Source organism: Glycine soja, chromosome 7 (genome assembly GCF_004193775.1).
Source record: "Glycine soja cultivar W05 chromosome 7, ASM419377v2, whole genome shotgun sequence".
NCBI classification, from domain to species: Eukaryota; Viridiplantae; Streptophyta; class Magnoliopsida; order Fabales; family Fabaceae; genus Glycine; species Glycine soja.
This window is the reverse complement of record NC_041008.1, coordinates 5,042,771-5,097,327: the sequence shown is the minus strand read 5'-3', so window position 1 is coordinate 5,097,327 and position 54,557 is coordinate 5,042,771. Positions and strand designations below refer to the sequence as shown.

The following is a 54,557-nucleotide window of genomic DNA, read 5'->3' as shown; positions in this document are numbered from 1 at the left end:
ATTTAATATATTTTTTTGCTTTTTTATATTTTATTTAATATTTTTTATATTTTTTCCTAATGTTAAGAATTTTTTCCCTAATTGTAAGACATTCCAACAACTTGACTTTAAAGTCGTATATATAGGCACATCTTCATTTTATTAGTGTTTCATTTATAGAAAATATACTAAATAAAATAATATAAAAATATAGAAAATATTAAATAAAAATATAACAAAATATAAAAATATTAAATAAAAAATATAGAAAATATTAAATAAAACTAAAACTAAAAATATTAATTTAAATAAAAAATATATACAATTTTAAAGTCATAAATTTTATCAAAAATATAAAAAATATGACTTCATTTAAAAAAAAAAATAAGAAGTATAAGAGAAAAAAAAAACAAGTCATAAAATGATTTAGTTATCGTACAACTTATTTCTTTTTAGATATTTATTTAAAATTTACTTCCATTTAATCATTTAAAAAAAATACTCCTAAACAGTCATTTCACCATTGATTGGTATATATTTTCACAGCTAAAAATGTGAGACTTATCTTTTGATCACGATAATAATAAAGCAATGTATAAAGTCTTATTTTTAGAGATAACCTTATTTGATTTCTTAAATTATATAGAATTGATAACCAATTATTATTAGATAAATCTTTATATATAAAAATAAGATAGTTTGGGGGCACTCTCTTTTGATTAAATTGAAGGTAATTTTGTAATTTATATTTAAAAGAAATTTAATTAAAATATATGACAGTATAAAGATTTTTAATTCATGAATGATCATATTATCTATAACTATTATGATGATATATAATAGTTATAGATAATAAAAAAATTTAATTCATGAATGACAGTATAAAGATTTTTAATTCATGAATGATCATATTATTTATAACTATTATGATGATATATAATAGTTATAGATAATATCCACTTTTCGTTTCCATATTTTTTGAATTATTTTTTCCATTAATTAACATTATAAATTATAGTACCATTTATTTGCATCTTGTCTTCCTAACATGTTAGAATTAACTTACTGTGTGTGTTTGGTTTATGTTAAGAGACATCCAAACTATCATTGAATTGAAAGTTATGAATTTTTACTTTTCACACATGTGTATAAGAATATGTGTTTGTTCAACTTAAAGTTAAACCAAACACAGTAGTGAGAGTTGGAATAATTCAGTTCTTGTTATGCACAAAACATTTTATCATTGAATCTTTTATTATGGTCTACTATTAGCATGGAATCATGGAGTTAGGAACATTATTTGTGAATCTGACTCCAAGTTAGCAGTCAAAATATGGGCCTTCAGTATACCCGAGGCATTCCTCGTCCAAGCAGTCCAACGGTGTTGCAAATAAAAAATAACTTAGGATTGGGCCCATTAAAAACTCCATCAATGATCAAATCACAATCCAATTCATTGTAATGAGTCAACCATTTAAATGACGCAATAACTTAATGCACCTCTTTTTTGCTTGGTACATCCTCAAAATTCATAATATTCTCTTTTTACCCTTTTTCTCCTCGGCAAACCGAGTTGCTTTTCCCCAAACCTCCATGACCACCACAACCAACCTCCATCCATCAACCCAACACCATTGTCACACCCAAGCATTCGTATTACATATTACTTAATCCATAATATATTTGTATGTATTACAAATTTCTCAATCCGTAATACACACAAATATATTATGGATTACTCAATTGGTAACTATATGAGAGTGGTGTGGCATGGAGGTTCATGGGTCATAGTGATACACATGGTGATGGTGGATGGTGACATTGCGGTGGGTTTGGTGTGGTGTGGAGGTTACGGTGTTGGTCTTTGAGTGCTTCAGTGGTGTTGGGTGGTTGGTTGCAGTGGTCATGGAGGTTTGAGGGAGAGGCAACTAAGTTTGCTATGGAGAGGAAGGGTAAGAAGGGAATATTAGAAATTTTGGAGGTGCATTAAGTAATTTCATACAAATGATAGGATCTATGCCGTGCAAATAGTTGACCAAACTAACAAATGCTTTTTCTTTTTCAAGTTCGTGCTGGAAATGATGACCAAATTCCCTCCTCTCCCCTCCTTGTGTTTATGAACTGAATCAGGTACTAAATAGTATTAAAATAAATGTGTAGGTAGAAAAATAACTTGAAATTTTTTTAAGTTGAAAACTTTTTAAACGTGAGTAAAGAAAAATAACTAGTCCAACAAAATATCACTACTATTAAAAAGTAGAAATACAATGTTTCTCACTTGATGTAAAAGGATCTCTTAATCACATCCAACAAAAATGATTTGTCATCTTTATCGGTTTTCACTAAGTATGATAAAAATATGATCTTGAAGAGTATTATATGAATTTTCATCACGGCTCTTTTGTCTTTGATGGATAGGATGATCCAACTCCTCACAATAAAAAAGGTGATTTTTTTTTAAAGTAATGAATGATAAATTAAATTTATAGCTCCTCACATCTCTTTAGACATTAATAAAATTACTTGAATGTGAAGTTTATTTTTTAATTATTGAGATGAGAAATATTACCAATATGTTTTATTATGGATTGAAATTTGTTAGAAATAACAAAATTATGTGTTTAATTCTTTATTTAATAAACTTTATTCATATTTTTATAATTTTAATAAATCTTAACCAATAGTAAAAAGTGTGTTGAAAAATTATTAAGTGTGTGAATCAATTAATATAGGCGGTTCCAATAAAAAGTAGTCTTTTGTTTAAGTCCTAAGTATCAAGTAAATGTTAAATAATTATATGAAAAACTTTGACGATCATAATGATTCTACTTAGTTTGAATAGAATTATCTCATGTGAAGAATATATGTGTTCCCTACAAAAAAGGAAGTGTGTTAGAGAAGAAAATGTGTTATGGAGAAATTTTCAAAGAGTATGTATATATGTCAGAATGTCACACTCTTGAAGTCACTCAATGTCTATTGGATCAAAGTTAGTTAATGCCCCACGCAATGGTTTTAATCGTCGTTGTTTTTCTCTAAACGTGGTCCCGAATGAAACCATGTCTTGGCTTTGGCATTGACACACACACAAACAACAAAGGGTGTTTTTTTTGTCCATACTTTGATGTAGGAGTTACTTGCTTTAATAGGTAAACTAATTTAACTACGAAATGTTTGAAACATCTTTAAGTAGGTTCTCGTTGAAAACAGGAAACGATTCTAATACGTTTTCTTGCAAAATCAATATCAACACATTAAACTATAGTCTCAAGAACCAAACTTAAAAAAACATCAAAGCTTAGAGCTATGATGATCCATGTGTTACAAAGACAAGTGCAGTGAAGAATCTTGCATACTTACATAGAAGTTACAAGTCATGGCCTATTCTGCAGTTTCAGTTCCCATCTCTATAACTTCGTCTGCAACAATGGACATCACAAAAGAGAATAAATTTCTTCTCCATTCACTCTCCAACAAAGGCTTATTATGCAAACATTCAACAAATAACTGCATCCAAGCCACATCAATGCAACCAAAGCATAAAAGCAGGAACTCCATAATAGTATTTCCACTTCAACTTTCAGTTTCCATTCTTCCAAATCCACTTCGCTCCTTCTTATTTGACACAGAAACGAGGAGGGAAATGAACATGGGGCAGAAGGGTATCAATAATATTAAGGAAAACATGGTGGAAAGCAGTGAAGAAGTGATGATAAATAGAGCTCGCTGGGTTCAGAGATTAACGGGAATTAAGAGATACTGGAGAAGAAAAGTACCTAAAGAGAGCATGGAAACAGATATAATATGCAAACACAACACGAATAGTGAGTGTGATTGTGATGAAGATGACAGTGTTTGTGTGGCAGGTTATGAAGAAGGAGATGAAAAAGAGGAAAATGGACAAGAAGTGGCATGTGATCGTGACTCATTCTCAAAGTTTCTGGTCCCGGTTCCTTCGCTTGATACCAAACTATTCTCTAAGCTGGCTTTCCTGTGCAGCATGGCTTATGTCATACCACAAATCAAGGTATGCAGAGAATGGTAGGATATTTTATCAACTATTTGTCAATGTTTGTAGATTTAAGGGGCGTTTGATTTCTATTTTCAATAGCTGGTTTTAGTTTTTAAAATGCAACTAAATAAGGTCACTCATATAGCTGCAAGAGGGCAGTACAAGGCACAAAATAGAGTGTATAATTGAAGGAGAAGTTGAACAAGATGAGAGAACATTTATCAGTTGTTTCTGTTTTTTGGTTTTTAAAACACTTGTCTGGGAAACAATTTTCAAAACTTAATATATTTTGGTTGAGAATTTGATTGTTGAGTAGTGTGGAGTTTTCAAAACAATATTTCTCCATATATATAGATGATCTAAAAAAGAGACACACAAAAGTAACCCCTGCCAGATAATTTGTAGGCTAAGGACTTGGGGAGAAACTATGGTCTTGAATTCGTAACATCATCTTTGGAAAAGAAAGGTGATGTGACTAAGATAAAAGCAAAACTTGATCAGGACTCCATTTGTGTGCCTATGGATGCCTCAGACTCAGCAGCCTCTCAAGATGGTTCAGAGAAAGAGAAAGGTGGTGATAATGAACAGAAGCATCAAATCAAGCTTGCCTATGATATTACTGCCTCAGCTGCTTCTTATGTCCAATCACGCACTAAGGACCTTCTGTCTCTTGCTTCGAAGTCAAAGAAGCATAGTGGCAATGGGGATTTCAGTGGAAGAGAAGACTCTCCATATGAGGAGGCTGATGAAACACCACCGGTTTACAAGTCAAGGTATGGAGTTAATGCTGCAGCATTAACAATGACTGTTGTGGCTGCAGCAGGAACAGCAGTGGACCTTCAGTCACTTCGTTCATCATCTTGTGAATGGTTTGTTTGTGATGATCCCGACACACACACTCGATGCTTTGCCATTCAGGTAAAACTACCCTACACAATGTCACGAACCAACAATCTTAAAATTAGCTTTTAGATGAAGAAGATGCATGAATGGTTTTATGTTATACCTCTAAGTTATAGAGGCTTTGATACCATGACTTGAACCAATGATCAAGGTTTTAAATTGAAATCGCAATTTAGTCTCATTCTTTGATATTGTGGGAAATTGCGGACAAATGTTGCCAATACAGCCACAATTGCGGTTGCAAACACCCCAAAACCTTGATGTTGCAGCCAAAAGTTCTTTAAAACCTCGCTAACAATCTCAAAAACTTGAGTTGTTAGGTGTAGACACATTAATGGTTTTATATTTCACCTCTAACATGAAGTTCCATCAAACTGCACACGTAAACACATTCACTTTAGGTGTTTGCTGAATCCTAGCATATCTATAAGGTTTGAATTGCAATTTGTTTTATATGTTATTAGAGATATGATCGGTTAGGAGTTAATTAGTAGAGAATTACTAGTTTGTTGCCTATATAAAGGCCCTATGTAATCCCTTTGTACTCAACCCTTTCTCATTATCAATACAATCCATTTTCAGTTTATCACACTTTTTCCAATTCTCTTAGGCCTGAACCATGTTTACTAACATATGTTGCAGGGATCATATTCCGTGGCATCTTGGAAAGCAAACCTCTACTTTGAGCCTACTACATTTGAGGTAAGAATCATTCTTATGTTAAGGAGAGACCTTCATTCATTGTGTACATTCAAGTTTCAAATGTTAATAACTTGATTTAGTAAGAAAATTACCAAAAGTCCTCTATATCTATTCTTTTATAGGGCACGGATGTACTTGTTCACAGGGGAATATATGAAGCTGCCAAGGGAATATATGAGCAATTCATGCCAGAAATAATGGACCATTTGAAGAAATATGGGGATAGTGCTAAGCTCCAATTCACTGGCCATTCCCTAGGGGGTAGTCTCTCAATTTTGGTCTATTTGATGCTACTGACTAGGAAGGTTGTCAGTCCCTCAACTCTTCTGCCAGTAGTGACTTTTGGTTCTCCATTTGTGTTATGTGGAGGCCAAAAATTACTCAATGAGCTTGGCCTGGATGAGAGCTACATTCAATGTGTAATAATGCATAGAGATATTGTTCCCAGGATCTTCTCATGCAGTTTTCCTAACCATGTTATAACTGTCCTTAAGCGCTTAAATGGGTCATTTGTGTCACATCCTTGTCTTGTAAAAAATGTAAGCATCATTAGTCTGTCAATTCTTCTATATCTCTCATGACAAACTTGCATTCATGTCATTTTCCTGGCAAGGTTCATAATGCATATTTGCATGCCCTTAGGGTAGAACTTGAGCTTGATTGTGGAACAAAAACTAGAAACTCATAGTAAATCAACAGTGTAAATGAAGTACAACTGTTAGATTTTCTTAAGAACATACACTGATATGGTAAAAAGATTGCATTGCCGTATAATTTTTAAGATAATTATCATAAAAATTAACAAACTTATTATACATAATAATTTGTTATTAGATGACAATATAAATTCTATTTACATGATCAGTGCATTGACTATTTTCTCTTTTCTTAATTATTTGTTTTGCAGAAGCTATTGTACTCACCATTGGGTAAAATATTCATTCTCCAACCAGATGAGAAAACATCTCCTCCACATCCTTTACTCCCATTAGGAAGTGGCTTTTATGCTGTAGACAGTAGCAGATGTGGATGCTCTCCAAATGTTCTCAGAGCCTTCTTCAATCAACCACACCCTATTGAAACACTAAGCAATCCAAAAGCATATGGCTCAGATGGCACAGTTTTAAGAGACCATGATTGTAACAACTATCTAAAAGCAGTCAATGGAGTTTTTGGACAACATTCAAAGATTGTTGTCAGGACAGGGAGATCAAAGCAGCCACGAAAAACATTTAAGAAAAAGATGAGAAAATAACGTTGTGGTCAACTTTTTATTTTCATGATAGAAAAAATGTAAAAATCCCTTTTATTCATAAGAAAAGAAAAGGGTAAAAATCAGTTTGGAAGTCCATTTATGTCTAGGAAATTATAGAAACTTAATTTCGCATCATAGTAGTACAGTTCACGTGCCTTCAGTGAATTGCGCAAACTTAATAATTTTTCAGTATTTATTTTTCTCTTTTGTAAAAGAAATCAAAAGATGAAATTTTTAACTTTGAAATGAAATAAATGAATAAAAGAAAGTAAGTAGTTATTTGCTTGACCTAAATATATCGACTCTGGTGTATTTCTTGATGCAATGAAAAGGTTAAAGTCATGCTATTCTATGAAATTTTTTATGAATTGATTGATTTAATAATAAAAATATAATTAAAAATAAAATGATTTTGTTTTAAAACACCCGTTCTGATTAAAAATGCAAATTTTGAATCACCTGATGCGGATTGAATCACAGAATTAACAAGTTAATATATCATAGTTAAATTATGGTATTTAATTAATTCACTATTTAAGCTGATACTTGTGGTGCATGATGCCATATGGAGCCACTAGCAAGACTGATACAAAGTTTGTGTCTATAGAGTTTCAAGTGCATTTAATGTATAGTAGGAATTGAATTTTTATTGGTAAGGTTTAAAAAATTTAAATACTTACTAGATGAAGCTTATTTATTTAAATGAATGTATTTAAAGTTATTTTTGTTTCAACTTTTAAGATAATTTATTTATTATATAGTTGGTGATAATAAATAGATAAGATAATTAGTGAAAAAGATACACATAAAGAAAGAGAATGTGTGAGAAAAGAAATTTTGAAATAAAGTTATTTTGATAAGAGAAAAGTTTTCTTGTATGGGAGTGTTATCATTTCTTGAAATGATTGCATAAAGTACTTGGATTTTTCATAGTAATACACTGTTTAGGATGAATTATAATCTTGGAATCATTTTTGTGATAGAAAAATATTTTTGAAATAATTACGTGTACTTAGGCAAGAGCATATTGTTTTGTTATTATTTGTGCTACTGTTACTTATTTATTTTTGTTGTGTTAGATGAGGACGTATTTGATACCTGCGAGATGCAAAGTATTGCGGAAATGAGTTGCAGAAAGCCTTAATCTTGGTATTATTACCTTGCTGTATTATTACTTACACATGTAGTTTTATTAATCATATATAAATGTTAATTACAGAAAAAAAATCATATTATTTGATCAATGACAAAAGGTATGTAGTTTTGTTCCATCCTACTTAATATTTGGTTCTGTAACCGTGATGATGGCTTTGGAACTATGATTTTGGCCTTTTGTTATGTAGTATTCTGATTTTTGGAGTTGCTATCGATGGTGGATTGTTCGTGTAATCCTATTATATATTTTATCACGTAAGGCTGCGCCATGACTAAATTTTTGTATTTGCAAGTCAGAGTTTCAAAAGAAAATCAAACATGAAAATTTGATTTTGGTTCGACTATCCAACTTTGGAAATCAAATGCAGGATATGAGTGTCTGGATCAATAAATATATAAGATTATTTTAGTTTAATATTTGATTCCAAATTTGAGTAATAGAAATGTTGTGGACAAAGCAATATCATGTATAGAGATTATGAGTCCTAAGATTAAATTTACTTCAAATTTTAATTTAATATACTTTCTTAATTTTTAAGAAATAAACTTTGATTTTATATGTTAAATATCATTCAAATTTTAAAGTGATTCTCAATTAAAGATTTAAATTAATTTATGTATATAAAATATCAACATGAAATTAAATTTTAATTAAATGTAATTTTATAATTATCATTTTAGTCAAAATATCTTTTTATATATATATCAATTATGAACTTACTCATTAAATTTAAATTTTATACTTATTTCAATAAAATGTTATCTTTTGGTTGCTTATGTAACAAACTATTAGTATATATATCTGACTTGTATGTCACTTATCATTCAATAAAATCATATCTTTCATTTCTTCTATATGTCAAACATTCTTATACTCAAACACAAAAACAAAAGTCATACATCCTCGTTGTGGGATGAATCTCCCTTTTTTTCCTTTCTCACCTTGTTTCCATTATTTCTCATTTGCATAATTTATTAATTATTTTCTTTTAAATAATCTTATAATCAAATTAATAATTAATTAATAGTAATACTAAAATAGAAGTTAATAGTTATAACGCGGGTTTGGTTGTAAAGTTACAATGTGAATTTTCATGTCTAGACTAATGCTCCAAGTGATAGTTTTCATGTATTTTTCAAACTGAACATGTACTAAAAATAGAAAGTATTAGTTATTGTAAATAAATAAATAAAAAATCTTTAGCCAATCTAATAGGGTGTTTGGTACCAAGTTTCATGTGTGATTTTTCACATTTTCAACGTGATTTTTAGAAGTTAATAGTTATAATGCATGTTTGGTTGTAGACATACAATGTGAATTTTATGTTTAGATTAATGTTCTATGGGGATAACTTTCATGTATTTTTTTAAAAAATGAATGTGTACTAAAATAGAAAGTATTAGTTATTGTAAATGAAAAACTCTTTAGTCAATTAATAGCGTGTTTGGTTCCACATTTCATGTGTTTTTTCATGTTTTGAATGTAATTTTCATAAGTTAGTAGTTACTATGTATTAAATGTGCAATGTAAATTTCTATGTCTAAGTTAATGTTTTGTGTGATAACTTTCTAGTATTTTTCAAAATGGACGTGTACTGAAATAGAAAATATTAGTTATTGTAAATGAATAACTCTTTAGTCAATCCAATATCATGTTGATTCCATGTTTCATATGTGATTTTTCACTTTTTAGAGGTTAATAGTTATAATGCGTGTTTGGTTGTAAATACATAATATAAAATTTCTACGTCTAGGTTAACGCTCCATATGATAACTTTCATGTATTTTCCAAAATGGATGTGATCTGAGGCATCATGGCGTGTTTCTGAACATGCTAATAGTTTTCACATCTCAAACACGATTCTTTCATTCTCAACGATTCTCCGAACATGCTATAATTTAATATTACCAAAATCATCTCCCATGAACTAAGAATAAATTTTGGGTTCATAAAAAAAAGAGTATAATCTTGTAATTTTAAACTAGCCCACAAAGTGCAGCCCAACAACAAAATAGGAGTCCACATTTCGTATTTTCTTCTTGCACCCGTAATTTTTCTTCTATATCCACCAGTGAGAGTGAAAACTAAAAAACAACCTTACGTATAACCTATATGGATGGACAATCCATAAGATCATTACGAATTGTCAATCCTCCAAGTCACAAAACCCCTAAGCACTTCATCATGGACCTCATGCATGCCACGCTGACTCCCTCTCCCTCCCTGGCATGGCGATGCTGCTGAGCGGGATGAGAGGGAGGGCAATGGCCATGAAGGATATAAGGGCGGAGAGTGCCAGAGGGTCCATCCCCACCTTGGAGGCGTTGAGGGCAAAGATGGCAGCAGTAAAGTACATGGGTGACATGAGGGGGAGGTGCTCTACGATGAGGTTGGAGCAAAGGGCGGCGGTGGTGGCGATGCTGCGGCGTGGCGAAGTTGGCATAGCGGTCCATGAGTTGCTGGCAAAGGTTTGTGCTATCCTTGAATGGCTGTGTGTGTTCATCTTCCATGTAATTTGAACGATTCGGAGAATTTTGTTCTACCGTTTGGTGTGTGGATGGAGAAGACAAGGCTATTAGGGATTCACAATCCATAGGAATTAGATTGCAAATCTTTATGTTTTAAAATATTTTAAAAATGAGTAATTTTGAAATATTTTTAAAAAATGTTGAGTGTAAAAGATTTTCTTCCCATTTGGAAAGAAAATCCCTCCACATTTCCTGAAAAGTTGGGCTGCGTTTTTTTCTAGAGTCTTGGTATGGTGATGATCTCACAACACACATTTTGTTTTTCAGGTGACAAAAACAATTTCCATTCCCTTTTTTTTTTATAAAAAGGAATGGTGCAAATTAATGAAGTTATGGAGTGAATATATTTTTTTAGAAAGCTGCATTCAAAAGAAGATACTCTAAAGTGTTATTATATTTTCACTTCTTTAGAAAAATCTGAAAACTTTAATGTGTTGTTTTCAATTTTAAATTTATTTTTAAAATTTAAATAAACATATTTTCAGTCTTACTTTTTATTTTCTTTTAAAAAAAATACTTAAATCAAACGCCTTTTGTTTATCTCACAAGATTTGTCCTTTTCTCTTCTTTGTCCTTTTTTTCCTTTGTCTATCTCACAAGATTCTATTATCACCCTCAGAGGCTCAGTTTATGCCAATAAATTGTTTTTGCATTACGAAAACCAAAACCAAAAAGAAACCCCCCCTTAAATGCACAAATTCACAACACAACACAATTCTCTCTCTCTCTCTCACGCCGAACCCCTTTTGTAGCCTACTTCTTCAATCCCTAATTTTTCATTTCATTTTTTCACACACAACCACCACCCCCTCTTTTTGCACCCTTTTCTCTATCTGCACCAAGACCCGTTTTGGATCGCACCCCAACTTCTCTCTCCCCTAATATTTGATGCCCACCATCTCCTCTCTACGCATTTCTCTGTTGATTCGCCTCCCACACTTCGACAGTGTGTTGGGATTCACCCTTTTCCATTAGGGTTTTAATAATCTGAACTCTTCTCTTGTAACAACCAAGCAGCACTTTTATTCTTTGATTCATTTTCATTTGGGTGTCTTGCAAAATCTGTTTTTTTTTAAAAAAAAAACTTTTGGGGATTCGTTTTCTTCTTGCTGGGCTTCTCTGAAATTGTGCCTTTTCCAATCTCTGTTTGTTATTTTTGGGTAATATCCAGAATTGGTTTAGTGGAATTTTACAGTTTTTGCTTATTTTTATTTTAGATTTTGGTTTGTTTGCTGTGCAAGGGGAACACACTTTCCCTTCAAAAGTTTGAGGGAGAATACTTAGATAATAGCTTCTGCTGCAAGCTTTTTTTGTGTTTGAATATTGGTTGTTGGGGTTATCTTATCTAGAAGGAGCTGTGGTGGTGTTTTGGTTTGGGTTTGGGTTTGGGTTGGTAGGTTTGGTTGGGGAGTGTTGAAACATAGGCTTGCATGGGAGAACATGAGGGGTGGGCACAGCCACCAAGTGGGCTATTGCCAAATGGCTTGTTGCCCAATGAAGCTGCCTCTGTGATACAGGTGCTTGACTCGGAGCGATGGTTGAAAGCTGAGCAAAGGACTGCAGAGCTGATTGCCTGCATTCAGCCTAATCCTCCCTCTGAGGAGCGCCGCAATGCGGTTGCCGACTATGTCCAACGGCTGATCATGAAATGCTTCCCTTGCCAGGTTGGTGTTTGTGGAGATTGTTGTATATCTGTTGCATAATAACTCATAATTAGTAGGGAGTCATGCATTGTTTTAGCTATAACTATGCTGTGATATTTTAACTGTTGAAGGTTGTCGTGACCAATTATGACATCATTATTGCATGATGGAAGTATTTGCAAGTCTTTAAACTGAGTGATGCTAGATCAGAAATCCCAGTTTGTAGTTAGAAGGTGCACACATGATGCGTTTGTAGTGGGAAATATCAAATTGTGGTATTGGTAGTGAAATTATATTATCCCTCGTAGTGAATAATCCTGCATCATGCCATTGTAAATTTTAATGCAGTGATTGTTGGGTATTGGATAGCATATGGCTTTGTATGTTTCATCCAGAAGAGCATCAGTAATATTCTTGATTTTAACTTGCAGTTGTACTTACACATTATTATACAAATTATTGTCTACAATTACAGGTGTTCACCTTTGGGTCAGTTCCCCTCAAAACTTATTTGCCTGATGGAGATATTGACTTAACCGCATTCAGTAAGAATCAAAATCTGAAGGATTCATGGGCACATCAAGTTCGTGACATGCTAGAGAATGAGGAGAAGAATGAGAATGCAGAGTTTCACGTCAAGGAGGTTCAGTACATCCAGGCTGAAGTAGGTTCTCTAATAACAGAGTCTTTAAAATTGTTAAGCTCTGACTATAACTCTGTGCTTATAATGTTGATTAATCATCTAGTTTGTAAATATTATTAGTTGCTTTCTCAATTTGGTTGTGATCTTTGTATCGTGCTTAAGTTTGGATTTTTCTGAGATTTATTTTGAAGTCTTGTGCTACTCTGGGTTCATATTCACTGAGGAAAAAACCTGTGTTAACCTGCATATATTTGAATATATCCACCTACTAATACACATCACTAGAGCACTAGTTATGTGATTGTGAAAGGGATTTTTTAAGTGGTTGTGAGATTTGTTACAGAAACTTGCGGTCATAGGGCACTAGACCTGGTTATGGTTATGTATATGAAAATGATAGATTATGCATGTTAACTGATGTGCAATGTGAATTTTTATATCGTAGTTATTAATGCTCCATGTGATAGCTTTCATGTATTTTTAAAAATGGACATGTACTAAAATAGAAAGTATTGGTTATTGTAACTGATGCTATGATAGCTATAAATACAAGGTTTAAGGCATATTGCTCTAATGAATCATTGCTTTATTATAAGAATAGAGGGAGTTGATGTTAACCATTACCAAGTCATATGACTTTCTTTTAAGTGGTTTTGTGAGATTGTTTGGGAGCTTAAGAGTTAAGATCATATTATGCCTGATTTATGTATAAGGGACACTTGGATAGATTATATATTACAATGAAGTGGTTGTGGAACATGTAACTTATGTTGAGAAACACATTTTTGTGCTATTAATTGCTGGATTCTTTTTTACACTTTAAATATGTTGGTATGGTTAGGCATTTTTAAATACTTCAAAGTTAAAATTCAAAATGATAACGTACTAGCAATTTGTTTCTAATGTTGTCATTTTTGGTAATTGTCTAGCTTGGTAAGATTTTTGAAGAAAGATTATTTTTTTTGTGGGCCTTCTATTGGGATTGTAGAGGGTATTATTTTACATTGTTTCCCTTCATATTTGCAGGTGAAAATTATAAAGTGTCTTGTTGAGAATATTGTAGTAGACATTTCATTTAACCAGCTTGGAGGGTTGTGCACCCTTTGTTTTCTTGAGGAGGTAATTTGGTGCATCCCAGAAGCCTCACATATATATCATTTGAAAATGTGACATTGATACTATTTTTTCTTGAATTTACAAGAATTTGAGTTTGTTTCTGTAAGTTGATACTATTTTTTTCTTGGATTTACAAGAATTTGAGTTTGTTGCTGTAGGTTGATAATCTGATTAACCAAAATCATTTATTCAAGCGTAGCATTATCCTGATAAAAGCTTGGTGTTACTATGAGAGCCGTATACTTGGTGCCCACCATGGACTTATCTCAACTTATGCCTTAGAAACCTTGGTTCTTTACATTTTTCATGTTTTCAACAATTCTTTTGCTGGACCACTAGAGGTAGCAAAAATTACACGGCTTTCTTTTATTTTAGTCTTTTTGATGATTGATTTGACATGGTATTGTCTTTCCTTATGTAGGTATTGTACCGATTTTTGGAGTTTTTTAGTAAGTTTGACTGGGAAAATTTCTGTGTAAGTCTATGGGGTCCAGTACCTATTAGTTCACTCCCAGATGTGACAGGTAGTTACATTCTAATTAAGGATCCCTTTGTCTATATTGGTTTGGGTCTGTGTTGTGTGTTGATTGTGTTTCGTCTTCTTTCCCTAACATTATCCACAGCTGAACCTCCTAGAAAAGATGGTGGAGATTTACTGCTCAGCAAGTTATTTCTCGATGCCTGCAGCTCAGTTTATGCTGTTTTCCCTGGTGGCCAAGAAAATCAGGGGCAACCCTTTGTTTCCAAGCATTTCAATGTTATTGATCCTTTGCGTGTCAACAATAACCTTGGCCGTAGTGTCAGCAAAGGTGTGTTGGTCTCTAAACATTTGGATTTGGCTCATTTTATATGTCTGTGTTACTATTTTTCCGATTATAATTTGGACCTAGTTCATTTTGTATGGATCTGTTCCTGCTGCTAGTTTTTAATGCAACAATATATTCAATATGAACTTTATAAAGTTGGAAGAATTTAGACACATGGGACAATGGACTATGGTTGCCATCTATGGATAAACATGAATGTATTTCCTGGTGTAGTGTACTCATGTATGTCTCATAATGTTATGATAACCATCGATGTTTCTCTACATGACTGTGGTAATTTACTTTCAACTATACGCCTTTGGAGTCACTGTCATGGGTTCTTTATTCCCATAGATGGTTAGAAAATCTGGACATGATATACAGAAGATTGGTGCTGTATTTGTTTGTAGCTTCTAATAATTGTTTTACACATTTTGGATTTTAGAATTGAACAAAAAGGAACCTTCAGCATGTTTATCTGGTCATAACCAACAATGGGAGTATGCCATTTTTTATGCATTCTGTGGAAGTTAAACTGTATTTATTTGTTTGTTATTAGTCTCCTTAACTATTTGTTTTTTAATACATTTGTCTTGTTTGCTAACTTTGCATATATGATACATGCAAACCAGGTAATTTCTTTAGGATACGCAGTGCCTTTGCATTTGGGGCAAAAAAGCTGGCTAGATTACTTGATTGCCCAGAGGAGGAATTGTTTTCTGAGGTCAATCAGTTCTTTTTTAACACTTGGGAGAGACATGGAAGTGGGGAAAGGCCTGATGTTCCAAGCATCGATTTACGGCATTTGAGTTTATCCAGTCATGACCAATTACAGAGGTCTGAGAATCTCCGGAACAATAACCATAAAATTGATTATGCCTCAAATCATGAATCTAATGAAGAGGAACATGTTTCACAAAGTGGTCTATCTCAGTATAGTAATTTCGCATCAGAAAAGACAGCTAGAAGTGTTGTTTCTACTGTTTTGCATTCTCAGAATCAAAATAATTCACGGACCTTTGATGAAGTCCTGAGGGAAACTAATTCTAATACAGGTTCTCATGTCAATAAAGGTCAGAGAAATGTTAAAGCCAATAACCTAGTGAGTGATGTTCAGGGAAGGTTTCTATTTGCCAGGACACGTTCTAGCCCTGAGCTGACTGACTCATATGGTGATGTTTCAACCCAAGGAAGGAGTACAAAAGCAACAGAAAGTAGTAAAGGCCAGAGTTCCGTTGCAAAGTTGGAGAATAGTCGTAGGAAGAATGTTGAACCTGATGTAGCTGTAAGAATTGATGAGTCATCTGCTAGGCACATCTCATCTCGTCAAGTTCTTGAAAGTGCTGCTGATTCAAACTGTAATCACGATGAATCAAGCTCAGGTGTCATGGGTGAAGAGTTTGCATCTGTTGTGGGTGCAGGTGGAATGCAGATGATGCATCAGGAGGAGCAGGACCTTTTGAACATGATGGCATCTCCCACAGCTCAGGGTTTCAGTGGTCAGACTCATGTTCCAATGAATATTGCACCAGGTCACCTACCATTTCACTTTCCACCTTCCATTCTTGCATCGATGGGATATGCTCAGAGAAATATGGGTAACATTCCCTTTATTGAGGCTCCTTGGGGTACAAATATGCAATTTTCTCAAGGTTTCATCCCACCATTGACTCCATATTTCCCTGGCATAGGAGTGACTTCAAATCCTCAAGATTTACTTGAAACTAACAATGAGAATTTCAGTTCTGTTGAGATGAACGTAGCAGAAGCAGATTATGAGTACTGGCATGAACAGGAAAGGGGTTCTGCTAGTGAGGTTGAAGTTGATAATGGAAATTTTGAAATGCTTCCAGAGGATAGACAACAGTCTACTTCAGGTAGTTATAATAACTCTGCCCCATTGTCTCGGGTAGGAAGCTCCAACAGCAACAGTTCTGCCAGAGTTCAGCAGAAGTTTACCAAAGAAAACCGAGGTTCAACAAGAGAAGAGCATGTTGACAATTTTCATTATCAAGATGGCCGACGAAACGAGGTTTATTTTGATGATAGAACAGCAAATTCTGAATTGTCCAGTGCACCTCCTTTGAGCTCCTTCAGGAGTAGGACCTCTTCTGAAAGCTCTTGGGATGGATCATCAGCCAAATCCTCAAAATCAACTAGGGAGAGAAGGGGGAGGAAAAATACTAACTCAATGGCATCTCCTGTTTATGCAAAGGGTAAGAATGTTTCAGAAATTTCATCTAATCGATTAGATGATGAAAATAGAGAGTGGACTCCTTTGTCGACCATGGCATCTAACATACCAGAAAGAAGCAATTGGCCCACATCTGGTACTTCCATGCATGTTCCAAGGAATCAAATATCTGGTTTTGAAACTGCCCAGACAAGTGGATCAGATTCTCCATTACCCATAGCTCCGGTGCTTTTAGGTCCTGGTTCTCGCCAAAGAGAGAATTCTGGGGTTGTTCCATTTACATTTTATCCTACTGGGCCACCTGTTCCCTTTGTTACAATGCTTCCTTTATATAATTTTCCAACTGAGTCTTCTGACACTTCAACAAGCAACTTCAATTTGGAAGAAGGGGCAGATAACAGTGATTCAAGTCAGAATTTTGATTCATCTGAGGGATATGAACACCCTGAGGTGTCAAGCCCTTCCAATTCTATGACAAGGGTGGCTATTGAGTCATCAGAGCACAGGCCTGACATTCTTAATAGTGACTTTGTTAGCCACTGGCAAAATTTGCAATATGGCCGATTTTGTCAAAACTCACGTCATCCGCCTTCAATGACATATCCCTCACCTGTTATGGTGCCTCCTGTTTATTTGCAGGGTCGATATCCTTGGGATGGCCCTGGAAGACCTATTTCTGGTAACATGAATATTTTCAGTCAGCTTATGAGCTACGGGCCACGCCTGGTTCCTGTTGCTCCTCTCCAATCGGTTTCTAATAGACCTGCCAGTATTTACCAACGTTATGTAGATGATATGCCTCGATATCGAAGTGGGACTGGAACTTACCTGCCAAATCCGGTATGATAAATTCTAAGGAACTTTGTACTTTTTCTGCAGTTTTGTTTTTCTTTCTGAAGTGTGCATACCAAAATAAGTAAGTGTTTCCATTTCAAATTCAATAGTCAACCTACTTTTTCATTTTGCTGTTTTCTTTGTACTATCTTTTACCTACCTTTTCAATTTATTTCAGAAGGTTTCTGCTCGGGATCGGCACTCCACTAATACCAGAAGGGGAAATTACAATTATGATAGAAGTGACCATCATGGTGATAGAGAAGGAAATTGGAATACAAACTCAAAATTGCGAGGAACTGGACGCGGCCATAATCGCAACCAAACAGAGAAGCCCAACTCAAAGATGGAGCGGTCGGCTACCAGTGAGAGCCGTGCCGAGAGACCATGGGGTTCACATAGGCATGACACCTTCATTCCTCACCAGAATGGTCCAGTCCGCTCAAATTCCTCACAGAGTAATCCTTCCAATGTAGCTTATGGAATGTACCCTATGCCGGCCATGAACCCAAGTGGGGTCTCGTCAAATGGACCAACAATGCCATCTGTTGTAATGTTTTATCCTTATGATCATAATACTGGTTATGGTTCACCAGCAGAGCAGCTTGAGTTTGGGACTTTGGGATCAATGGGGTTCTCAGGTGTCAATGAACTGTCTCAGGCAAATGAGGGAAGCCAATCTAGTGGAGCACATGAAGATCAAAGGTTTCGCGGTGGTCACGGCCAACGATCTTCCCCTGATCAACCCTCCTCACCTCATGTCTCAAGGTAGTTGTTCTTAATCTACCACTTTTAATTGCCCCTTGATTCATGAAACAAGCATCTTATTTTGTTGACTTATACAATAAATTACCTTAAGGGTGCATTCGGCAGAAGGGATAATTTTTCATGCCCGAAGATCATGATTCCTAGGAATCATGAATCCCTAGAGTCATGATTCTTGGGAATGACTAAAATCTGTTTGGTTTGTCATAAATATTTTTTGGAATATTTATATATTCTTCTTAGGAATTAAAAATTTTCGTGTCTATTTTTTTATAGAACTTTCTCATGAACTTTAATTATTTACCACATTAAATGATATATAATAAGAGTAACATGATAAGTTTGATTCCTACTTCTACCCATGAGAACAGTTTTGTGGGAAACATAGCTAAAAAACATTCCCAAGAAACAATGTTTCTTGAGAATGTTACTTTTTAAATAATAAACCAATTTTAGATTTCTTGGAAACTAAAAACTTATTTTTTTTATCAAACACCTCCTAAAAGTCATCGCTAGCATGATTTCTAATTAGTTAACTGTGTAAAAACCCTTTACACTGTTGTAGTTATTGTAAAAGTTATAACTAAGCTACCATACATGACAATTTCTGATTTGCAGACAATGTAAAAATCCTTTACCCCATTGGTGCACAGATTTTAAACTCTCGTCAGTTGTCATTATTCACTTGGATTGTTTCATTATACCTTAATTTTATGATTTTCAACAGGGGTCCCTGATTCTATTGTCAGGTCAGTGGCCAGGAGCAATTTTTGAAAAAGGAGGATGTTCCTCCTTATTCGTTCTAGAACCGGGCATGGCAGGGCATGTCACTGGGGTACACTATCTGTCCATTTTCATGGCATTATTGCACTTTAAAAAGAAAGAATGTAGGTCCCTAGTTTGTTTGTGCCCAGGCTCTTGCATGTACACTTACAGGTGATTAACCAACTTTGGTTAAGTTTGTCCATCCAAGACACCCATGTTTGAGGATGAAAACAATGGGGACAAAGAGGATGCAGGACTCTCCTCCCAGTCTCTACCGAAAGAAAAGAAGGGATGGATGGCTTTTGGTGATTAGATTTTTATTAAAAGTTTAGACACATTTGTAACCCAACCAAAGTAGAAAACTGGCTTAGATTCAGAATTTAGAAAATTTACCATGTTATACATTTTTGTCAGCTTCTCTTTTAAACAATGTTGTAGTTGGGTACTTGTTTTAGAACATGCAGCAGATCGTTGTTGAAGTTTTGGACGTTGTTATAGCTTATTAGCAATAAAATTGTCACGAGATTATTAGATGTCATTTGCGTTTGTCTTCCTCAATCTATAAAACGACAAAATGGTTGAGTTATAACAAGAGCATCTTTCTCCAATTTTCATCTTCCAAGTAGAATATATGAGGAATTCGTTTTGGTCCAAGTGGTATTGAGATAAAAAAATTTGTAGGTTTTAGGTTTGAATTTTGTAGATAGAAAAGATATAGTTGGTGAGAGATCTTATCAAAAGTCATATAATTATTGGCATACTTGATGGATATATATATTCATTTTATTTAATTTATGTGATCAAGTAGAATGGAAAATTTTATCTTTATTTATTTATATTTTCTTCTATTAGATAATAACTTAAAAAAATTATCTCAGTTTTTGTACTTTCTCTTTTTCCTTTTTTTTCCTAAATCAAACATCCATGATTGTCAAATTGGTGGAGAGTTGCCACCAACCATTTTTGTATTCGTTTTGTGAATCGCACCTCATTTTTTTTCCATCCTTCTACTTTTCTTGTCTCCGAGACAGTAAGATACTCCAATTCCTACTTACTTTCTGTCTCCTATTTCCTTGTAACAAACAAAGCAAAGCTTCAGTATATCAAAGTAGTGGAAATAGCCTGCAAATCTCGAAAATATATGAAAGATATATGAACAAGCTATTGAAATAGATGTGAGAAGAGTTGGGTTTGACCAAGAAATCTTTAAGTTAAATTTGAAAACAAAAATTTAATTATAGTTTTAGGATTAAACTTGATAGTTCTTGAGTTATTCAAATTTAATACGCTAGTAGTATTAAACATTTTTTTTCAACCATATCGAACCTTATATTAATTGAATATTTAAGCTCTTTCAAGTTATAATTGTAACTTAATATAAATTTTTCATATACTGAAATAAGAAATAATGCAGTAATTTTTTAAAATAAAATGATTAATATACTAAATTTCAACATTGTCATTGTAATAATAATAATGATATAGCTAATTATTTATATATTTTAAGCTTTTTTTTGTCAAAATATCATAAATTGAAAATGCTTAACAGCATTTACAATATCAAATATTTTAAGCTTAAAACATGTTAATATGTCTATTAACTTAAACAAAAGAAGTAACCAATATAGTGTGACATGCTTATGCTTAGTAGATAATCTTGCCTCTTATGTGATCAAAGGTTCAATTCTTTTGTTGGAAAGTCAACCCCTTAAATGAAAAGAACATCTTGTATATGTGAATAGGTTTTTTTTTTTTGCCTTTGTAATATAAAAGAACATGTCTCAGTATTTTTTTTCAGAAAGGATAAAAAAATTGGCTTTAATTTCTTAATTTAAACTAGAAAGTTTACTGCTTCCTCAAGTTTAATGAGTTAACATCAAATCTTCGAATATATTAAGCTCTTAATCGTAACTTAATAATAAGAAAATTAGAGAAAATAGGCTATAAGTTAGTAGTATAAAATATTATCATGCATTGATAAGTTTATTGATTTTTACACTAATTATTTTAAAAGTTATACGAAAAATAATTTTTTATTAGTTGACCATGTAAAAAAATTTATAGAATACATAATCATTAAACTTTCTCCCCCCATATTTTGTCTACATATTTTTTAGTTTCCTATATTATATATATCATTTTTTTGAGGGAATCTTATTTGACATATTATTAAGTGCTAAATGTGAATCCCTCTTTAACACATATTTAAACCTTCATTCACTAACCATATTGTGGAGGACTTTTTTACTAAACCCAACCCATCATATCTATTTATCCTCATAATTGAATGAATCATATAAACGAATCAAGGTATTCATATATTTAATTATCCTTATAATCTATTGAATCAAGCACTAGAAGTCTCAAGCTCAATACTATAAACGAGACAAATTATAGGTCACTGTTAACAAATCAAGGTACGAACTGACGATTCAATTTACTGTCATTCCGAGCAACTATGGCGGTGGTCTTTCTGTCCAATTGCATTAATCTTTAAATAAGGAATTAAACAGCAATTTAAAAATAAATAAATTAAATCATCAAAGTGAATATTTCATTTTAGTTTGAACATGCAATTTGATCCCACTAACATCATATTTTAACTTTTAAGGCAATCTGACGTACAATGTTGATTTCAATCTGTAGTCTTTCAAAGCGAGATAGTTGTTGCAACATCATGAATTAAATAAGACTTAAAATATGTGGTTAGTCTCTCAAATTTTACTTTATTTTGGATTACTTGGTCTCTCAATTATGAAGTATGTCTTTTTTAGTCAAATTCATAAGATGATTTTTTTAGTCCCTCCTAACAAATTTTTTGCGGTCTAGATGCACAGTTTGTGATAGTTTTTGACAACAAGGACTAAAAAAACATTTTATAAATTTAAGAGAATAAAAAATATACATTTTAATTTGAGAAACTAAAAAAGACATACCCTCAAATTTGAGGGATTAAAAACATATTTAATCAAAATAACAAATTCATCCAGTATGAAGTTGGCTAGATGATGATATAATTAAATTAATCTGGAACTACAATTGCCAGGCAATGAGTTCGGTATAGCAGAAGATAAACAAAAAATGGATGTATATATAATTGAAAATTTGATGTCTCAAGTCTTACAATATAAGGCACCATTTTAACTAAAAAACAATACATATTTCACATGACCTGTCAGAAATTGAATTGAAAGAATAACCTATTTTGCACGTAAACCAGGGATATTCCTGAGGCCCATCTTGCCAAGGACTAGCTTAGGTATAGCTGGAGGGTTATCAAGCCCCATGCTTCGACTAAACTCGTTTGCAAGCTCCACTAGCCTGTACTTGTCACGCCCCACTTTTTTGTTGGAATTGTAGTAACCAAGCCATGCCTGATATGCTGCTTCTTTATTCTTCATCTCCACATTGGATAGGGCTTTTTCCACCTGTATACACCAAATGTTGGTATAACTCCAAATTGATTCGTCCATAAACTTGCCAAAGCATAAGATGAAAAAAAAAACACAAGTAAACCTACACTTTGGCCCGAGAGTGCACGTGCCTATCATTTTAATCTCTAAAAATTCAAAACCTTTACTTTAGTCTCTGAACTTATAAAATGTCATGTAGTCATTGTTGGACAACAAATCCCACATTGGTGGATTAAAAATAAGTTAAAAGGTATACAAGCAATAGGTCCATAAGCCCAAACAAGTCACTAATATACTCTCCCACACTGTTGGACAAGGGCTTGCACACCAATTCTATTAATCCTTTTTCAACAAAAGATTCATTTGTCCTTGTCAATGAAAAATATAGTAGAAAAGGACTAAAGTGAATAATACTTTGCAAAACCAGAGACTAAAAGTGAAGATTTTATAAAGTTAGAGAATAAAAGTCTAACATCAGGGTTTTATCTAAAAAAAAATGTCTCCATTGTATATCCAAGTAATACCTTTTTCTTGGTGTCAGGATCAACTGAAGGTACTACAGGAGCTTTCTCAATAGGCAAATCTTTTACGGTAGATAAAAAGAAGTCTTCCCAAGGAGCCAGCAGCAGTATGCCCTGCCCTTCTTTCCCTCTTCGCCCTGTTCTACCGAGTCTATGTATATACTGTTCTCTATCTGCTGGCAAACCAACCTGTCCATTTGACAAGTGGAGGAAACAAGAAACAAAATAATTACTTTTGATCAAATAATAGCCTATTTGTTTTAACTTTCTACCGAGTCGATGCAAACAGGTGTTTACTTCCAGCAAATGTATAATGTATTGAGCATTCTTTCAAATATTCATTGGTATTCATGCCAAAAGGTAAAACAAACAGAACATAAAATCCAAATAAACCATAGGATGCCAGCTAGCATGGTTTGCAAGGGCTGATAGGACATTTTGTGTATGTGCAGCACAAGATAGATGCCTTGCAAAAGTGTAATGATGCAATGTTCTGTATGTATTACCTGTATAACAAGAGTGACATCTGGATAATCAACTCCACGTGCAGATACATCTGAAGTAACCAGGATGAGACCCTTTGACTTCCGAAATTCCTCAGAGACTCTGGTTCTGTAACTCTGAGGCTTTCTTGAATGGATTTCTCTCACATTCAAGTTCAACTCACCAAGAAGTTCAGCAACAAGTCTAGTGACCATAGCAGTTGTGCAGAAAACAAGGACCTGATAAACCAATAGCTACATTACATATCTTCATAAAATATGTGAAATGTGATAGAAAAAGTAAAACCTTTTGTTGTCAAATCACAGTTTTAGAATTTAACAAGCAATAGACTAATCCAAAATATGATTTCCTTGTTTGTTAATCATGTTATGTGTCTTGAAGTGAAACAACAAAAAAAAGGTCAATACAGCTGGTTGCAGATTAGAAAGCATACCTTGTAATCAACATCATCTGCAATGTGGTCCTTCAGAAGAACATATAGTAAAGAGAAATGCTTGTCCAATGGGGCAACTAAATGCGTCTGGCAGACCTGAAATGATCCAAAGTCCCATGAATAAATATCACAAAAAGGCAGTATACGCTGGTACGTGCGAATGCATATTCATTACCTCACGTATGCATATACACATGAAAACACCTTGTTAGTTATTTAGCATGAATTATAAACAATTACCTGTGAATGTGTCTCCTCGGTTCCCTCTTGAACTGTATTGATAAATTCATGATCCCTTCTCAAAGCAATATGACATACTTGACGGACCTTTGCCACAATAATAACAAAATAAGTTTGGTACTTCTATCTTTTCTAAACAAGAAACATACAACCATACACTAAAAAAAGTAAAAGGAAAAAAAAGAAGACATACGTACCTCTTCTGGAACAGTGGCAGAAAACATAAGAGTTTGTCGTTGTTTAGGGACCGCAGCAATTATCTTCTCAATGTCTTTGCGAAATCCCATGTCTAGTAAATGATCAGCTTCATCAAGCACCAAGACCTTCACACCCATCAGCCTAGTTGCAAAACCAGCAGTATTCTCAGTATGATCTCTAAGCCTTCCAGGTGTGGCAACAAGGATCTGTACAGTATGCAAATTAACAATGTGTGTGAACAGAACATGTAGCTTAAGCAGAAGTCAATAATCAACCAACAAAGTCTGGAAAACTAGTAAGTAGTTAGCTATAAGAGAATAAGTATGCAAATAAATAAAAGATCAGAAGCCTTAAATCAAATTAAAATATCCAGATGCTATTAGTTTTAGGCTAACATCTTTAGAAAGGTGATCTTCATAATTTTTACTTTTTTTGGCTAAAATACTTTTACACCAACAAACATAAATTTGCTTCTCATTGTCTCTTGATGCTTAATAGAAATTAGTTAAGAAACTTAAGATGATAAAAATAAGTTCTAATCTAAGACGTTAAGTTGAAAAAGAAACAAAATAAACTTACAAATTTTTATGGCTGCAACATAAATGAATCATAATGTTCAGCATCTTTATACCAAGGCTGTTTAGTAGTGTAGGGATATTTTCATTTATTTGATTATCAGTCTTATGGAGGTGTACATTAACTAATAACTTCATAAAAATAAAACTTTGGTGGCAGTGAGAAAACAATTTACTTGGCAGGGGTTTGCTTGCATTCGTTTCTGCTCTAACGCAAGTCTTGTCCCTCCAATCACAACTTGAACACCAATGGTAGGATGATACTTCAGCAGTTTAGTGGCCTCTGCAGCAGCTTGGCTTGCAAGTTCTCGAGTTGGGCATATGACAAGAACAGCAATTGGTGGCCGCCTATGATCACGATCACTTGGAGGTGACTTTGCCACAACTTCAATTGATGGAAGCTGAATAAAAACACTTTAAAAGTAAGTAGAGTCAAAACTACTAATCATCTGTTACTAATGGTGCAATAAAACAATAAATCAGTTTCCAGCTCAATGATTTTCACTATTATGTTGAAGCTCAAGTAGACTTTTTGTCCCTTCTTTTCTTAAACATTCTTATTCTTAATCCATATTTTAAAATCTTTCAAAGTATTTGCTGATCAGCATAGAGCTTTGTTTAATACTCCGACTCCCACTGCATACTAGCTAAACAACAACAAAGATTAAGCAGAATATAGAAACAGAAATGCCCCATCGTCATGATAAAACATCAAACGCTGATTCTGAAGCCCAAGAAATTAAGCAGAGTGATCCAATCAAGTAGTTTGCTTATTTCAAAGGTAGCCTAAGTATCAACTGTACCTTACATTAATTGTCACCCATAAAGGAATATGAAGAAACATTTCAATAATAAAGAGGCTATTAACCACCAATTCAGTTTGGAAAACACAAATGAAGAGACTTACCAAAAAGGCTACTGTTTTTCCGGTGCCTGTCTTGGCCTTGGCAAGGACATCCTTACCTGAAAATATTAATTGGAATAAGAGTCACCATAATAAAAAACTCAAGACATATATGAGAACAATGTCAACCAAAGCTGGAATAAATTGCTTTCCTGTTTAATATTATCTATTAGGGATAGCCCAATATTTTGAATACCAATTCTTGGCATATAATAGCATCCAAAACTATAACCTCCACACAAAAAGGATACCAAAAAATGAGAAAAAAAAAAGGTGACCAGGTATGATGGAATCAGATGACATCTCTTGCAAACTGACAGAGCATAACCACACACACACAAAAAAAAAAAGACAGTCTTAAGATTGTTTTCCTCCGAATTGCTCCATCCTCCATGTCCAAGAAAAAAAGACTAACCTTTGAGAATTACTGGAAGAGTAGCCTCCTGAACAACCGTCATTTTCTCATATCCAGCATCCTTGACTCCTTTTAATGACAGTGGGGAGATTGAACATTGGTCAAATCTGCGGCAACACATCTCAAAAATCAGACATTCATAATACAATAGCAGCATAACATACTAAAGCATGGATAATACGATTCAAATATATTCAGAGTCATATATGGTAAACAAACAGCACAAATGTACAAGCAAAAGGCTCACCTTTCTCTCTATGTTAATAACATTCCTATCCTCCTCCGTAAATACAAGACAACTGGCTTTTAACATGAGCCCACCATGAGAGTATGCATAACCAATTTCCAAATTCATGCATGGAAAGCATGGAACAACAACAACTCAGTAAGTAAAGTTGGATGATCCCATCCATTGATCAAATAGATACGCAAAGAAGACAGTATCCATTCAATCTAAAAATAAACAGAAATGCACTGAACATATAAACACCCTCTCATTCCTTTCTTTCTGTTTGTTCCACTTTTCATTTTTTAAGGCTCACAACTCTGAGAAGTGGCAAAATGGGCTACATGGCCTTATGCGGGTTGCAGGCTCCAACAAGCCAAGGCAAAAAGCCAGGCTTCAATTTGGGCCTTCAAACTGAAGCCCGGGCCCAGTTAAAACCCAGTTTGCTGGTTTTGGGGACTAAGCCTGGAGCAGACCATGATTAGATCTAGATAAAAAGGCTGCCTTCATGATTTCTAATTGTGATTGTGGTCACGGTTGCGGTTTCATCGCAATCCTTCACATTGTGGGGAAAATGCGGCAGATGTGGCTGCAACTACAGTTGCTGTGAGTCAAAAAACCTTTACTGAATAAATAAAAAACCTTCTCATTGCGGCCACCTTCATAGTTTAAAATTGAGGTTGTGGTTTCGGTGTCCTTGCAAACCTTGACATTGCGGGGGGAAATATAGCTGATGCGGCCGCAATTGTGATCAAGGTGAATTTAAAACCATGGCCAAGTTTAATTCAGGCTTAACTCAAGCCCTACAGTTCGTCGGGGTTCCGTTTTGCCGCCTCTAGTCTACACTTCCCAAACAAGTACTACCCAGTACTGTAACTCCGTATCAGTTAGCCAAGTGTATGCAATAACCAACAGACTCAACACAATCACAAAGGCAAGGAAACTAAACCCAGTAACATAAGCGAAATATTTGTGATACAATGAACACACCTGGTTTCACTCAAATAAGAATCAGATCCTCCTCCAGGAGAAGAAGGTCTTGGAGTTGGTTCGGTGTTCCTCCGGTTCAAAACGTTTTGTTGACCAAACAAAGCGGTTCTACTCTTGTTCAATATCTCTTCCTCCTCACTCCCTTCACTCTCTTCGTCTTCATCTTCATCCTCATCCTCGCTAGGAAAGGCTCCAACGCCACCACCCTTCAACTTTCTTCCATTCATTACCTCGTTATCATCATCATCACTCCTCGGTTGAAACTTTCTCCTCGAACCGACACTCTGTCCCCCCTTCCTCAAATCCTCGCCCCTTCTCTTCCCCAACGCGGAAGCCCGGTTATTATTCCTCGGCGGCCGGAATTCGCGTTCCCTGTCATCGCGGCTGAACCGGCCAGAATCGGCAAACCGGTCTCTCCGACCGGTCCGCACTTCATTGCCCCGGCCAGACCGCATTTCATCGGGCCCGCCGGAGCGCAATTCGTCAACCCAGTTGCTGAGGTCGGCCTCGTCGTCGATGAGGCTCTTGGAGGGGCGGAGGGGAACCTTCTCCCGGGAGGAGAAGGCGCGAACCTTAAACGGTGAGGTTCGGAGGAACTTGGAGGAAGGGAAGAAGAAGGGTCTGGAGAGAAGGGGGAGAGTGCGGGGCTTCATGGGGAGGAGGGGATGGAGAAGACGTAGTTGGGAGAATAGCTTTGTAGGCATTGCAGCAACTGCAACTGCAAAGAAAACAGTTAGTGTCTGTTCACTTCGGAACTCAGACACAGGGTTTTGTGGAGGTAGTCAACATACCGAGCTATTAGGGTTTAAGAGTTAAAGATAAGATTTTTTTTTGTTTCTTTTTCGTTCATCCTTGATAAAAATTTGAAGAGTGTCTTGATAAAAAAAAAGTACTAAAAATCTAAAATATTTAATATTTTTAGTTATTAATGTATTTTTTAAATTTTAACAAAAAATATTTCTTGATACTGTAATTGTTTTTTTTTTATAGCAACATACTCATTATTTCCAAGAGGATTTAATGAGTAAATACAATGGTTTACTGGCCTTGATATACTGAACGAATATATAGAGGAGAGAAGGTTGTCCATTGCTGAGCAAAGTTGTTGCTAGGTTTGTTTAATCATGGTTGATCCCGATGTTGTGGTCAGTGGTAGTTGTGTAAAATGATTTTTGATTTTGGGAGGTTGAACAATAGCAAGGTTGTCGTCGAAAATCCTCTTCAATAGCAAGGTTGAACAATGATTGTTGGAAAGATCACTACTGCAAATAGTACACCCTAAGATTATGAATATCATATTAATATAAAAGGTCATTGCTGATGGTTCACGGTGGACCACCTATTAAGATAGTCCTCTGTTGCCTTTGTCATTTTTTGAGATATTAAAATATAAGGTAATTTCATAGAATAATTTATTGTGTTTGGTTTAGTGTGTCGCAAGCCATATCTGTGTAAAAATCCCGATAATTTTTATGAAATGACCCAAAAGCAACTAACCATAATAGCTTCAGGGGTGACACGCGTCCAATGCTATCAGATGCCAATCCAAACAAGCAATTAGTAAACTTTCATGCAAAGAGGTTGTTTCAATTTTTTGTTTAGACGAAGATTGGACATGTTATTGGATAGCAAGAATCTGAATCTTGTATTTGATAACTTACAAAAATCTTATTATACCATTACATCATATAAATTTATGGCTAAATGTCACATCTAGCATGACTAGCTAGAGAAAATTGCTTCGCTTTTCCGCGTCCAGTATGTGCATATTTGTTGGAGTCCTCATATTCAAACACCCACCACAATTCTCATTTTCCATAATGAGAATTCTCATGTTTCATCTTCATTCTATGACATTGAGAAAAGTTTGTTCTTTAATCTTTAAAGATCTTAGTGTATGTTTGGTTAGTTTATTTTGAATAAACAATTACTAATTCTTGTTAACTTCTTGAAAGAATTTTTGAAAAATAGAAGTAATTATTTATGAAAAATAAGTTGCTATGAAACACTCGCTTGATATATCAGATGCTATTACATATGATTATTATATAATGTATTTTTTTTTCTTCACAAAATCACATATATTTCATGAAAAATAATCATATTTGAGCTAATGAATATGAATGCATATTTTTATTTCAACTGACAATAAATTGATTATATACTATTCATTTTTGGTTTTTAGATAGAAGTTCATAATGTTTCTAGATGATTTATTTATATAATAGATTGTCATAACTATTAGTGCTTTACTTGGGTCCCCCATAGCTGCTTCAAGCCCAAAAGTTGGAAGGGTGGGCAAGGGGTACATAGCAACTTAGGTGAGACATATGTATCCTGCACCTCCCAATATGAATCATATACCTCCTCGAAAGCCTAATGATAAAAAATACCCTCTCTCCTAACACTTCTTCTCCTTCTTCCCTATGACACTTGAGCACCCTCTCTTCTAGAATATGAACACGAGGCCTCCCTCTTGTGTTGTCGTCCTCTGCCCAAGCACAATGACAACATTGATGGAACTCGCCATGTTGTTGATGAAGAAGGCAATGGTGATTCTAGTGCCAAACAACAACAATGTGTCCTCAACGGCGGGACTTTGTTCTTCACTTCTTTGTGGGGCCATCCGAGTGCTTGTGTGCCAAGGTCCCTCCACAACTGACCGTTGATGCAAATGTGGTGTATGCATTGGGGGGATCACGCCCTTAGATGGCGGCATAGGTTCAAGTTTGAAGAAGAAAAGGGGAGTCTTGCGGCCTATTCTAGAACCACTATTCTAGAATAGTTATTTCAGAATATAATTTTTTGTATTCCAAAATGACTATTATGAAAATGTATCCTATTCTAAAATGGTTGTTTCGGAATGGGATGTCTGGTAAAGGGGTATTTTTGTCCGTTGGAGTCTTTAGGGAGGTGTAGGATGCAAAATGAGAGGTACAAAATATAAATGCGTTTGGGTGAGTTTTCATTTTTCTTCAAATGTGAGCATCGTATAGTACAATTTCAAGGTGATGCCCAAAATGTGTTTAGGCCCTTTGTTGATGGGACTACGGACACAAATATGATTGGTGCGTGATGGGTTTAAATTATGATCCAAACATAGCTCCTCGTTAGACCTGTCCAATATGATAAAAATCCATCTGAAACATTGATCTGCCAAGAGAAGTCATTGTTTTGTGATGAATTGATTGCTTCATGTTATAAATTGTAATACTTTCTTTAATAAAATAAAAGATTAAGTAAAAAAGAATATTATTTGGTAAATGATAATTAGTACGAAAGATATACATACAAATTCACACGAACTTTAAATAAAGTAAATTTATTGGGTTAAGCTAATACTCTCTCTCTTGCCCGAAATGTTATCCAATACTTTCATCAGTTATTATTATATTATTATATTTGTAAAAATTTGCACACCTGATTTTCATACTAAATAGCACCTTGATAATATATATTTTCACAAAATAATAATTAGTTGTGTTTAATTAGTAAGCTTAGGGGAGAATGATCATCCATCTTGTGGTCTCAAAAGAATATAACATCTTTTTTATGAATTATAAAGAAATAAACAGATTTTAATGATCTTCTCATGATTTTTAATGAGTATTTATTAGTTCTATTGAGGGCTTACAATTCTAACTCGCCACTTTTAGTAATATTACTTTTTTTAAATAATTTTTTTTTATATAATTTGAATTTAAAACCTTGTTTAAGGATCCGAAATAAGATTCCCTTGGACCTACAAAATATTGAGAGTCGCATGATTTATTCCAAATATTTTCAACTCATAAAAAATTATGATTTCAAGAATACACTTTGGTGGTTTCATATTATTTGATGTTAAAATCTTTTGTTTTTTAAAAACGTTGGACACGTTAAAAACTAAAATCAAACAAAAGAGAAAGTAATTCACCACTCCATGGAGAGAACATCAGTTGAATCCGGGCCCAACGGGGGAGCAAAAGAGCCAAAGTGTGGCCAGCACTTGTCCTTAGGGTTCCAAGTGGCTACAAAAGGTTTTCTCACCAACAAAGGATGCAGACACAATGAAGAAAGGTGATAGAAGTTGATACCTTGTGGTCCTCCCAATAATTTTTTCTAATAAGTTTAAACTAAAGTTCGGTTCAATTCCCCCGTCCAAAAGTAACTAGCTAGTGCTCCTACGGGCACCACTCAAGTTATGGTTACTCAAGTTATGGTTTCTGCATTGTCTCAGCAATGTGCACCAAAAAATTTCTGGTTCATGTGTCAAATGTGTCTTGTCCCTCTAAGGGCTGTGTAGTTGCCTGTGGCTATATCACCACCAACCCAAGTTGTTGCCCCTGTCACGTAAATCACATAAAAAAAATGTGAATACGACTAACTCGTTCATCTTTTAGATTTTGGCATTTTCTTTTTCTTTTGTGATGGGGAGCCTGTTTAATTTTGTGTTTAAACAATTAATTGGTTTACAATTTTTTTTTAATAATTAGCATATCATCCATTCTAGTTGGAACTTCAACTTTCACATTTGCCATTTGAGGAGTTCTGGACACCAAAAATTGCTAGGTCATAAAATCTACCCTATTATTAGGCTGCTCCACACATTCTGCATAATATATAGCTCATTTATTAATCCATTACATATGTTATACGATCCATACATAATTTTCCATCGCGGCTACTCATAAAGTCTTTTTAAATAAGTCCTAAGTGGTTTGAGGAAAGAGTAATATATTAAAAATTATAGATTATTACTTAGCCGATCGAAAGCTTATAAGATAGTTATAGTTTATAAATTATAAGTTAAAAAGATGACAATCTTGAAAAATAAATAAAAAGAAAATAGTAATTAAAAAAGAATTTCAAGTAAATCAATGAGGATTCAATTGAAAGAAGAAAAGCAATTAGGAACTTATAAACTATATATAAACTAGTCAAAGTAATTTATAAAAATAAGTTAGAAAATATTAAAACAATATTATTTTTGTCAAACCAACTTATAAGTTGATCGAACTAGCTTTTAAACTCCTAAAATGACTTCTCAAACATATCCTTAATTCTAAATGTATTGCCAAATACATGAATCAATTATAATATGAGATTGATTTAATTTAATTAATGATTTAAAATTTAAACTCTAAATATATAATTACATTAAATATTCAAAAAAATTATTATTTTCCTAATAATTTTATCCAATTCAACTGGGTTTATTAATTTTATTTTTGATGGAAGATCTATGTCAAGTTGCGGCACCTTATATATATATATATATATATATATATATATATATATATATATATATATATATATATATATATATATATTCGCTGCGGAAAAACCTAGAATTTAGCAATAAGCATGCAGGGTGAAGTAGATTTTGATATTGTGACACGGAACTTGATTTAGTCAGAAATATATGGAAGATGCTACAGTATCATTCATGAACCAATTTACTTTAACGTACGTTTGAGTAGTTGAGCAAAGACTAATAATAGGATTTATCTCTACGTGCTTCAGAATGAGCTAGCGCAAACCTTATGCTTATCCACTAGCAGCTAAAACTGCAATAATTCAACAACATATTTTTGTTTTCCACACGTACATTTTTTTCTACCTGATTTTACGTGATGTTTAAGATTACAAGCTACAATCACACAATTACACGTCCATCTTCTCGATAATTATCGGAAAAAATTATTTAAGGAATTAGTTACTCTATTTTAATTTAAGTGGCTCAAAATTGGTTGGTGACTGAGGTGGTTTTTAGCTGGTGCTGGTGTCATGGTTTTGGGAATGTAGTGTCTACTTTTAAACAGAAGATATGATAGTGATATCACGGCCGGGAAAGTAGTGAACATAATTTAGTCAAGCGTTTATGTATTAAAATTAAAGAACATGTTCATAATTTCAAGCCTCATGACAATGATAAAATGTATGAACAGAAGAACACAAGGTAAACAACCAAAAACAATAAAATATTTCTCTGCAACTTGGAGCTAGGGTTTTCCGATTCTTGCTAGTTGAGTATTAATTAATTGTGTCTGGGGTGTTTTTGCTCAGACCATTCAGCAAAAAAAAAAAAAAAATTAAATACTCACTTTTTTAATGAAGGAATGCATAAAATCAATTACTTTTTTAAATAAGTTACTTGACTTTTCTTAAATCAAGTATCTTATTTCTTATACGTTTTATATTTTTTTCGTTCATCTCAAATATTACTTTTTTAAAAAATTTAATCAATCTCAATCTGAATTTGAATTCAACTTTTGATGTCATATTGAAACAATAAAAATAAAAATGATATATCTTAATTTATATAATTCATTTCCACGAGTTGTTCCTCAATTTTAATTTTTTTATCTCTTTAATATATTCTTAATTATCTGTAATAATATAAAATTTTCATTATTGACAAAGAAGATATTTTAAAATATATTTTATTTATTAATACATGCAATGTAATTAATGTTTAATAATAATGATATTATATTTTATATTTAATTTATTGTTAAATTTAAAAAATTTCATAACACGAAAGCTTTGTAAATAAGACATTGTCATGTTTCCAGTAAATAAAGCTTAAGTACAATATCTTATATATTTTTATTATTGTTCTAAAATTATATTGAAATTATAGTTTTATTTTAATAATTCAGGTTTATCTTTAATATTGACTTTTAATACACGAATTATTAAGATGAAATTTTAAAATATCAATGCCATTTTTTTAATAATATTATACTTAAAAGTTTGTCAATATCAAGGAAAAAACTTTTAAAAAAATAAAAAATAGATTATGCCACCTGAAGTTACAACCCGACCAATTCCTGCAATCCATACATGCAAAGAATTATATGAACGTAATATATATGTTTGGTCAAATTTTTAAACAAGGCAAGTACGTACCACACAACGACATCATCAAAATATATCACCGAATAATTAAACCTTTCATATTTTTCAAAATAGATACAAGTTAGTGAGTCACGTTTCATTTTAACATAAACTTATATATATCTTGGCATTGTACAACTTTCTGAGTTTCTCAAGCTTATAATTATTTTTAAAATTTACTAATTTAGTGATAAATCCAGAATTTTCATAGCTCAAATCAATACGTATGATATTTTTGTACTACAAATTATTTTGAAATATATACAATGCATTAATGTAACATTTTTCTTTTAATTTCACTTTCTGATTTTTAAAATTATGGTACTTCATACATATATTTAATTCATGTGTTTTTTATATATTCATCATAAGATCTAATAAACTAATTCATAAAAATTAAGAAATTTAGTTAAGAACATTAAATTTATTTTAAATTAATATTTTTAAAAAATTATTCTTGTAAATTATCAAAGCTAACAAATATTAATAAGTTATATTTCTCCACTGTCAAGTCAATCTAGAAGTAATGTTAACGAAGAATATTTTTATAAAAAAATAATTAATGCATGAAAAATTTTAGATTAAACTTTATAAAAAAAATTATGAAGTTATTTTTTTAATTTGAACCTTAAATGTATATTATGAGTGAAATGTTTTTGACTTTACCATTAATTGTTGAGGTCATGATTGGTTCAAGTCAAAATTAACTTAATCAAATCCAAACTTTGAATTAATTTAAACTTAGATCATTATTAACATACCTAAAATTTCACTAAATGACTGGCTATATGAGTCAATGCTCAGGTACGGTCAATTTTTATTTACGTATTTAAAATCGTAAATCGATCCTACAGCTGTATCTTATCAATTTAGTATACGGTGCTTTTAATGTAGCAATTTGACTGGCGAATCAAGCTTTGTAACAACCAATAGTCTCTTTTTATTTTCCTTATTATTTTTTTACAAACTAGTTATGAATAATAATAATAATAATAATAATAATAATAATAATAAAGTAATAAACGAATATCCTCTTCGCAATCACGGTTGAATGAGCACCGACAAAACAATTCTTATGCATATCTTAGAATTTGCTTCCTGCATTCAAATCTCAATAATCTCGACATGTATCTATCGTGCTTTCAGGCAGCTCCAAGAAAATCAAGTTATCAATAATTAAAGATTAAAAAATTAATGAATAATAATATGAAACAAATAATAATTGAGGATATATTTGAACCTTTATATGATTGTATTCTTTATAAGAGTGGCAATACAGCCAAGTTTGAAAAGTTTAGTAGGTCTGGTACTATAAAGGCTCTTTTAGCAGTTTGAAAAGTTCACTACTAATTTAGTGTAATTTATAAATAAAAAATAAATTTGTGAATCAATTAATTGCCACGGTAAGTCCCAATTATAGATAGATGATAAAGCTTAATAGTATGTCAACTCATGCATCATTGGCACGAGTTTTCATGTCTTAATGGAAGCTTAATGATTTATTGACTGCAAAATATATTTCCAAACACATTTTTAATAGCATGTGACCAATTAAAAAAATTATATATATTTTAAAATAACTTACATGACTTGATTAGTCTCTCTCTATATCTTTCATAATAAAATATGTCGGTTTTTTTTATAAAGATAGCAAAATGAGTCTATCAAAATTGTCCAATAAAATATAAGATTTCAGCTTAAATTTTTTAGTTCAAATTAAATGTAAAATTTTAGTCCCCAATTATGATCGATGCGGGTTCAGCCCAAAAGACCCCTTTTCGGTTTTATTATTATTTTCTTTCAAGGTTTCTACATAGTTATAAGGTTTATTATTTTTTTTCATTTTTACTCTACAATAAATGCATATGTATAAATTAATTAAAGATTAGGTGAAAAGAATATAATTGACAAAAAAATAAATAATATTATCTTGAACTTAAAAACAACAAATAAATAAAAACAAAAATCTTTCCAAAATCCAATAATTAATAAGGAACAAACAAGAGTAATACATATTATACATAAAAGGCATACCAGGTAATAACAATTCTCATTTGAAGAATAAAAAAACTATAAATTTGAGACATGCAATCATACATATGATTAATATTAAAAGTTATTTTGAAATTCACAAGCATTTTATTTTTTACCATTTTATGTTTCTTACAATGAGAATTGTTTTCATAGTGATCGAATTATGTTAATTGAATCAAATCATAAAATATTAGAGAAGGAAAAATAAAATGATGTAACTTTTTTAAGTGGTCATGTGATTATTAAATAAAATTTAATTTTAATCGCACACAACATTAAATTTTATTTACTAAAATTTTAATTTTAGTTCTAACTACATCTTTATCTCCTTAGTATTGCAATTACGTGCTTTTTAAACTCTAAGGTTCCTATAGTGCTAATTAGTTATGCATATAAAATAGTCATATTAGGATTTTCAAAATACTCTATTAGTATTGTTCTTCAATCAAATATGGAGTTTCATTTCCATAATATGTGAAATAAATGAATTCATTAAATGTCACCCTTAATTGAAGAACAACACCAACCATACATATAATACTGTATCTAAATTTTGTCCAAAAAAATACTCATAATCAATGGTATTTTTGTAAAATTAACTAACGCATAAGATATTTTAGATTGGTTATTGTACAAAGACCAAGTCCAACGTCTTATTTGGATCTTATAAAAAGGATTGAAAGGGAGTAAATTACATTTTAGATTTATAATAAATAATTTATATGATAATATAAGGTTGTTTTTAAATATTAATACTTTAAAAAAATATTAAAATTCAACTTAAAAATAGAGATAAAGGAAATAAATTGAAAGAAACAACAAGTTAAAAACACATATAAAAATATCCCCGTAGAATTTAAAAACTCCTAAAACACGATTGATGAATAATAATACTTCTTAAAATAGTCTAGCACAATATAGTAATTATAATTTTATGTAGCCTGTTATATATAACGAAAATGATTTAAAAAGTTGACTAGTTTAATTGATTGTCCAAGATATGAAAAATAATGATAATGGAAGTTATAAAAAAGAATCATTTGAGAAATGTTTGAATGAGTTATGAGTTGAGAGTTGAGAGAGATAGGCACTAGTAATTAGTAAACGAAAGGCGCCAAAGAGACAAGATGACAATTTTAGCGGTAATTTTGAAACTATTAACGGTCACGCGTCCACCACGATCCCCCGCTAAATGACTGCCACGTGTCCAATTGTGAGCCAGAATGTCCCAGTATCACCTTCTCTTTCATCGATTGCTGTGTGCATGCAAAACAAAACCCTCTCTCACGTGCCTCTCTCTCATTATTTCTTATTATTAAATAATAAATATCTTATTGAGTGAAAATTATTTATTAACTGTTAATCAGTGCACCTAAATTACTAAAACCATGGCTGCTCAGGAGCCACCAGCCAGCCTTTTCTTATCCACCATAAGCCAAGGGAAGGAAAGCAAATCTCTAGTACCAGTTATCCCATTAATGGATGCTATCAAATTAAAATTAAAAAGTAATAAGATTCATTAACATGAATGCTGTGATTAATATTATTTTCTTCTAAAATATATGTTGTTTTGTAAAATGAATGTTATATTAAATATTATTTTACTAAGACTACCCTTAACAAATACTTAATGAAAGTTGTGTATAAAAAAAATTATTAATTAAAAAGATAAAAAATTATCTAATGTTTTCTTTAAAATTTAATAAATTAATTATATTCTTTAATGCTTATAAAAAAAATCTTAAATGCCATATATTTTTCTTAAAGACAGGCATACTTCTGATGATGTAATTGTTTGCATATAAAATTGAACCCATAAATCAACCTCTATATCATATAACCTACAATGAGGTAGATTGAGCTAAATTTTTAGCCTACAATTTAATTGGGTCTAACCAACTTAACCTGAAAATAACTACAATAGGTGAACGTACTTAAATAAGTCAGGTCGACTTAACACCTATATGTAGAATTTAAAGTCAATAAAAGCTCTCGATTTTTGTGCGTTCTCAACATTTACATTTAAAGTCAATAATAGCTCTCAGTGATTTTTAACTTTATAATTATTTTAATTAGTATTTAGTTTTTCAATCAACAATAAGTATAACTAGAGAATATAAACCACAATTGAAATAATACATTAATTATTCTAATGTTTAAAAACTTAAAACGACGTATTTTGCACTCGCATTTTTTTTTTATATTTTAATTCGGAAATATTTTTTAATCTCTATATTTGTTACGTATTTATTTATAGTCATGCAAAAAAAATAAAAAATACTTAGCTTATGGAAGAGTTGAATATATAAAGAATAGTACTTACTTTAGAATAAGATTTCATGAAATGCAATATGGAAGGTGGCATGGAGAGGGTTGGACCACACACTAATTGGGAATGGCAAGAAATTAATTGATTGATGATGGCATAGATGATCATGTCATGAACACAAACAATCAACAACTTGGGACTGCATTTAGGGTTTTTGTCATTTTCCATAGATCCTCTAATTAGCCCAGGGCAATCAATTTGATGGCTTTTGCACTTCATTCATTCCCTTCTTTTTCACCCTGCAAATACAAAAAAGTCTTCAAAAAGGGAACACACACATACTCTTGCTTTGTGCAGAGGAAGCCCATGCCAGTAATTGGTTCAATGATTTTGCAATCTCAGCATTGCAGGAGCATTTCTTCACCGCAAATTGTTAACAAGTGTCTTCAACAACATATTGGTTAAAAAATTTAAAATAAAAATATTGTAAAGTATAATATTTGACTATTTATTATCTTTTTTACGTTGTCTAATAATTTATGTAATAAATATTTTTTTTAGTTTTTCAAATAATGTCTTAAATACATTAATTAGTAATGCTCTTTCTTTATAAAAAATAGAAAATGACATTTATTATTATGTGTTTTTTGTGAAAAAATAATCTATTGGTTAATAAAATAAGTGTCAATGATTTTTTTCATGGATTTATTTAACAGGTCTTTTTAATTAATTGTACTCTTCATGGATCAGAGTTTTTTTTTTTTTATATAAGCAAATGTTATTAATCAGTAGTATCATCATATTATTTAACATTCATGGGAAATAAAAAAAAATACTAGTATATATGAGTTAGGATGGCTGATTTTGAGTAAATTATGATTGCCACGAACTAAAACGAGTATATGCATGCACCAAAGTTTTTTTTTTATCGTTATATATTAGTGTTAATTTATTAATTTTTGTTATTAAAAGATATGATATTCAAATCAATAATTTCTCTCTTCCTCATTTTTTCTTTTATCAAGTTAATTTTATATCTTATTCACATGCATGAACCAACGTTTGAAATCTCTAGATAATAATAAAAATTTATGATAAAGTCAATACATTGTTGGCAAGTGATAAATACATGTAAAAAGCAACCTAATATTATTTTTACCTGCTGCTAAAATTTCAAAAATTAAAAATGTCAAACTATGAATAAAACTTGATATTATTATAAATGTCCAAAAATATCATATTCGTAAAGAATAAACATAAACGTATTCTTCTAAATGTAAAAAATATATCAGATATTAGTCTAAAGTACAAATTCTAAAGTATATTTTTTTAGACCAGTATCTAAATATACTACTATTAGTATTAAAAAATATAGAATATCTAATCCAATATTTCTTATTTATATTATTATTTGATATTTTAGTGCATAACATAAAATACAAGTAGAATCCCCTGTGAACGAGCAAGGACCACATTGTAAGGCAAAATACTCCCAGGTGTAGCCCATGCTGGATTATTAATATTTTGGGTCAAAGCAATGATTTTTTTTGAAGTAACTCATTTCGTACTCGAAAAATCTATATATGAACAAGTAATATTAGATATATTTATAAGTTTCTGAGTTCAACTTGGACTGAATTATTTGACACAAGACTTAAGGCCTTTTAAGGGTAATATTATGTTGTCTTTAGTATAGTGACAAATTAATTTTATTCCATGTCAATGTATGATTTATTATAACAAAATGTGTCTTAGGAACTTGTAGTGTTTACGTATTGGCATTGGTCGACACTTTTGATTTTTGGTTGGTGCAGATTAAGCCTTAAGTTCAGTTTAGAATAATCGCCGATACTTGAGCTCACAATCTCATTTAAAGCAACTTGAACTCCTTTATTTTATTTTATTTTTGGTTCATCCAAAGAAGCAACATGAACTCCTTACTATCTCGATTAATAAGAAGTGTTTAAAAATATGTAAAATATTGTGTTTAAAATAAATCATAACCTTGATTCAAATGGAGATGATTGAGAAATTTTTAAGGGTATTGTTTTGGACACCCAACATAACATGTGAGAAATTCATGTTATTAATTAATAGAATGCTTTAACCAACTAAACTAATGGATCAAATATGTTATAAAATAAGTAATATTATTATATATGATATTAAAATTTTTAATGTACAGTAAATTTGTATAATAAATTTTTATCTAATAATTAATTTGTTTACATATATAAGTTGTAAATAAAAATCATAGGTTTAATAAAAACTTATATATGTAAAAAAAAAACATTATTAACACAAATCTACTAATGCATTTTTTTATATTATTAAAGTTAATTTTGATCTAATAGTATATTATTTTACATATATAAATATCTAAATACATTATTCAATTAAATATCAAATTTATTTAATTTTCAATCACTGTAATAAATATCTAAATACACTATTCAATTAAATAGCAAATTTGTTTAATCATCAACTATTATAATAAACATCTAAATACATCATTCAATAAAATATCATATTTGTATAATTTTCAATCATCGTAATAAACATCCAAATACATCATTCAATTAAATACCAAATTTATTTAACTATTAATTATTGTAATAAGCATCTAAATAAACATTCAGTTATATATAAAATTTTGTAAATATAAATGTATAAAAAATTATAATTTTAAAAAAAATTTAAAACATACGAATTAACAATCCATATGCTTCATACGCACCTCTTCTTCTCCGACGACAAAAAATTAACAAACTTCACCGTATATTCATAAATAATGCACTTACACTACACTACGAACAATAATAAACACGAATAAAAAGACACTAACAAAAATAAGTTACATTAAGATTGAGTGCCTCACGTAGTCCCCAAATTTTAACAAGGAAAAGCATTTAATATCATGTATTTATTACTCTTTACCTAATATCTTAGAATACTTATTGAAATTACAATCCATTAATTTAGTTTCTATAATGATATTTTTTTATAAATTTAGAAATTAGATTGATCGTTACTACTTCCTCCGTTTTAAAATTATAGATGTTTTAACATTTTAATCTTGTTTCAAAACTATACATGTTTTATAAATCCAATATTAAATTTATAATTTTTTTCAATTGTACACTTATTTGAAATTATTAGTGCATTAAATATGTTTTTTTATCTAAGATAGACACTAATAATTACCCACTCATGAATGAGAATATCCACTTAATATTGTCTCTAGATTCTCTACTATCCAAATATTTTTGGTTAACCATGATTCCAACAACATGAATAAATATGAGTATTTTAGACAAAAAAAATATCAATTAATATTTCTTAACAGGAGTGCAGTCACCTTAAACATTTGTACTTTTGGAACAAAAAGAGTAGTAATTTTAGCTGTTAATTTGATAGAAAAAAGATAATCTATTCATTTGATAGTATTAAAAACCTACACTATCATTTAATCATAATTATTATGAAAGATAAGTTTATTACCTTTTTATAATTTATTTTCCTTAACGTCATATCAGGCCATAAATGCTCATTGATTAACAGTGTAATTTTTTGGATTCTTGTTATTCGGTTGGGGAGTCAGTGTGAGATAACAAAAAAGTCATAGAAATTAAGTACCTTAGTTGGATTTGAAGTTTACTTTATTTGAAGAGTGTTAAGACTCTTATTAAGTAAAACTTGTTTGAATTGAGACCTAAATTGAAACAAATTTAAATGAATGTGTTTTGATAATTTTATTATACATATTATTTGTTTTTTTTAATCTTTTTAATTTTTATTTTAAAGTAAACATTTATTTTAAATAAGATAAACATACTCTCTCTTTCATTGGTATTGATCATTAATTGTAATAATTCAAAAGAGTATTAGAGATCAACAAGGGGTTGAGTCCAGTAGAAGGAGATAATCTCTTACCATGTTTGAATTTTAGCTAGAAGATGTGTTTATGATTAGCATTGACCGTGTCTTGAATAGAACTGTCTCCGAAACGCATGAGAATAAAAAAACAAAGAGTACAGACTTAGGTTTGATATCATGCATGAACATTAAATTCATTATTTTATAATTTAGAGGAGTGTTTTTTTATATTATTTTGAATTTTTAATCTATTATTTAAATTTTAATAAATATATGTTATCAAATATGTCACTAAATATTTAAATATATTTTTATATATACACGCTAAAAAAATGTTACTATTAGAGTATTATCCTAAGTAGGATTCGTTTTCACTTTGATATCATACATGTTCTTTTTCGACTTTTTTTTTTAATAAAAAAGTTGATTTAGTTTTTTTTAGGTAGTTTGTATGCTTTATTTGAGATAGTAAAAATTGAGAAATTATAAAATAATTTATTTTTTATTTAATTTACTTTTGTAAGCTTTAAACATCATCTAAAAATGTTTTAATTGTAAATTAAATGTTAATAAAAAAATTCCATCTAATTTTGGTTGGAATGGAAGGAAAAAATAAATTATATTAATGTTAATTATTTAAATTTATACTTGATAATTTGATTAATTTCATATTAAATTATTTTCAAATTTTAATTTCAAATATATTTACATCATGATATCTTTATTTTTAACTTGAATTGCTTCAAAAAATTATATTAAGTCATTTATCTACATAAATCTTGTTTTTAGTTTTATTATTGTTAATTGTATTTTAAATTAAATTAGTTTAAAAAATAACTTGTTCATTAAATATATATTTTTAGAATAAATCTCATAAGAAATTAAACTTTATTAAAAGGAATATATTTGCATAATTAATTTATAATAGTTAATTAAATATTTTTCATAAATAAATATCTTAAGAAATGAAACTTTATTAAAATAAATAAATATTTTTTTGTGAGTAAATTTCAACCAAATATTCATGGAGAGGTATATTTTATTTAATGATAAAATTTTGTATAAATTTTATTTGCAAGGTCTAAATTTTAGTATAAAAAATATTATTAAATAATTTTGTATTATCATTTTATAATAATCATTATAAAAGATACAATAATTTGTCATATTATTGTTCAACTAAAATATACACCAATGAAACTTATATAAGAAAATAAAATAAAAATTAAGTTCATATAATTGTTAGTGTAAAATTTTAGTTATAAAATAATTTTTTCTTAATTCAGTTGAAAAAATATATTATAATTAAGGTAATTATTTAAAAATAGCTATTATTAATAAATAATAAATACAAATGATATTGATTATATTTCTTATATTTATTATTACATTTTATTATCTTAGAGAATGATTATGAAACTATCACCAGATATCTCACTCTAGAATAAAATCTTACTTTTTATTTTACATATATATTTCATTGAGACCGAAGCCGAGAAAACAAGAGCCGTCAAAGCCGTATGAGAGAACTGTAACACTTTTTTATATTTTTCATAATAAACTCTTTTTCTCTCTGTTATTTTTCTAGGAAAAAAATAAAAGAAAGACCAAACCGCATGAGTCAAGAGAAGTCACTGTCCCAAATTGTTAGTAGACTATATAATATATATTTTTCAAAATTTGATTTTCGTTATTATTCTAAATTTTCCCACACGCTATCTCTTTCACTTTCACTTCACCTTTTGCACAGAACAACCCTCTCTCTCTCTCTGTTATTTTCTTGCAGCACCTTCATTGTCACTCAGACTTGTGTCCCTAATGTAAATATCATTTTCCACCCTTTTCAAAATATCTCCTTAAACCTCAAATGCTATTATTATTCACTGTCCACACTTCTTCTTTCCTTCAACCTCAACCTCAACCTCAACCCCCACTTACCAGTTTTCCCAAATTTTCGTTCTTTTTTCCTTTCCATGAGTTGATGCATCTTTTTCAAGCTAATTAAGCTTGAATTAGCTGGTGGGGCTTTTTAAATTCGTCGATAAAAAAACAGTGTTCTGCTTTTTTTCTCTTGTGTTTTTTGGTTGCAGATTCAGGAACTGGTGTGTGAGGTAATATATTTGCTAGATCTTCATTCCCCCTTTTTTTGGCTTCATGGGCTGTTTTTTTGGGGCATTGGGGCTTCCTTGTGGTTTTGTGGCTCAAAAAGTTTATTCCTTTGAAGGAGTTGTTTGCTTGATGAATCTGTGTGCCGCTTCCACTTCAGTTCTCAATTTCTTATCGACAATCGAGATCTGGTCTGTTTTAAATTTGTTAATTTGTTTAACTATTCCTTTCATTTTTTGAGATTTGAAAAAAGGTTTTTTTTTTTTGTACCATTTGAATTAATTGTAGATACTCAGAATTCATTGGTGGAAGGCATTGTTTCACCGACTGCAATTTTTCTGAAAGTACTGCATGATTGCATTCCCTCCTCCCCTTTTCTCGTGGCTGTTAAAATTGTGATGTTAATTATTGCCTAGTCTTATCGTGAATCAGAACCGACTTTGATTTTTAACTTTTCCTGCTGAAGAAATTCAAAATTCATCTTAAAGGCTGTGGCTGCACATCTGATTTATTCTTTCAAAAGGAATGTTGAAATTACTAAGTTGACTGAAAAAAAAGGCTATGGCAATTGTGATGTTTTACAGCATCTGTACTAAGTTGCTTATGTCTACTTTAGTGTTGTAATGAATGTAATTGCCATCCTTCCTTTTGGAGAAACTTTTCATTTTAAAATGTACAATTAATGGACCTCTTTATAGAGTTGTAACAGTACAGGCAAGTGCCAGCTACATTTTCTGTACCATATGAAGTTCTCTCTGATGTAGAAGATATTATTTCTCATATTTGTTTAAGGGTATTTTGATATGGATTTCTTTGTAGATGGTTTTTGTTGACTTAAAGAACCACGTGCTTATTTAAGTGGTATGATTTACAATTTTCTCATTACTCCTCTTGTTTGATATGAAGATTTCTTCAACTTGGGGTGTCATTGACATAAATGCAAACAATCTTGAATTTGAAGGCAGTAAGTGATTACTTAAATCCCTGAAAGACATGCAGTCAGCCTTCGTTCTGCTGAAATGAAGAACTTGCAGGTTCTCCCACGATATGCTTTTTATCTTGGTAGTTGGTACATTGTTTGCAATATCCACTATCGCAACGGTTAATTTTGTGGATCTAATGCACTTGGACGAATTGGCTGCCAACATTGAGAATATATATTCATGATATGGTTCCTTTTAAAATACAGTTATAACCAACCACTTTTAGGCATGCTGAGAAAAGGACCTATTTACCCTTATGAAATTACTTAATTCAATCAATATATGCATATATTTACCCTGTATTAGCTGAATCTGTAACATCAAAGATGAAAACATGATTGCGATTTGATATATTTTCTTTCATCCAACTATCAAAGTTTAAGCATTGAAAAGTTTCTAACTTGCAAACTTTAATAGATAGTTTTAACCCAATTTGTTGTTAGTAGTAGTTCTACAATTACTGAGAACACATTCTTATTTTGTATGTCACCAATTCTTTATAGAGTTCATCTGTAAGTTTCCTTAATTCCTCCTATTTAATAGCTTTGTTGTTTGTGTGTTTAGATAGGACAATTTTGTTTGCGTGTATGGCATTAGTTTAGTTGCTTTGGGGGAAAACCCTGATATGATGTGCACTTGTGGACCAAGGGGTTGACATGATGAGAGAAAAGGAATGCTAGTTAATATAAGGAATTTTACAGTAATACAAGGAGATGATGGTTTGTTTTTTTAAAATTTGAAGAAATGGAGGTTTTGCATGGTGGTTTGTTATCTGTCGCTGGTGTGGCCAGCAATAACTAATGAATGAGTTAACGGGAGTCAGAACCCTCTGAATCTAATTGTCATAAAATAGGAATCTACCTGAACAAGTTTGGAGTGAAGGTCTATTACTTTATTAAAGGCAGTGATATAATTCTTTTCTCAAAATTGACCGTGGTGGAGGTTAGTGAGTGGCAAAATTAACTATTTCACTGAAAAAAACTTAAATATCCATGTCATTTCCAGTTGTGTAATTTGTTGTAATGCTTTGTTAAGCAAACTAATGTGTACATATTTAAATCTCTAACAATTAATGAGCTTTGGGCCTGTTGTATTCAGTATTAAAGAATATTTTCTGGCTTTCTTCTCTCACAGTGATGCAAACTCTGCCCAATCATCTGGATTTCCTTTGTAGCGCTTGTAGCTGCTTGCATACATTATAATTAAACAGCTAATCTTTTATGGATTTGCAGACCTCGGAGGAATTACAGTCATCGACTCAAGCTTCTCATGAGCCCAAGAGTGAACAACCAAACAATCACACAACTGATGCTCCTGTTACAGACACAGGCTCAGCATCTGCTACAAGTAATGACAGCAAAAAAGTTTCACGGCAGGATATTGAGTTTGTAAGGATATATATTCTTTGCTAAACCTTTGACTAGTTTTCTGTTATTGCCTACTTTTACGTGCACATCCTATATCGTGTGGATTGTATTTTATAAGGATGATTTTTGGAAGCTAATCTGATCTAATCTGTTTTTTTTGCCTTTTTGATTAAATATTCAAACTTTTGTAGGTTCAGAATTTAATAGAAAGATGCCTACAGTTATATATGAATAAAGATGAAGTGGTTAAAACACTACTGACTCGGGCAAAGATAGATCCTGGATTCACAACTCTTGGTAGGCATCTTAAGGTCTCTGTCATGCCATTTATGTATTGCATTGTAAATTGTAATTAATAATAGTCTACTGTATATGCTGTTCATAGAAAACCTTTGTATCCTTGTTAATGATTTTCCATGTTTTATTTAATCAAACTGGTTATCAGATCCATGTGTTTGTCTGTTTTCTTACATGGAAATCATCACAATTGAATAGTTGAGACATTTTCTGTTATAAAAAACATAGCATTACTTGCATTCTTGTATATTTTCCATACCTTTTATAAGTGGATGCAAACTCAAGTCCCATTTCTTTCAATGCTTTGTAATTGATCTTTTTTAATTCAGTATGGCAGAAGTTGGAAGAAGAGAACGCTGATTTCTTCAGGGCCTACTATATCAGGCTAAAATTGAAAAAGCAAATACTATTATTCAATCATTTACTTGAGCATCAGTATCATCTCATGAAGTGTCCAATGCCTGCAAAGGTTCCATTGGCTCCAATACAGAATGGAATCCATCCAATGCCTGGTAAATTCTTGCCCTCTCATCAGTCAGCATATGAGTGTGTGTGTTTGAATCCGAAATATATTCACGTCTTTGCAATTTGCATGACTTAAAGTAAACTATGAGTTGAGACTTGAGTGATGGCGCCTGGATTTCACTTCTCATGTTATGCAATCTTTCTCACTGCATTCTAAACTTCATGGTCAACAACAAGGAGCAAATCATGGATCATGTCTCACGGAAAAGTTCTTAAATGATACTTTCTTCACTTTATGAGAATGAAAAAAATAGTGTGAAGATTCTCAGGATTCTTGGAAGTTCCCTAAAACCAGAGGCTTTGCTATATCATTGCTGTGAAAACTTAGTTATATTATTTATTAAAGAGAGATATTGAGCTAATCAGCAATTAAAAACATTAGTGCTATTACGACTTATGAGATTGTTCATATGATTGTTTGGAAACTTTCCTTTTTTGTATTCTGAAGCACAAAAATTGGAAACCCCAGTATTTTCTTGTTAGTCTATTCATTCCTGGCTTTCTATTGCCCTCAGTTGAGGAAGGGAAACCTTGTATAATTAGTTGAGTGTTATTTTTGATGGATTCCTGGGGATTTATTTTGCTGTATTAGTTCTTGTAAATATTTTTATTGGCCTGCCAGTATTTGATTTTTTTGCATAATCTTTTTGTGTTTATTGCTTAGTACATTTCAGTCTTAAAAGATGCATTAGATCATAGATGCATAAGTTCACTTCTTTGCTTTATCTTTTTCTCATTTCCCTGCAGTATTCTTTAACACCATTTGTTTGCAGTGCAGTCAACAACCTACCTATGGGGTATCCAGTGCTACAGCAGCCTCCCATGCCAGCAACAGGTCAACCTCATATTGACTCCATGGGTTGTGGTTTATCAAGTTGTCATGTAGTTAATGGAGTCCCTGCCTCAGGCAACTTTCACCCCATTCGGATGAATTCTGGAAATGAGTGAGTACTTTCTCTATTTCACATAATTCCTTTATGTTACTCATAGGGGACAATATTACAATTAAGATTGTCTGTAGATGGTCTTGCATGGCTAGCTTTTGTAGTTGTCTGAAATGTGTAAATGTGTTTTGTGGTTAAGTAGTCAATGATTTCATCAATGAACTGCTTAGTCATGTGACTGATATTGTATTTCTAACTGTTTGTGTTTTTTCATTATGTACATTTTATGCTCAGATTGTTGTGGCTGTCCCGCACTTAAATATAAGTTAAATTTATGTTATTTTAAAAATAACCTTCTTTGCTTTTGTCCTTGTTGAAGTATGATGATGGACCACAGCGCTCCTGATATGGTTCCTGTTATACCACCAAATGGTACAATGTCATCTGTCTCAGAAATGCCTGTGAGTCCGACATCAGTAGCATCCAGTGGTCATTTTCCCTTCACTGCATCAGAAATACCAGGAATGGGCGCAGATACATCAGCTCTTGATACGGCATTTACATCTGATGTGGTAAGTTCAGTAGGACTACAGCTTGCAGCAGATGGTGGCAATGGAATTTCTAGATCGCTGGATCAAATTCAATGGAATTTTAGCCTATCTGATCTAACGGCAGATTTGCCAAACTTGGGAGGTGATTTCTTATTTGACTCTCTGATTCACTTTTATATATGCAGTTAAAGTTAGTCAGATGTCATCAGGGAGTGAAGTTGTTTGAGATGTACAACATATGTTGAGTTTGTGATCTGTTATGTCATTCATCTGCCCAAAGTAATCTGAATATTTGAGAAGAAAAAGATGAATTAGTCAGAATATGTTCTGATAAAAATGAAGCAGGAAGCATTAACTATCAATATTGGATTTTGAGTAAAATTAGACTGTGTTGGTCTTTTTGTTTCCTTATCTGTGAATAACTGTTGTTAGATTTCATGTAGTTATCACAAGATATCTGATGTAGGTATTAATGTCTCAAGGGCTATTGGTTCCAAACTTCCAAGTTAACGGCTGATACTTAGAAATGACTAAATGCAGTCAACAATAATACTCAGGAATTTATAAATGTTCAATCATTGTTGGTGTCTTCTTGCTTTTACTGTCTTGAGTTCTTTGCAGATCTAGGAGCTCTGGGAAACTATCCTGGTTCACCATTTTTGCCATCTGATTCAGACATTTTGCTAGAATCTCCTGATCAACAGGATATAGGTAATGTTAAATACATATATATCTTGTTTTTAAATGTCCTCAATTTTAAAATTATTGATGAATAATAGTTGCCCAACAATATTTTGTTAACAATCAAATAGATGTCAGTTCTAGACCACCGGTCCACTACTGACTCCATGGGCAAGAGTAGTGTCAGGGGGTTGCATCACTGTGAAATAGGGTTTTGCTCGTGAAATAGATAAAAGAAGGTTAAATTAATCTATATTTACTAATAGTTTAGATTTCATAACTAGGTTATACTTTAAAAAAGATATTAGTTGGATCCCTGTAGTGCTCTCTAACTATAGGTGGATTCAGGGACCGCAACACAATTTTCTTGTTTTTCAGTTTATGAAACTATAGGGACCCAATTATAAAATTTGAACAATAGGTACACATGAAAATTTCCAGTGTATGTTAACTTGATAAAATTGTTTGGACTTGATAAAAGCGTGATTTACTATCAAAACTACAATGTGGACATTAGAATGAAATCTAAATTTTATGAATTGGATTAATTAGTAGAGCACCTTATAACATAGAGGATCCAGTTTGACACATTTTAGTAGCATATGGTTTCCGAAATGGCAATATACATACCGACAAATGCTTGAATCTATCTGAAAATTTCTGCTATTGCTTTTTAGTTTTTAGAGTGAAGTTCTAGTGTTGATTTAACAAAGATACCTTTGTTTTCATTTCAGTGGATGACTTCTTTGTTAATTCTGAGCCCCCATGCTCTCAATCAGATGAGGAGAAATCTTGAGGTGAGGCGAGTTGCATGTTTTACATTAATTGTTAGGTTAGGGAAAATTAGTATTAATAAATGTCATCTAGCTTACATGGCATACAGGTTTACTGTTACCTAAGTGTAGGCAGCCTGATTTATATCATCAGGGTGAAGATAGAGAATGTCAATTTTCCATGTAGTAGCAAACTAGCAATCTTTTGCATTCTTTTAAGAAATCTGTTATCAGGATGAGTTGGGACAGTGGTTAGGATGTAATTGATTTGATGCATTTGGATTATATATGTATATTGTTTGGATCCTTGTCAGTCCATTGGTTGGTGTGATATCTGATTCACATTGTTTCAGAGCAATATTTTATTTCCTTGACACTCCAATGGTGTTTAATTAATTGTTGTAGCAACACAACAAGATTACCAGTTCATCTACTAACAGCATGGTTCAATTAACTTGTACTTCAATTAGAAATGAGTGTAGTGGTTGATCATATACTATTGTTGAAGCACAAATCACTGCATTGTCTTTGATTGTTGCTTTAAGATTACTAAAGATATTCTTCAACATAATTAAAAACTAGCCATTTTCCTAGTGGAAGTCTTGGCCCTCTTTGTTACAAATGACTTTGCTTCTGCTCGGAAGGTCCAGCGTTTTTTTTTTTCTTTTTTCTTTTCCTTTTAATATTTGACTCGTTATCTTTATTTATTTATTTATTTGTAGTGCGACTAACCTTATTCAGATATTGACATTGCTCCGTTTAGCAATGTTTTTCTTTTTTTATTGACTCAAACTTCTGATTTTGCAAATGCCCTTCAACCCCTAATGTTTCTAATATGTATGGTAACCTGAATTCACAAATACCACATGTATTAAATTCATAAGACGTGCCTTTCTCTAGAAAATTTTAACTTTCACGTTAATGATAATGTCATATTGTCATTGACACAACTATGAATTCTAGTCATTTTTCTTAAAAAACCCGGACTCATTTTGTTAGAAAAAAACTACCTTATTTGACGACAAAATGCTTTTTGTAAACTACCTTATTTGTCTAGTTATCAGTTTGGGCCCTAGGGTTTTTGTCCCTAGTCCTAAGAAAAATTATTTTTCAAACAAGAATAGAAGTATAGAACATAATCAAGAGGTGTCGGTAATAAATAAACGCCAAAACTATATTGTCATTCCCCTAATAATCAAAGCAGTAATAAATAAACTTTTGCTTTACTAGTGGCAACCTAAAATGAGGATGGTATGGTCCATCAACTTTCATGAAACTTGTTAAAAGTATCGGTGTTTTAAAAATCGAATAGGTCGTCAACACGATTGAGATACAGGTTGATGAATTATTGGTCAACCCAATGGGTAGTTAAATAGCATGAATCGGTGTATTAACAATATATATATATATATATATATATATATGTTATTGTCTTAATACCTGTTTTAGTCTCTCAATTTGAGAGTCTTATTTTTTTTTACCATCAATAACCATTAGGCAGAAAGCGTGCTTGGTAGGCAATGCATTAACTTGACTAAATTGACATGCAAATTGTACTTTGATGAGTCTTTGAAATTTTAATACTTTGAAGGACTTAAATGGAATTATACTTTTAGGTACTAAAGTGATAATACAAAAAAAAATGATTTCACGTGAGAGAGATAATTTTTAATTTATGAGTTAAGTTTTGAGATTGAGTTAGACACAAATTAAAATTTAAAGTTGATATAACAGTTGATGTGCATTTTTGAATTACAATTTGCAGTAAGATTGAGTTAAATTTAAATTTGTAAGTCTTATTTCTATAAATCTCAATTTTCAGATAAAATCTTAACGTGCAAACGCATTTTGGAGGATAACCGGTTAAACATGACAAAAACTGAGTTTACTTTTCAAATTGAATTTGAAGCACTCCAAATGAAATACCAAACATAGCATATTTTATTGGGTCTATTGGATCACTATCATCTAATCATTATCGGACCACCTGCACATAATAGGGGAAACACAAGAAATGAAAGAATCTATGTGCTTAGCTATTGACTCAATGAGTAAGAAAAGATTCAAGGACAAGAAGTTTGAAAACAATTCCTAGTGTGTATAACTTCACTTTTCGAATGTGATTTTTCATCTTTCGAATGTGATTTTTAGAAGTTAATAGTTATAACTTTTACATCTCAAACATGATTTCTTCATTTTTAATGAATTTCCTAACATGCTATCCAACCATTTTGATTGACTTTTTTGGGGTTGATTCTATAGGAGACAGTCGAATATGGTCTTTGCCTTTCATCCGATCCAATTAACATTTAGGGATATCCTTTCTTACATTAAAGTGAGCTTTTGGTAGTTTTATGCTTGTCTCTCCCGCTTGTCTATGTCTTTATGGGTTTGCACATGTCCTCAGAATAGGGAGTGTGTCTCTTACCATGTTTGAATACCTTTAAAAATCACGGTGGCTACCTCAAGACCATGATGCCACCGTGATTTTCCAAAAGCAACAATATATTTCACATTCACCGTGAAATTAAAATTGATTTTAACTTACCTCACCATCATCTCAAACATGCTATCTATCTACCAAAGCTAATAAAATTTTAGGGGATATTCTTTTTCAGTTTAATAATAGCGTCGCTTTCTTCATTGTAAAAAAAGTTGCAAAAGTATTACAGAAATAAAATTTATCATAATGTAATACGCATGAGATTTATAACATATCTTAGGTTCGTATTTAGTAATATCTGCATGTACTTGAGCTACCTTATGGACTTGGACTCTAGTAGACTTTTTACATCCTCAATCAACAATCATATGGTTGTCGTTGGCTTTATTCCACTTTTTTTTTTAATCAGCTTAGAATTAATGTCTCATGAGAAATATGTGATTTATATAAGAACTAATAAATAAATAAATAATTATTAAATTGTAATAGGGAATAAATAGAAAATTTTTTTAGAGATATTAATTGATGGGAATAGTGATTATAACTTATAAATGGATTAATATCCATTAATATGAAGGTTTCTTTTCTGATAGAAAAATATTCTCTCTCATCTCTAAGTATCATAGAGAGATAAAAAAAAAGTTAATGAGTGAAATTTTATTTTCCTCATCTTCTAAGAAATTAAAGTATACTAGAAAAAAATCTCATTATAAAGAAAGATACATATTATTTATGTATTATTTGTAAAAATTATATATTTCAAGATCCTATAAATTTCTTATAATTGTTAATCTAAAAAATCGTTATAGTTTACCTATCATATTGGTAAGTGCATCACATAAAAAATCTTTCTCTGAAGGCTTAGTGCAACAGCTTTGCTTTGTTTAGTTTTGAACTCCTCTGCTTCATGCTTTGGTTCGAGGGGTAAGTAAGTAAAGGAAACAGAGAAGGGACTTTACACTTATCAAGAAACCTTGACATAGCCAAGATTGATGTTCCTTTAACCTTCTACTCTTTGCCATCTTCTCTTACTTTCTTACCAACAATACACCAAGGCTAGCTAGCCACTTTACCGCTTTTTCAAAGTGCCTTTGCAACTTTCTTTGTTTTTTATTTTTATCTTTGCAAAGAGAGTTTCGGAGTTCGGTTCATGGTTTCTTCATTAA

General features: G+C 31.7%; 4 protein-coding genes across 9 annotated transcripts; 3 read left to right on the top strand and 1 right to left on the bottom strand.

Annotated features, from left to right (window-relative positions):
• Positions 1-3,202: 3,202 nt before the first annotated feature.
• LOC114419350 (phospholipase A1 PLIP1, chloroplastic-like) lies at positions 3,203-7,074 on the top strand. Its single transcript, XM_028385008.1, has 5 exons — positions 3,203-4,006; positions 4,397-4,909; positions 5,537-5,596; positions 5,719-6,135; positions 6,504-7,074. The coding sequence occupies exons 1-5, from the start codon at positions 3,356-3,358 to the stop codon at positions 6,849-6,851; spliced, it is 1,989 nt and encodes a 662-aa protein (XP_028240809.1). The 5' UTR covers positions 3,203-3,355; the 3' UTR covers positions 6,852-7,074.
• Positions 7,075-11,184: 4,110 nt separating this feature from the next.
• On the top strand, positions 11,185-19,839 carry LOC114418320. 4 transcript variants are annotated; one of them, XM_028383610.1, is made up of 9 exons: positions 11,186-12,199; positions 12,654-12,842; positions 13,848-13,940; positions 14,096-14,278; positions 14,359-14,461; positions 14,561-14,746; positions 15,376-17,777; positions 17,953-18,539; positions 19,286-19,839. In XM_028383610.1, the coding sequence occupies exons 1-9, from the start codon at positions 11,966-11,968 to the stop codon at positions 19,308-19,310; spliced, it is 4,002 nt and encodes a 1,333-aa protein (XP_028239411.1). In that variant the 5' UTR covers positions 11,186-11,965; the 3' UTR covers positions 19,311-19,839. The 4 variants fall into 4 exon arrangements, 3 of the variants coding, with proteins under 3 accessions (XP_028239411.1, XP_028239410.1, XP_028239412.1); XM_028383609.1 differs by having other exon boundaries at positions 17,950-18,539; XM_028383611.1 differs by having other exon boundaries at positions 17,950-18,539; positions 19,264-19,839.
• Positions 19,840-22,310: 2,471 nt separating this feature from the next.
• On the bottom strand, positions 22,311-28,521 carry LOC114418319 (DEAD-box ATP-dependent RNA helicase 31-like). The gene is made up of 10 exons (XM_028383608.1): positions 27,721-28,521; positions 26,505-26,611; positions 26,093-26,148; positions 25,362-25,586; positions 24,610-24,816; positions 24,413-24,499; positions 24,173-24,268; positions 23,742-23,957; positions 23,239-23,424; positions 22,311-22,729 (listed from the first exon to the last, which is right to left on the bottom strand). The coding sequence occupies exons 1-10, from the start codon at positions 28,422-28,424 to the stop codon at positions 22,502-22,504; spliced, it is 2,112 nt and encodes a 703-aa protein (XP_028239409.1). The 5' UTR covers positions 28,425-28,521; the 3' UTR covers positions 22,311-22,501.
• A 15,985-nt stretch (positions 28,522-44,506) lies between these two features.
• LOC114418318 lies at positions 44,507-51,323 on the top strand. Of its 3 annotated transcripts, XM_028383607.1 has the most exons (11): positions 44,507-44,892; positions 45,006-45,078; positions 45,707-45,748; positions 45,849-45,921; positions 47,103-47,258; positions 47,429-47,534; positions 47,864-48,046; positions 48,838-49,003; positions 49,323-49,636; positions 50,116-50,205; positions 50,910-51,323. In XM_028383607.1, the coding sequence occupies exons 4-11, from the start codon at positions 45,907-45,909 to the stop codon at positions 50,969-50,971; spliced, it is 1,092 nt and encodes a 363-aa protein (XP_028239408.1). In that variant the 5' UTR covers positions 44,507-44,892; positions 45,006-45,078; positions 45,707-45,748; positions 45,849-45,906; the 3' UTR covers positions 50,972-51,323. The 3 variants fall into 3 exon arrangements, with proteins under 3 accessions (XP_028239408.1, XP_028239407.1, XP_028239406.1); XM_028383606.1 differs by lacking the exon at positions 45,707-45,748 and having other exon boundaries at positions 45,794-45,921; XM_028383605.1 differs by lacking the exons at positions 45,006-45,078; positions 45,707-45,748 and having other exon boundaries at positions 45,794-45,921; positions 50,910-51,300.
• Positions 51,324-54,557: the final 3,234 nt, after the last annotated feature.

Bases quoted from the DNA above. Each gene is read 5' to 3' on its own strand.
- LOC114419350 (XM_028385008.1), top strand. From the start codon at position 3,356: ATGGCCTATTCTGCAGTTTCAGTTCCCATCTCTATAACTTCGTCTGCA. The intron at 4,007-4,396 runs GTATGCAGAGAA...GATAATTTGTAG, and splicing joins ATGTCATACCACAAATCAAG to GCTAAGGACTTGGGGAGAAA. The intron at 5,597-5,718 runs GTAAGAATCATT...ATTCTTTTATAG, and splicing joins TTGAGCCTACTACATTTGAG to GGCACGGATGTACTTGTTCA.
- LOC114418320 (XM_028383609.1), top strand. From the start codon at position 11,966: ATGGGAGAACATGAGGGGTGGGCACAGCCACCAAGTGGGCTATTGCCA. The intron at 12,200-12,653 runs GTTGGTGTTTGT...CTACAATTACAG, and splicing joins TGAAATGCTTCCCTTGCCAG to GTGTTCACCTTTGGGTCAGT. The intron at 13,941-14,095 runs GTAATTTGGTGC...TTGTTGCTGTAG, and splicing joins CCCTTTGTTTTCTTGAGGAG to GTTGATAATCTGATTAACCA.
- LOC114418319 (XM_028383608.1), bottom strand. From the start codon at position 28,424: ATGCCTACAAAGCTATTCTCCCAACTACGTCTTCTCCATCCCCTCCTC. The intron at 25,587-26,092 runs GTAAGTCTCTTC...GTTTTTATTCAG, and splicing joins GAAAAACAGTAGCCTTTTTG to CTTCCATCAATTGAAGTTGT. The intron at 24,817-25,361 runs GTAAATTGTTTT...CATACTGTACAG, and splicing joins TGCAAGCAAACCCCTGCCAA to ATCCTTGTTGCCACACCTGG.
- LOC114418318 (XM_028383606.1), top strand. The intron at 49,004-49,322 runs GTGAGTACTTTC...TCCTTGTTGAAG, and splicing joins CGGATGAATTCTGGAAATGA to TATGATGATGGACCACAGCG. The intron at 49,637-50,115 runs GTGATTTCTTAT...AGTTCTTTGCAG, and splicing joins AGATTTGCCAAACTTGGGAG to ATCTAGGAGCTCTGGGAAAC.